The following is a 72,089-nucleotide window of genomic DNA, read 5'->3' on the forward strand; positions in this document are numbered from 1 at the left end:
AACATGGCTGTGTTTGGATTTAACCAATTACATTCAAACTCATGTCAAATTAGAATCAGCACACACCTGTCACCGTTTACAGTGCCTCTGATTAACCCCAAATAAAGTTCAGCTGTTCTAGTAGCTTTTCCTGACATGTTTGTAGCCACATCTTCCAGCACAAGCCATGGTCCACAGAAAGCTTCCGAAGCATCAGAGGGATCTCATTGTGCAAAGATATCAGTCAGGTGAAGAGTACAAAAGAATTGCCAAGGAATTAAATACAAAATGGAACACAGTGAAGACAGTCATCAAGTGGAGAAAATATGGCATAACACTGACTTTACCAAGAACAATACGTCCGTCCAAAATTGATGACAAGACGAGAAGAAAACTGGTCAGGGAGGCTGCCAAGAGGCCGACAGCAACATTGAAGGAGCCGCAGGAATTTCTGGCAAGTACTGGTGTGTAGTACATGTGACAACAATCTCCCGTCTTCATCATATGTCTGGGCTATGGGGTAGGGTGGCAAGACGGAAGCCTTATCTTACGAAGAAAAACATCCAAGCCCAGCTTCATTTTGCAAAAATACATTTGAAGTCTCCCAAACGCATGTGGGAAAAAGGTGTTATGGTCAGATGAAACCAAGGTTGAACTTTTTGGCCATAATTCTAAAACGTATATTTGCCGCAAAAACAACACTGCTCATCACCAAAAGAACGCCATACGTACAGTGAAGCATGGTGGAGGCAGCATCATGCTTTGGGGCTGTTTTTCTTCAGCCTGAACTGGGGCCTTAGTCAGGATGGAGGGAATTATGAACAGTTCCAAATACCAGGCAGTGTTGGCACAAAACCTTCGGGCTTCTGTTAGAAAGAGGAACTTTGTCTTTCAACATGACAATGACCCTAATCACACAGCCAAATCAACAAAAGAATGCCTTCACCAGAATAAGATTGAGGTTTTGGAATGACCCAGCCAGAGTCCAGACCTGAATCCGATTGAACATCTGTGGGGTGATCTGAAGAAGGCTGTGCACAGGAATGCCCTCGCAATCTGTCAGATTTGGAGTGGTTTTGTAAAGAAAAGTGGGCAAATATTGACTCAACAAGATGTGCAACACTGATAGACTTTTACCCAAAAAGACTGAGTGCTGTAATAAAAGCCAAAGGTGCTGTAACAAAGTATTAGTTTAATGGTGTGCATATTTATGCAACCAGATTATCTTAAGTTTTTTATTTTTTAATTTTTCCCATTTAAAGGTTTCAATTTGTTTTTTAATTGCATTGTACAGGTTATAGGTGGAAAAAGTTGTGTAATTATTTTATATCACAAAAACCTGGCATTTGAACAGGAGTGTGTAGACTTTTCAAATCATCTGTATATAGTCTAAAAATTAGATATAGAATGATAAATAAAAGTAGAAATAACAAAGAAAACACAAATATAATTTGTATTATAAAATGTTTTACTTTTATTCATTTGATAATTTATTTTATACATATAAAAACTATTTCTATTTTGTTGTTATTTTTGTTATTATGATTCTGCCATAGTCCACTAAACTTACCTGCACAGTCATGGCAGATTAAAAATAAAAACAAAATAAAAAATATTTTTTATATGTATAAAATAAATGATGAAATCAATAAAAGTAAAACCAATTAAATACAGATAAATTGTATTCTTTTTTCACTTTGTCTGCATATGCTAACTAAGGTCAACACTACAAGAAGTGCAATCTTTTTAAGAAAGCAATGCATCTGTATTTATTTTGACAATATTTTTTTGTCAATCTTGTTAGGTGAAATGTCTTAGTGATGCACCAAAAATTATATTTTACTGAAACAACCTTTTTAAAACAGGATGTTGTGATGACGCGAAACACTGCGAACAGCGTCTGGATACGAGCTAACGTGGCTGCACTGTTAAAAACAATGTTAGTCTAAACCTGCTGTATGAGATTGCCAAATTATTTTTGTGTTTTCAGTAACCTCAAAATTATTTAGATTTATTTGTATTTATCTGTGTGGTTCTGCATGGCCTGTACTATGAAGCTGGATTTCCTCTTATCACGCTAACGTATGTTAGTAGTAGGTAGTACAGGCCCAATATGATTGATTCTTCTTTTCTGTTCCTCCCAGTTAACCTCATGTTGTTTACATTCCTCTAGATTTTATACTTCCACCTCCCTGTCTTTTCCTGCTCCAATTGTTTTTACATTTCTCCTCCATCTTGTCTGGGACTCTTCCTGTGTTTGACTGCGTGCTATATTCTTTATTTTAAATATGCAATCAAAGAAATTAAGTAAAATAGGACCAATGATTTGTCAACAAATAAAAATACTTTATTAAAGAAGTGGTAAAAAGGATTAGGGTTCAACATGTTTGAAAAGGAACCATAAAAGACAACATTCTTCTTCTTCTTCTACTTCTTCTTCTTCTTCTTCTCTCATTTTGTGGCGGGTTGCAAACAGCTTTTAGGTGCATACTGCCACCTATCGTACATGAGTGTGTAGCGTCAAATCTCAAGCTGGCACTGGTCAAATGTTTGTGTGAGGTAATGTTATGTACTGCGTTAGCACACAGTCAAACACAGGAAGAGTCCCATTAAAGACAAGATGGAGGAGAAATGTAAACACAACGGGAGGCAGGGAGGTGGATGAGGTGTATTGACTGCTTCACATGTGTAGGAAATTAAATCATCTAAGTTGAACTTTGACTGAGATACTGTACTAGTCTCAGCATTGAGGTCAGAAGGTCTGCAAATGTGGCCAAACAAAGGAACAGTAGAATCAAAGAACAGGTTCATTCCTGTTATCACCTCTTTGTTACATTACGATCAAAAGGAAACAATCAGTCAATGTTTACTTGCTAAGTTTTCAAACTCTGGGCTCTGACCCCCTGCGGAGCCCAGGGGATTTTATCACCCCCAAAGGTCACTCAGGATGTTGGAAGAATACCAGCTGTTTGTTTCCCCCTCAAAATGAGATCAAAGAATATGTACTTGTTAGAAAACTATTCATTCTATGCAATATACCTCTTCACTTCAAGCTGAGTATAAGATTTCAACAGATGGCTTTAGACATAGGGGTTTTGTGACCCCGCCAGTTATCTCTGTAACTCGACTGTTGGATGTTGATTAACTTGTGAACCCTGAAAGTTTCTTGTTCCTAGGTTGGTACTTCCTCCATTTGTTGAGGTGTGAAAGTTTGTGGCTTTCTTTCTTTGTTCTAAGGCTAAAGCCTTAGACTCCTCCCGTTGGTCTCAAGTCATATAGGCCTTTTTTGGCTGGGATTCTTCAGAGTAAATCTGACCCCGGCTGCTCTCACAGGGTTTTTGTCTCTCCCCTGTTCTTTTGATTCTGCTTGTGTTAATAAACTTTGTATTATTATGCGAGCCAGTTACGTCGACGACCTTTTTTCCACACTACATCGTTTTCATCGTTCACATCACCATCTGGGGAATCCACAACATGTGTTTTGTGGATTTGAAAACGAGACCTTTCCCACCCTAAGAAAGAATCATACTCCCTAGACCAAAAAGCCATTGATGACATTATTTTTATTTATTTCGAACAAACAACAATTTAATACAATAATAAATAAAATATACAATAATGCAAAAACAAATAAAAAATTATATGTATATATATATAAACATGAGTGACGGGTGATGTTTGGAGTATTTCCATAGAAATTCAGCACCTTTCACGAGGGGAATCATCTGCTGTATCTGGCAACTAGTGTGACGCAGAAACAAAAGCAGTGAAATCTGTTGGGAGTTTTTAAAGAGGCAGGGAAAATCATATTTTTTTTTAGATCTATCTGTCAGTTGATTAGTGAAGTGGGCTTGGAGAATGAGAGTGTTGCTGCATCAGTGTGGACTCCTGTTCCCTTCTGGCTTTTGCCAGAACCAGAGGTCCAAATGGGCCTGCTGGGAGCTGGACAGGAGTCGTGTTAGTGGCCAAGTAAATTAATTTGTGGTTCTTAATAAGGAAACTTCTTTTCACATTTTTACAGATGGGTCTAAGGATCCGAGCTTGGGAAAAACTTGTTTTGGAGTCTACATGATGAATAATGAAATTGGGAAAAGTATGCGAGTATCTGATTATGTATAGGGATGTAACGATTCACTCAACTCCCGATACGATTCGATTCACGATACTGGGTTCACGATACGATTCTCTCACGATTTATTTTACAAAATGGGACTGTAGACAAATTTTTTTTTTGGGAAAAAAACTAGAAAAATACTGTAATATTTTCCTTTTATTTTTCATTGTCAAAAGAATTCCTTGATAAACTATTCAAAACAATGCAATTTAACTAAAAAATAAACCTTGAATGAAATAAATAAAGGAATAATACAAATGAAAATGAAGCCTATTAATTTAAATTCTGGTTCTATAATAAACAATGGACAACTGCAAAATAGTTCTTTTTCTTTTTAAAAGTGCAACTGAAAATGTATTTTGTGCCTTAACAATTGGACTTTTAAAAAAAAAATTTACGTCATATTTGTTTGGACCAGCAGAGGGCGCTGGTAACACAGTGGTCGGTTGGCATGCAGATATCTTGCAGTGAAGAAGAGAAGCTATGCTAGCAGACAGAGCTAATAGAAAAACGTGACTTTTACAGATATTCAAGTAATATTACAGATATTCTTTCGGTGTTAAAGAGGTAATGAATCATTTATTAACATATTTAAGAGTAGAAGGCGGCCAGAAAGAAAGTATTAGCAGACTCCGCCCGCCGCCTACACTCTGCTGGTCAAAAAAAGTACTGCGATTCAATTTTCAGAAAATCGATATCAACCGTGATACCTATGAATCGATTTTTAACTGCCTTACGATTAATCGTTACATCGCTATGTATCTGTGTTCACTACTGAGCTGTTAGCCAATGGGTGGGCTTTAGATTAGATTGAGCAAAATAAACCTGAGATGTTGTATATATATATTCTGATTCTTTGGCTGCTTTGCAGGCAATTTCTGAAGGCCCCTCTGGGGCTAGGGAAGATATTGTGCTGGAGATTTTGTGTTGCCTTCACCAGATAGAGTTGATGGGGTCTAGTATTGGTTTTTCCTGGATCCTATCTCATTCAGGTATTGTGGGGAATGAAGCTGCTGATAAGCTAGCCAAGGAGGCTCTTCTCGAGATGGAAATTGAATATGTGGTTTGTTTGGGGAAGGCTGAGTGTGTCGGTATTTTTTAAAACTACTGTGCTTCAACAATGGCAAAGGGAGTGGGAGAATGAGACTAGAGGGAGGTACTATTTTTATTGTCAACCTTGTGTACAGGGCAGTACACTTCTGTGGTCAACTTGCCAATCAAATCAAGTGAAAATAAGCAGATTATTGTGGGCTTGCTGCACATTTAAATAAAGTGGACAAGCATCCGAATGGGCTATGTCAGTGTGGTCATTGAGACTATTTCACATGTTTTACTGTCCTGGGTCCAGCACTCTGTAGAAAGAGGAATGTTATTTAAAGAACTTTCAACCCTTGGGCTTACAGTGTTTTCAATAATTTCAATGTTTTTGCCAAGAACAAATTCGCGTTTAATAGATAAGGCAGTTGTGAGCTATCTTCTCTCTACCGACCTCTATTTGAGAATCTAAAGTGCAGTGATTCTCTTGAACAGAAGAGGGCAGCATTACGTTCTTTTAGTGTACAGCCTGCCGGAAACCATTAGAAGAAGAAGAAAGCAGTAAAATGGCGGACGGACTAAGACGGTGGTGCTAATGGTAGCGTGTTCATTGAAAGTTGCTGAGGTTTTGTAGAATGAATCATCAGGACAGCTGGAAACACCGTGAGAAAGAAAACACAATGGACGCTAAAGTCCCAACGAGCTGGATGATGACTGTCGTTAAACCGAAAGAGGAGGAAGAAATGGAGTGGAGGGAGCAGAGCTCTGTGAAGCTGAGTGAGACGGACAGTGAGGAGGAGAAAATACACAAAGAAGAAACGGAGGAGATTCCGTTTAACGCCGCAAATCAAGACTCTGTGAAGGAAGAGGTAAGAACCCTCCTAGTACTGTTAGTTTACATTCATTCACTGATCCTGGTTAGTCTGACTCACTCACCACATTGATCCACTGTTACACATTGACTGGAGACTAGTTTAACTAGTCAACCACTTCCGTTATGTTGCTTTAAGTTAGAATCATAATCATCATCAATATGTGACGATCTAAAGGTGGAACAAGTCTAATGTCCACCTCTGTGTAACCGATGTTGAGTAGAGATGTAACGATTCACTCAACTCCCGAAACGATTCGATTCACGATACTGGGTTCACGATACGATTCTCTCACGATTTATTTTACAAAATGAGACTGCGGACAAATGATGATTGAAAAATATTCCTTTATTTTTTGGGGGGGGGGGAAAAAGAAAATACTGTACTATTTTCCTTTTATTTTTCATTGTCAAAAGAATCCCTTGATAAACTATTCGAAATAATGCAATTTAACTAAAAATACATCTTGAATTAAATAAATAAAGTAATAATACAAATGAAGAAGAAGCTTATTAATTTAAAATCTGGTTCTATAATAAACAATGCAAAACTGCATAATAGTTATTTTTCTTTTTAAAAGTGCAACTGAAAATGTATTTTGTGCCATAACAATTGAACTTAAAAAAAAAAAAAAAAAAACGTCATTGCCCTGTATTTACGTCAGATATTTGTTTAGACCAGCAGAGGGCGCTGGAAACCCAGTGGTTGGTTGGCATGCAGCTAATCTAGCAGTGAAGAAGAGATGCTATGCTAGCAGACAGAGCTAATAGAATAACGTGACTTTTACAGATATTCATGTAATATTACAGATATTCTTTCGGTGCTAAAGGGGTAATGAATCATTTATTAACATATTTAAGAGTAGAAGGCGGCCAGAAAGAAAGTATTAGCAGACTCCGCCCGCCTCCTACACTTCTTGATAGCGCCCTCTGCTGGTTTAAAAAAAGTACTGCGATTCAATTTTCAGAAGATCGATGTCAATCGTGATACCTATGAATCGATTTTTAACTGCCTTACGATTAATCGTTACATCGTTAATGTTGAGGTAGTTGTACAAAAAAGTAATTAATTACTATTTACCTGTAGAGGTGAGTATTGGCAAGGTTGTTGCAATACGATATGTATCGCGATATTCTACCCAGTTAATATCAAAATTAAAGGTAGAGATGAAAAATCTAGTTGCTGTATATGTTCATCAGAAGATATTGACCATTCAGAGGACAAATTGAGTAAAAACTATTTGCTTCAAAACATCCTATTTATTAGGGGTGGGAATCTTTAGGCAGCTCACGATTCGATTACAATTGAAGGGGCTTTGATTCGATTCTAAATCGATTATTTTGATGCATGTTGTATTCACAAAATATCTGTTGTATTCCCTGTGTCCACGCACTGTAAAAAAAAAATAATATCTATATATATGTAATTTGTAGTTAGTTAATTATCCTTTGTTACACTAATGGAAGAAGTATGTGAACTAAAAATGTACAAGGTTTTGAAACAAAGGGAGTAGCAGCCTTTCTTCTAACATAACTTCAGTTAAAAAAAAATAAAAAATAAAAAATGACGTATGACATTAGCTTCCAGTAGGGATGTAACGATTCACTCAACTCCCGATACGATTCGATTCGCGATACTGGGTTCACGATACGATTCTCTCACGATTTATTTTACAAAATGAGACTGTAGACAAATGATGATTGAAAAATATTCCTTTATTTTTTTGGGGGGGAAAAAACTAGAAAATACTGTACTATTTTCCTTTTATTTTTCATTGTCAAAAGAATCCCTTGATAAACTATTCAAAATAATGCACATATTTAAGAGTAGAAGGCGGCCAGAAAGAAAGTATTAGCAGACTCCGCCCGCCGCCTACACTTCTGGATAGCGCCCCCTGATGGTTAAAAAAAGTACTGCGATTCGATTTTCAGAAGATCGATATCAATCGTGATACCTATGAATCGATTTTTAACTGCCTTACGATTAATCATTACATCCCTAGCTTCCAGTCATTAGAGATAAAGTGCACTGTTATAAGATGCCCACGCATCACATGTCACTGCTATCCTACCCACTCTCTGCAGCGATGCTATGACTTCTGTTTTGGATGGTTGTGAAGCTTCGGGATGGCCGTATCAGTAAAGTACTGTCGAGAAGAGATGGTATATCTCGGCTCCAAATTATGCAGCAGCGCACGAAAGCACTGATTTTCCACGACCGAGTAAGGACGTAAATCCTTAGCAATAAATGTTGCAATCGACTTGTTAATCCACTTTACCTTTTTCAAAGAGGGTGGAAGCTTTGTTGTGACTTGTTCGATTGTTCTCTGGTTAGCAGAGGTACTTTTAGCGTGCTATATGGCTTCTCATGTTCGTTGTGTTCCCAAACTACTTAATTTCAGTGTAACAGAGCTTACATACAACGTGGCTCTTGTTCAATTCATTTCCACTGTGGACATTAAAGAAACATCAGATTTTAAACTGCACGGGGCTGGTCTTAACTCCTGCACGTCCATGCTTCCTTGTTGTGGTGCTCTCTTTAAAGTGTCCCTCTGGAAACGCGCTGCACACCACAGTTCCGCAGCCTTTTTGTTCCGCCTTATTATTCAGACTTTTAAATTGCCTCTAAAATTTAGATTTTCGATTACTGGAAATTAAAGAATCGATTCAGAATCGTCCACCTCCAAACCTCGATGCATCCAAGAATCGATTTTTTTTTCTCCCACCTCTAGTATTTATTATTAGTGTTTTTGCACACTGCCATCATAAAATAAAGTGCAACAATTTTATTTTCACTGAAACTACTGTGTAGAAGTCCCAAAGTAACCATGACAACATAATGACGGCATTGCAACAACTAAGTGAGAACATTAAGGATAAAGCTCCCTGAGTTACCGACGATACACAAAAATAACAAATAATCTTATTGTCAGTTTAAACACTGATCTGAACAGATTATATGAAAATAAAATGCCTGTGTATTCATAAATATTGCAGGCATTATTACACGCTGCCATCATAAAATCAAGTGCATCCAATAACCATTGCAACACATTGAAAGCATTGTAACCACTGAAATATTGCACAAATAGGCAAAAATATTGATTTAAAAAAAAATAAATAAAAAAATCACACCCCTACTCATTGCTTTTGTAAACTGGAGTGAGATTACTAGTTACTACATTTAAAAATTCAAATCACTACTTGTTATTTTTTACTTTACCGTTTCTTCAGTTACCGTGTAGCTACTCAGGGTGTAAATCACCAGCTTCATCACAATACAATACGATGTGGATGTATTTGGATGACGATACAATGTTTGCCGATATCACAAAAAGTCTGTTACAATACGATTTCGATTCGATTCACAAGACTGCGATCAATATGATGTGATATCATATTTCCATCTCACACAATCATTTACATGTAAAATAACCACCCGGTTTATTTGTTTTAATTTAGTTTTAAAATGGAATAACCAAAGAACGAAGGGTAATAACACAGATGATAATGCTACATATATATGTTTTGTAGGGCTGTAGTCAAGGAAATGGTTGGTCGACCAAGACTATGGCACACGTAGCGATTAGTCGACAAAAAAAAAAAAACGGAGAATGGGGTGGGCGATATGGGAAAAATATCATATCACGATTATTTCTTTGTGAAATCACGATCACGATTTTATCATGATTTTTTTTTCATTCAAATAATTTAGACTATTTTAAAGTTATTTACCAATAAAAGAAAAAAACAAATCACCTACTTAAAATCATCGCCCTAAATAGAAAAAAAGGAATAAAAGATCATTTTGGACAAGGTAATTGCTACTACTTTCTTTCTGGCTGCTTTCTACTCTTAAATATGTTCATAAATGATTCCTTACCCCTTTAGCACCGAAAGAATATCTGTAATATTACGTGAATATCTGTAAAAGTCATGTTTTGCTATTAGCTCTGACTGCTAGCATAGCATCTCTTCTTCACTGCACGATATCTGCATGCCAACCAACCACTGGGTTACTAGCGCCCTCTGTTGGTCCAAACAAATATCTGACGTAAATACAGTGCAATGACTTTTTTGAAGAACTATTATGCAGTTTTGCATTGTTTATTATAGAACCAGAATTTAAATAATGGGCTTCTTCTTCATTTGTATTATTCCTTTATTTCATTCAAGATTTATTTTTAGTTAAATTGCATTGTTTTGAATAGTTTATCAAGGGATTCTTTTGACAATGAAAAATAAAAGGAAAATATTACAGTATTTTCTATTTTTTTCCCAAAAAAATAAAGGAATATTTTTTCAATTATTTGTCTACAGTCCCATTTTGTAAAATAAATCGTGAGAGAATCGTATCGTGAACCCAGTATCGTGAATCGAATTATATCAGGAGTTGAGTGAATTGTTACATCCCTAAAAAAGAGACACAAATATTTTGTTTTGGTGTTTTGTGGTCCTTTTAAACACAGACCATTTATGATATGAACCTTATTTAAGCTTTGACTAGAACCCGACAAAGCAAAAGTGAAACCTATAGGTCCGACAGATATTAGGTATATCCGTGCCAGACCCGAAACCGACAATTAAAACCTATTTTTTCCTCATACAAATTACATATTTACATTTGTATTAGTGGTAAGCCTGCTTTTAATAATAAACTTATGATGTCAACATCAGATCAGCGCACGGGGAAACAAACGCACGTCAAACACAGGTGCGCAGTGGGTGCCGCGGCACCAGAGACAGCAGTGGAACTATTTACATAATCCACGTATCAAATATAAGGATAATCCATGTTCTTGTGCAGAAAAAGGATTGATTTAACATCGGATCACCTATATAAGCGCATTGCATTTTTTTTTTTTTTTTTTACGGTATTGGAACTGATACCATTGCTGGTCGACCAATGAAAATCTTGGTCGACCACGGCGGCATCGACCAATTAGTCGACTAAACGACCAAAGTTGGCAGCACTATGGTTTTGATACAATTTTTTCTCATTTAATATTAAATAAATATCTCAAGTGGACTTCCAGACACTTGTTATTCAGTTGTCCTGTTTATTTACATGAACAGAGGCTGTTTGTTGTGGGGACAAACACTGACCGAATACTGAAAGTGTCAGATCTCAGTTTGTGTGTCTGTGCACTCACGTGCATGCTAAACCCCTAGCAAAACAACCTTCTTGAACCCAATTGTTATTGTCAGCATCACTACTAAAGCGCTGCGCTTTCATTATTATTTCATTTCCTGATGTATAGTTAATCATTTTTACCTCTTTCCTCACGTGGCCTTTTTCTCCTCGACTCCTCGCTTTGCCAAGCAACAATGTAAACAACCCAGGTTCCGTGCCGATCTTGGGTTACTTCCGTGTCTTCTTCTTTGGTGTTTTATAAAGGTTGGCACCACATTCAGGAAGCTGCACCATCCCCGCAGAGGAAATGGTGGCACGGGCGTACAGACGTGCAGTGCGAATTTCAAAATAAAGGCGTATCTTAAAATAACGATGTTTATCAATGTTTTCATTGTGCATCAATGTAATTGGATCGTTAATTAATTAATCAATGTATCGATGTGGATCAATGTATTGTTACACCACTAGTAGATACTAGAGTTGTCACAATACCAAAATGAGTAACCACGATACTATTGAGAATGAGGAGTTGTCGTCACGGCCTAGAGCCCCTCCCCCCGATCCTCCCCGCCACCACGTTGGCATAAGTCCCACGGCAAAACAGATTGTTTACATGTGTTTTTAACGCAGTAGTAGCGAAGGTACTTACTATTCCACACTGTTTGACCATGCCTGGAAGTCACTGCTGCGTTAAGAACTGCTCCAATACCTCCCACGATAGCCATGGAAGACGGAGGAACAACGGGATACAGTTTTTTAGGTTACCAAAATGGACACAGCATCTAGGAGAGCAAGTGTCTGACCTGACGAGGAGACGTCGGATTGCTTGGTTGGCTGCAATTAGAAGAAAGGACATTACTTTCGATCGCACACCCCCGTGGATGAGAGTGTGTTCTCTGCATTTTCACTCTGGAACGTTCTCTTAAAATGTCTTTATGTAGTTGTCTCTTAAAGCTAGGAAGTGTAGGTTACCTTATGTGATTGTGGACGCTGTAGTGCCTTTGTCTCTGACACACTAAAACACATGTGAAGAAACTTACTTTTGCCAGTACAACGCTGTTTTCACCAGCTGGAGGCTTGTAGATGACCAAGTCCTGGACCCAGCCGCAGCAGAAAGTCTCGTAACTTTCCAGAGACTTGTGGCTTTTGAACTCCTGCATTGTGTAGTAACTTACACCAAAAACTAGGTAATTTACGATGTCCATGTATGTGCACGGAGGTAAAAGGTCCAGGTCTCTGTGCCATTCCGCTGCAGATAGCTCGTACGGGTCGATGTTGCGAATGTCCACTAGCTTCTCCAAATACCTCTTCTTTGCGCTTGGTATCAGTTGGTAAGGTCCCTTTTCTTTCGCCTTCTCTTTTTGCATTGCTTTTCTTCTTTTTCCTTGTCGTATTCCTCTACGTATATGCGCAAAAAGTAAAGCTCTGGCGAATGCGTGAAATTCTGAGGGCGTCTACCACCATCATGGCTGATGGGCTCAGACCCCCCCCCCCCCCCCAAAACAACCCAACTCACCACGTGACTCCTCACTCTCAATACCAGACAAAGTATTATGGTTCCGGGTAACATTGTGATACTGAAGCCTTTTTTAAATTATTTTTATGAACTGCAATGTCATTGTACAAGTTAGAAATACTTATTAATTACTTATAGTGTTGTTTGGTGCATGATAAGAGTACATGAACAAAAGCATATAAAAAAAAACTAATAAACAAAGTTAGAATTTATATGGTTGAAATTAAAAAAAATAATCACTCAGTTTCCTTAGCACATCAATTTATGTTCAACTAATATAAATAATCAACTTAGGATAACAAATTCACTGTCTTTTTTACAATAATGCTTCTTTTCCAACATATTAAACCTTAAAGGATAAAATACAATAAACAGGAACTGATTCCCTGAGAAATGTATGCATTTTCTGGGTGACGTCACTGGTGTTTTATGAGATTGAATGTGATCCCTCCTTTGTATGTATATAATTTGTAAATATTGTACATTGTAAATATCTGTGTAAATAAAAAATAAAATATAAAAAAAAAAAAGATCGCACTGAGTCCGTGTGGCAAAAACAAACAAAAAAATTGTTCCCTCCTTTGGCTTTTATAGCTTGGTGGCAGCGCCTGCACAGTGGATCTCCTATTGCTCTACCATCTGTGCCTCGTTTAAAGCCAAAATTTTGAGCAAAATTAGTGATGCCACTAGCAACGACGCTGCCGCGGCCGAGACGCGCCGCTCGGGCCCAGTGCTTCTGCCATGTGTTGTCTTGTGTTTGTGACTGTAAGCCATGCACGCGTCCAAGCGAGACAGAACTTTAGCTTGTTTGTTTGTTTTGATGCAAGTCTCTATTGAAGCGGAGCAGTCTTCATGGAGTTGGTTTTTGCTGGCAGAAACACACAAACAGCCAATCAGCTAACAGATGGGAGGACCCAGTGTGCGGAAACAGCCTATCATATCTCCGGACGTCACCAGTAACAGGCAAACAGCCAATCACTCAGCAGCTGTGGAATTCGGTTGCAGTAGTTGCCATGTTGGTTTGTTTTCAAGGGAGTAGCGTGCAGTGAGAAGCCGGGAGGAGAGTAGAGGCAGCCGCTATGTAGTGGAAACTGGCACCGGTAGTATCGTAATCTACGGTAGTACCGTCGTGTAGAATTTCTAGTATAGTAGGAACCGTTACAATTTGGCACCGTAGGTATCGTGCAACTATAGGTACAATACACATGTATTCAAGCAAATCTAAAAAGAAAACTTGCACTGCTTTGAGATTTAAATGATAAAATGAAATTAGGCAACTTGCAGTTTTTACATCCTTCAAAAGTGTTGCTTTGAAACCAGTATTGAATATAAAAAAGAAATATAAAGTGCACCATGGCTCCTCCAAACAACAGACACCGCTCCCTTTTTTGTTACACGTTCTTCTGTGTCATCATTATAGTTGCATTATACCCACGGTACCCCGTGGTGCCAAATTGTAACGGTTCCTACTATACTAGAAATTCTACAACTGTGAATTATGTTACCAGCGGTGCTAGTTTCCGCTACATAGCGGCTGCCTCTATTCTCACTGCACGCTATTCACTTGAAAACATACTAACATGGCAACCAAACTACACAGCTGCTGAATGATTGGCTGTTTGCCTGTTACTGGTGACGTCCGGAGATGTGATAGGCTGGGTCCGCCCGTCTGTTAGCTGATTGGCTGTTTGTGTGTTTGTGCCGGCATGAAGGAACTGAAGACTACTCCGCTTCCACAGAAAGTTGCTTCAAAACAAACAACAAGCTAAAGTTCTGTCTCGCCTGGAAGCGTGCACGGCTTACAGTCACAAACACGAGACAACACATGGCAGAAGCACCGGGCCCAAGCGGCGAGTCTGCTGCGACTTCGTCTTCGTCAGTGGCATCACTAATTTTGCTCAAAAAACCAAACGCCAAAAGTCCCATTTGGAACTATTTTGTCTTTAAATGAGGCAGAGACGGTAAAGCAATAGGAGATCCACTGTGCAGGCGCTGTCACCAGCTATAGGAGCCAAAGGAGCCAAAGCAATCTTTTTTTTACTTTTTATTTTATTTTTTTTAATTTTATTTACAGAGATATTTACAGTGTACAAACAATATTTACAAAGGATATACATACAAAGGAGGGATCATATCTAATCTCATAAAACACCAGTGACGTCACCCAGATATATTCATACAAATATAGTTTTCACAGGGAATCAGTTCCTGTTTATTGTAGTTTATCCTCTATGGTTTATTATGTTGGAGAAGAAGCATTGTCATATAGTTTTTTTTTAGAGTGAATTTGTTAACGTAAGTTGATTATTTATATTAGTTAAACATACTGTAAATTGATGTGCAAAGGAAACTGAATGATTTTTTTTAAAAATTTCAACCATATAAATTCTAACTGTTCTGTTCATTTATTCATTCTTTTTATTGGTTATATGCTTTTGTTCATGTACTCTTATCATGCACCAAACAACACTAAGTAGTTCATACGTATTTCTAACTTGTACAAATACATAAATACAAGGCTTGCATCATGCATTGTTGGATTTATGCAGCTCTTGAATAAGATCATGAGGTTCCTTAGATGGCACACCCCTAGTAGCCAGGGGGCCCAGGTTGATGTTGACCTTCAGTTGCTTGACGCTGGGCTCTCTGTGCGCCTCTGTTAGGCCAGTCGCTGGTATTGTGTCGGTATTAAGAAGGAATGGTTGATGTGGTAGCTGGGCGAGCCACTTCAATTCTAAGTTGAGCTCCTACTGAAGCCTAATATTTAACAGCCATTGTTATCTCTAGGGAACACATTTAGAAAGGACTTTGTTTTGTTCTTACTGTGTTTAAACTCTAACTGTTGTACAGGACTCTGGAAGCCAGGACCAAGTGAGACCTCAATCCTCTCAGGACGAGGATGCTCAGCCATTACAAAGAAACAAATCTAAGGGAGAAATTTCAGCCCCAGAGCAAAGAGATCAACAGCAGAGCCAACCTGTTGTTAAACCCAAACCACATGCATGTGACCAGTGTGATAAAGCCTTTACCAAGAAATCAATCCTCACTAAACATAGAAAAATCCATTCTGGAGTTAAACCGTTCAGTTGTGACCATTGTGGAAAAGCATTTAGTAGCAAAGCTCACTTAATAAGACACACATCCATTCATACTGGAGTTAAACAGTTTGAATGTGATAAGTGTGGAAAGGCTTTTACTCAGAAAGGCTCCCTGAAAATCCATCAGCTTGTCCATCAGCTTGTTCGCAGTAGAGAGAAAGTTAACTGTGATGAATGTGGAAGGGCCTTTTCAAATAAGTTGAGCTTATCAATACATCAGCGTATCCACAGAGAATTGAAACCGTACACATGTGAAGAATGTGGAAAGAGTTTTCGTCAAAATTCTCATCTCAGACGACATGAACCCATTCACCGTGGAATCAAAGCGTACAGATGTGAACAGTGTGGAAAGGCTTTTACACGAAGCTCACACGTAATTAGGCACATGAAGACTCACTCCTCAAAATCAGAGTTGTATCGCTGTGACCCCTGTGGAAAAACATATAAACAAAAACACAGCCTCATCTTACATCTGAGATCTCACACTGGACATGAAGTGTGTCCCTGTGATCAGTGTGATAAAGTTTTTAGAACGTATAGTGAGTTAAAATCTCACCAAATTAGCCACTCTTCAGAAAGGCCTTACAAATGCGACACATGTGGAAAATCTTACAAGTGGAAAACTTACTTTAATCTCCACCAACAAAGTCATGAGAAGAACCCTTTCAGATGTGACCAGTATGGAAAGGATGTGATCAGTTCTCAGAAGCTGAAGCTCCACAAATGTACCCACAGCACAAATAATTCATCCAAGTGTGGCCACTGTCAGGTTTGTAAAAGATCCATTCAAATGGAGTTTTGCACTGTTTGTGAATGGATGAGTCTTAGTTTTCCTGTCTTTTGTACAGCGGAGGAGTACAAATGGAGCTTCCTGTCTGCACTGTGAGGAGAACCTCTCCTCACCAGCTAACCTCTGGCTTCCTAGATGTGCTGAGAGAACAAATACCTGTGAATGTGGGAAGACCTTTAGCAGTTCATCTGCCTTCCACTCACATATCTGTGTGGATGGACACATGGAGCGAGAATCACCTTTAGATCCTGGCAAAACACAGTTAGTGACCACAACTTCTGGTTCCCGTGTTAGACTAAAGAACCCGGAGATCAAGCTACACAGGATTCCGACATAAATCTGCTGGAAAATGGACACCAACAGTTCAGGAAGTTGTCCATCTTGGAAGGTCTGGTCTGAAAGAAAAGATCAATACAATTATCAGTTGGAAAAGAAGTGGAAGAAGTCCTCCCTTGTTCAGTTTCTATACAGGATATGACATTCTATATATTTTGTATTCATACATGATGTATCTGAAGAATGATTTACCTTATTACACACATCATTTTACACTGACATATTCTATATGAATGACAGTATATGATGTCCATTAGGTGTTTGTATTCTGTACATAATAATCATTAGTCACCTTCTCTACAGTCTATAAAAACTACTGACATTCCAATACATTCAATATACCTACCAATCATATATATATGAATATACAGTACATGCTGTGTTAATGCAGCCCATCTTCATCCATGTACTTTTGCATTTGTTTCTTTTCTCTTTTTAAAGTATTTTTTTATTTTTAGAAAGGGTTTAAAATGTGTATCTAAGACATGTTTTTGATTATTTTTGTTTTGTTTTTAGATCTTAGCTGTTGTATGTAAAGTATCCAACATATGTTTTGCAGTTGAAGTAAATGTGAGTAAAATGGTTCCTGACAAGGAAACCCTGCCTAAAGGATGGATCATGCAGTGAGTGAATGAATATCGGGGGATGGGGAGCCCCAAGATCATATTTAGATTTCTATGAACTCTTTGATCACAGATCATAGATTTCATTTGATATTTTCAACTCTGAAATGTTCTTTTTTTCTGTCCAGCCTGTCTTTAGAAGTTAAAATGTTCTTTGAAGCCATGATGAAGTTAATCTTAATCTCTTTTGATTCTTTTTTTTTTTTTTACATGAAGTTTGAATCAATGTGTAAATGCAATCAAATGTCCAGTGAAGCTTTGTTCCTTTAAATAAAGACGTGTTATTGTCTGTGCTGTGGATTTCTTTGAACAGAGAAACATAGAGAGAGGTAAAGCTTTTTTGGATTTAAAAACCTGCTTAGCACATATTCCTCCATCAAACACACATGGTTCTCCACTGGATGGATCTAAGAACAAAAAGTGGGTAGGTGATGACTTTGAGGGTTCCTCTGGAAACTGCTTAGTAAAGCTGAATGAGTAGCCACTGCTTTCACATCCAGTCATGATGTCTATCATTGCACAAGAAGAACATGTTTTTGGAAAAATTACAGCTCAAACAGTCCAAGACAGTGTAAAAAAAAAAAGTGCAAAAGATATAGGCAATAAAGAATACAATATATATAGTATATGTAAATTTTCTTTGTCTGCACAGGCTGTCGAAGTTCAACACTACAATAAGCAATCTTTTTGGGGGTTTGATACGAATCTAGATTACCTCTTATCGCGCTAGATAACCTTCACAGCTCATCTGGTCCTGACCAAGTTTTTGTCTAACTTAAATGTTAGCTATTGATAAAGTCCCGCCTCCTGACCAATCAGATCTCTTAGAAAACAAGCTGTCCAATGAAAGGTGATGTGTGACACGTCACCGTGTGGATCTGATGTGACATCTGACTATATACTGTTAAAAAAAAAGACGCTGACAGGAAAGAGATGCAATCCTTTCATTTACCGATGACATCCTATAGGAAAAATAAGATTTTATATCAGATGAACTGATAAAATAAGTCAGCTGATAACACCTGCGATTTCACACCGATAAATTAATTAATTCATGTAATACTCAGAGCTTCAGTCCTGTAAATAATGTAAAATATAAATATATTCCACCTTATGATAAAGGCTGATCTGTTTGAACGCAGGATCACGTTAAAAAGAAAAGAAAAAGAAAAAGTGAAATTTATCAGAATGTCCGTTTATGATCTCACAAATGTAAACATTAACACTCGTCCATTCTTACATTAATAACTTTCTGCTTTTACTGCAGCACCAGTGGTGTTTTTGGTCTGAATTATGAATTTTAATTCATGTTTTAAAACTTAAGCAACGTGTAACCGATCGGACCAGGTTATGAAATGGATCCGATCTGATAGCGAGTATAAAAGCTCCGCCTCCTGCACTACTGTTGCTCTTTTCTGTCATCATTATATTTAAGATCATAAGGTGTTCCTCCTGTGAAGACGCTCTGACAGTTTTCTCCATTGATTGGTCAGACGCTGCAATCTCCACCTCTTTCACGTGAGCGCGAAAGTCAATCAGTTTTACTTTTGCAGCCGTAGCTGTATTCCGCCTCAAATTGCCTTTATGGGTCTGGTCGAAATGTAAACCGGAAGTGAGGTTTCCGCGCAGTTTTTGGCGCAGCTCGGTGACAACAAACACATACACGTGCTTCTGTCATGTGTCAAAGTTCGTCTGCTGCTTTCAGTCAGTGAGTTAATCAAAGCTATAGGACTTTACTGTTGACCTTTCGTGATCCTAAATTAGCAACAAACGATGTATCAATATTCTGAAGGTTACGTTTCACCGAGCTGTCACCAGCTTGACACGGTAGTGACGTCACGGCGACCAGCCCAATGGGACGAGCTGATGTGTTTGTGACCCAATGTGACGTAATGGTAAGACAACACCATAGATTATCTGTAAAATGGAAACCGCTGACTGGTAATGATTTCCTCTGCGATAAACACAGCGTGAAGCAGTGTTTGTCTGACTGACAATAGCCGCTGAAATAGCCGTGTATTTTAATGCAAAGTGCAGTTTTTTGGCTGAAAACAATAACATTATTGTTTTGTCTTTGGCAATCAGCTCGATTCTTTACTTGAAGAGACTTTACATCCTTCACTCATCCACACACAAGGTTTTTTTTTTTTATTGTCATCTCATGTTTCCATAAAATTCAAATGTGTTTCTCTGGGCCAGCAGCAAAAAAAAAAAAGAAGAAAAATTAATCTAAATTTAGTGCAATATAAACGTAATACAACATAAATAAATCATTAAAAATAAGTACACACAAGCACAGTAAAGTAGGAGTGCAAGTACCAATATGGATGTTAGAATCAGACCTTAGGGATGAAGGGGTTCCAAAAATCAAATCCAAAACACATAGTGACACACAACACATCAAAATAAACTGTACAAAACTAATCAAGATACTTAATGGTTAAGTTGGGAGAGCCAAAACACACTAAACTAGAAAGCATAACTCGGGAATAAAAGTAAAGGTAAGAGAAGAACATGACCGCAGCGGCAAAGCTATAACAGAAATAAATGAATTTCCTTTAATAGTAAACATTCATTGCTACGTTATGTTAGCTTAGAAACAGGCACCTGGGCTGACTCTGTTACAGCACCACAAGACTTTCAGGGTAGTCTCTTCAACAGAATTCGACACTGGCCTAAAACGGGCCATCATTAATGTTTGTCATAATAAAACAAGATTCCAATAAAAGAAAGAGCTACATTACATGTTACATCCCTGCTACACAAAACCAAGCCAACAGTTCAGGCATGGTCAAACCAAATGGGGTGCACATGGGGTATGTAGGAGTGTGAGAAAAAGTTTCGTTAACACAAACCAAGAAACTTAAATACCTCAACACAAATTAATTAAAAGTATAGGAATATAAAAAAACAAGTTCACTAAATGCTAAAAATTTCAATTTCAGACATGATTTAGTTATTTAAATCACATTAATGACAACAGTTGAAATATCACAAATCAACTATGATATTTGATGTAACCTTAAAGTTGTGGAAAGTGTAATTCTCTGATGAGAGAAATCATGTGGGTTTGACAATTAAAACGAAAACAACTCACTGAAGTGTTGTAACAAATTAATACATCTACAACTCTAACAAACATTTTAACAAGAACGTGATTCATCACCTGTGTGAGTACTAATGTGGACTTTCAGAACTTTAAAGCTGATATCTGGAGTTTCTGAGAGGACTCATACCTGTCAAGTATCCCGTTTTGGCCAGGAAACTCCCGTATTTTACCCCTCTTTCCCGCCATCTTCTGGTATTAGCATTTTCCCGTAAATATCCCGTATTTTAATGTAATAATAATTAAAAGATGCCATACTAAACTGAACGCCGTCACTAGCCTCGCGAGAACTTCCACCTGAAATGGTCTGGCTTGGTGGCAGTTCTCGCGAGATTAGTGCTGACAGCGGCAACAAACCCGGAAACAACTCAGAACAGAGATGATGAATGAAGACGTTATGGTGGAAAAGACCAAGAACTCGTGTAAATACGTTGTAAAATGTGACAGAGAGTTTATCTTCATAAAGAGCAGCAGGATAGGACACTGTTACATGTTCTATTAGATTAATAACTGAGATTGTAGCGTCTACCACGGGGGAAGGAATGATGTTAGTCACCATGAAAAATTAGCAAACGCCACAAATATACACTGCTTTCAAAAAGTGTTAAAGGATGTAAAGTCAGCAACAAATGTGTATAATAAGTCATTAGTGAATACCAGAGAACCACATAAGAAATTATAAGAAAATATATAATGGAAATAAAATGATAATGTCTAACTTAAAGACAAGCAATGTGAAATTAACAGTAAATATGCAACTTGTTGACTTGTATATAAACTGTAAGTATATTAATGTTGCTATTTAGGCTGTTTTATAATTTAGGAATTAGGCTGGGCGATATATCGAGAAGATGTATCGAGTTTTCTATTTTGGCGAAATAGAAAACTAATATTTAATATATAAATTATGGTGTATATATTATAGCTTATGTATCAAAATACTAGTTTTAGGAGTCGCTGCTTTTACTTCTCAGAGCAACATGTAAAGCTCAGTTAGATGGATTTCTGAGTGCTCATATTGATCAGCTGTTTGTTAATGTCTGTGTAGCTTTTTGCATACGCAAATTTAACCCAGAATTGTCTTTCTGGTCAGACTTTATTTGATAAAATTATCTAGATTTATATCATACATTACCATTTTGAGAAAATATATTGCGTTATGCCCAGCCCTAGTAGGAATGTTCACAGCATTTCAATGTTAATAAAAGTCCACCTACCAGATTCTAATCGCATAATTGTATTTAGTAAGTGGTTATTTCAGATTTTTTGTACACTTGTCTTAAAATATAAGGGATACTGGAGCTTGGTTGAGCGGGTGGGTTGGCTCGTAGTGGGCTCAAGAAAATTTCCCTTATTTTCAAATCCTAAACTTGACAGGTATGGAGAGGATGTCTCGATGTCCCGCCTTAAACCGCTCCACTTCGTCTCACTGCCTCTGCCAATCTACCAGAAGCCACGCCTCTACCTTTCTGCACGCGCATCGTGGAACATAACAGGGTCGTATTGATATAGGTCTATGGGTCAGGTAAGAGCCAAAATCATATTTACCTGTTTGCTGTTGTGACGCACGACCTTGTTTCCGTGCACAGTAACGCATTCACTTTGATTGACAGTCTCAAAAACACAAAGTCGAAGCCTAATGGAGGAGGGACTTATATACAATAATGTATATGAATGACCACTGGCAGTAGTCTTTAGGACAAGACTAGTTAGGTATTTTTATGAATTTCAAAGGAATCATACATAAACATGAGTTTCTCAGAAACTCCAGATATCAGCTTTAAGGAAAACATTTCCCAACATATTTTACAGAAGTGTAGCTTGTGTTTTCATGTGACTTTTTTTTTTTTTTTTAGATTGTCTTAAAAAAATTACTTAAAGGGGTGTGGCCTCATCATTGTGACCTTTACTGTGAGTAAAACATGTTCCACTACCTTATGGCCTAATGAAAATTATTATGGGGTGATTGATCACCTTTATTGTTGTCACATATTTACAGGTACATACATGACATTTGTACTCTGTATTTAACCAATTTCTGATGAGCAGTGAGCTACCATGGTGTAGCACCCAGGGAGCAGTTAGTTAAAGGACTTGCTCAACATCCCACAGTGATGGCCCACCTGTGCCTACCTCACCCACGTGACTTCTAATGTGATACTTTAGAGTTTGTTTGTGGGCAAATCCTTTTCCACATAAATGACAGGAATGTGGTTTCTCACCTGTATGAATGCTCATGTGACGCTTTAGGTCACTCTTGCGAGTAAAGCATTTCCCACATGTTTCACAAGAATATGGTTTCTCACCTGTGTGAGTTCTAATGTGATCATTTAGAATACTTGTTTGGACAAATCTTTTTCCACATATTTCACAAGAATGTGGTTTTTCACCTGTATGAGTTCTCATGTGACGCTTTAGATGATTGTGTCCAATAAAACATTTGCCACATATTTCACAAAAATATGGTTTCTCTCCGGTGTGAATTCGCATGTGACACTTTAGATCATTCTTGCGAATAAAGCATTTCCCACATATTTGACAAGAATATGGTTTCTCACCTGTGTGAGTTCTCATGTGTTCCTTCAGAGAAGTTGTTGTAATAAAACACTTCCCACATGTTTCACATGAATGATTTTTCTTCAGTTTGTGGTATTTTGTGTGTTGTTTCAGTGACGATGATTGATTGAAACGTTTACCACAGACATCACAAGAGAAAGGTGTGTTACATTGTTGTCCAACAAAAAAATCTTTACGTCTGAAGCTTTTGGTCTTAGTTTCACGGTTTCGTCTGTTGTTGGACTCCGTGTGCTTCACAGATCCTGATTCTTGGTGTTTCTGTTTGTGATCTTCACATGGTTGGCCGACTGAAGGAGCTTCATGTCTGAAGCTTTGCTGACAATTCAGTGAAGAATGCTGTTTCTCATTAAACTGGAAAGTGAACGTTGGAGCTTGTTCAGAGGCGCTGCTTGTTAAATTATCTTCCTTTGGCATGGATGACTTGGGCTTGTTGGTAAGGTGTTCCTGTTTAATATCTTCAGTTAAAGAATAATTGTTAGAGATGATCTGCTCACTGTCTGCTTCTGATTTAGTATCTGCTACCAGAACAGAGTCAGACTCTTGGTTTAGTAAAAGCTGTTCTTGTTCCTCCTGGTCCTTTTGAACTTGAGCAGGTTCTTCTTCATCCTGACTGAAGTGTTGCTGTGGGAGATCTGAAGAGACAGAGAAGAAGAAGAAAGCCATTAACCATGTGTAGAGTGGAAGGAGGAAGACAACTCTAGACTGTGTGAAGAAAAACAAATGTAGCAAACATTTCTAGATGCTTTGAGTTGTGGACGACGTACAGGTTGCATTCCTTTTTTTTTTTAAATAAATACATTAATTTATTTTATTGCATAATTGTGACCATCACCAGCCCTCCCTAAGGACAGGTGAGAAACACTTTATTAAAGGGAGAATAAAAAAAGAGATGGCTGTGTTACACCTAGGTGAGGGGGAAGGGAACAGGGAAGAGGGAGTCAGGGTAGGAAAATTGAAGGGGTAGGGAAGAGTTGACAGTTTTAAGGTGAGAGTGAGATGTGATGTTATAGTTGAGCATATTGTGCTTATGGTGTTGTGTAATCAGTTCAGCCAGTCTGGTGACAAGTGTGGAAAAATTGAAGGTGGCGATACAGCACCCAGCTTAAGTATAATGGTGGTGGCTGTGAACAGAGGGAAGGAGTGAGTGGTTATACCTAAAACTGGCATTTGAGATCAACATGTCTAAAGTTAAGCCCAGTACGAGCTTATCCCACAGCCAAAGGCCAGTGCATCCACGACCAATGTTTGTGCAAGAACCACTTCTGCGAACCCAGGCGCCGCCCCGGGCCAGAAGGTGCAGCCAGGCCAACAGCCCAGAGAGCCCTCTGCCCGAAACCCCAGCAAAGGAGCAGGGGCCGAAGCCCAGGAGACGGCCAGACGCCAGACAGGCAGTGAGCGCCCGCCAGCGGACGGACCCAGAGTCAGTAGAGACTGGATCCCTGGCTAGAAAGAACTGCAACAGAAGCAGCACCAGCAGTAGCCTGCCCAAGGACGACAGTAATTGTGATTCATTGTAATTGAATTTAAGTAATTGAGAATGAAATGTAATTCTGAGGATAACAATAATTGTAATTTAATTGTAATTGGAAAAAATTCTGGTCACTGTAATTGTAGCTGAGTTTGTAATTGAACATAGATAATTGAAGACATAATTGTAACTGAAATATGTAATTGCCCCCAACCCTGGCTCCTTGGAGAAAATATTAGCGTAGACCTCTGTCTATGGACAAAGGGATCGTCCACATTACCGCCCAAACATGGAGAAGACAAGTGAGCAACTTTCTGACTTTCTCTGATCTCATACGTCTTCAGAGCGACTCAACAGTAAAGAACAGAAAAACTAAGTCAGGAACTCCTTCTGATCTCTGAGTGAATTCATTCTCCTAAAGATTAGAACCATCGTCATTAAATATTTGATAGAAAGCTGTGATGAGACTATCTGAGGAGATCTGATACCGTCACAAACTATTCTTGATCCAAAAGGACTAAAGTCACATTTTCACCTCAGCAACTTTACCCCAGAACTAAGAACTTAGCCCAAAAATATGTGCACCAGGTGACACACCTATTCTGTGTAAGATGATGGTGGGTTTCCATTCCTGATCCAGCAGTCTGTGAACATCGTAGCAGACGAAAGCAGGTTTTTCAGAGGCTGGTAGAGATTGCAGGTTCTCATCATCTGCAGGTTCCTGTTTGAGTAGCAGTGTCTCTCTCTCCTGTGGAGGTTCAGGTTCCTCCTGTTTCAGACTGAAACTTGTCTCCGGATGACAGACGTTATCTGAGGACACACACACAAAATGAACAATATGTCTCCTACTAAAGAAAGACTCCAAGCTGTTAATGTTCTTATCTGGATTATTTTCAGTCGCTACAAACTATTTGTTTATTCAGATTTTTTTTTTTTTTTTTTTTCAGTTAAAAAGACATTATATCTCTTCTCTCCAAATCTCAATTTTATTTATAAACCAAGAAAGTTTGACCAAACTCTTAACATGTTAAACAAGAAAGTGAGAATAACCTAATCTATGGTGGGAAAAGAAACAATATCAGTTTCAATAATATGTAAAATAACCCTGGGATATATTTATCGTTTGGATCTTCATTTTTATATATTTATTAACTAAAATGTTTTAGCAGAAAAAAAGACCATAAAATGACAGCATTTGCAAAGAAGAAGAAACAGCCGCTGCACAGACTGTCAGATGAAATCCTGTAAGATGTGGAGGAGACGTTTTTCACCTTGAATGTATTTTTTATCTGTCAGTGAACAAAGGACAGGAAAAGTCCTTTTTAAGGACAAAGCTGTCAATAAATAACCACCTTTATTTGGATGTTTGATGTGAACATTTTGTGCTGAAGGTAGAAATAAAAAAGCAAACAAGAACAACATCCAATATATCAGAAACTACATCTCACTAGTTGATATATTAGAATAGATTCACTCTCATGTGTTGTGGAAAAAATATTTCATGTTATTATTTAAATACATTAATTTTTTACAAGTTATTATCCATTATCGTGTGTGTAAAAGCTCGACGTGCACCCGCGGCGCTGCGTGTCCAGTGGCTTCAATGCAGACAGCGGATGATGTGCGGAGATGTCGCCCCGGAGTCACTGCTTCATTATGAGCTCCTGTGTCTTTCTCTCCATATTGTGACCGTAAAACTCTCGTGTCGTGTTGATGGCAGGAGCGTCACTGACCGTGTGTGTGTGTCTGTAACAGTCTCCGGTGTCGGTCAATCTCCTCCTCGTACTGATCGATGGTTTGTTGAAACACGGTGAATATTTCTGCAGCAGCAGCAGTTAGTCTGTTAGTGATAAACTCTCTCAGAGCCTCAGAGGAACACATGTTTACTATCACATAAACACAGTCAGCTACAGGAAGCTACCGATGCTAGTTCATTCTACTGCTTCTTCTTCTTTTGAATTTCCAGCAAACTAGACGCATCGGAGGCGTTTTGCTGCCCTCTACAGGTCTTGTGTTTCCCCACATGTAAAGTCAGGGAAAGTTAAAAAAGATATTTAAAGATTCGGCTTTTCCGGACGAATAACTCATCAACGGAACATTGCTTTTACAAAACCGATACCTCGTTGCAATCACAGCAAGATGAACGGCAAGCTACAACCAGATTTTCCTCAATTTTCTACTATGGCTCACACAAAAATAAAAAAAAGCAAAACGGGCAGTGTGTGAGAGACGGCAGAGGGACAGGACGGTACCAGCGTGTGGTGGGCAGCATCCATTGGTAGATGTGTTGTATCCGCTAGGGCCCGGTCTACGCGCTAACGGAGCGGGAGGAGTGCGGGGAGGGAACAGCGGAGCCAGGACTGGAAACACGGAGCACGGCGGTGGCGGCAGCGTCTCCCGGACCGATAGATGGACACTGAGAGCCTCTTCCTCCCTCCTACCCAGACTCAGCCTTCATCCTTCGCCCTTTAGACTCTTTTTCTTAGCGTTAGATCTATTTTCAGACAATCTCATGTTGTATTTTAATAATTTTGTTATAATAAATTAATCAAACCATTAATCTTGGTTTCACTGCTCACTCACTTGGTACCGAACCTGTGTTTTGTATAATCGGGCCTTAGTCCCTCCACTAGGTGGCGTTGTCGGCATTAAACAGTAACAATTGAATTGAACGTCAACACATTTTAATAAACTACCCGGACACATGTTTCTGTTGTGTTTGCTATTGAGAGTGAGGAGTCACGTGGTAAGTTGGGTTGTTTTCAGCTGATTTTTTTTTATCAGAGGAGCTCAGTTCATGTAAACGATTTATATTTTGGTTTAGTTACAGAGTTTGTGTATTATGTGGGTGTATCTAGGTTTTAGTTATGGGAGGTCTAGCCCATAATAACCACTGTTTCATTGAGCTGCCGAGCCTTTGTTTTGTTATTTTAAGAGTAAGTGATGTTAATAAAACAAATCAGAATTGGGGTGTAAAGGATTAAAAAAAAAATCAGTCTAAATAAGCCAGCAATTTCATACTTTGTATTTTGTATGAGAAATGTATTAAATGCACTCTTAGTCTCTGTCTTTTCTTTGTTATTTCCAGGCTTGATTAATGTAATTTAAATTCAAAATAATTTAAATTAATGTAATTTAAATACATTATTAACATACATCTGCACCGCTATATATATATAAAAAGAAAACTGCTTGCATGATCAAACTGGTATTTGAGGGAATATTTCAGCAGGTTTTTACAGAACGTCATCAAGTCACGATCGAGCGCGTGAACCTGCATGCGCGCGCACATCCAGCAGTTCTCTCTAAGTCACAGACACGCGCTGTCTTTCATGCGATCCTTGTTTCATCCTGAAGATGGCAGCACCAGCAGGAGTGAGTAAAATGGAGCTGGTAACGCTTCTCAGCCTGTATTTAAATGGAGCCGCTGTTTTAATGTGGAGGGTTTTTCATTTATTTAGTGAGATATTTGTGGAGAAATTCGTTTAGAGTTGATACTGTATCAGCTCAAGGTTTCATGACCTGAGGGTTATTCCATAAAGTGGGTTATGTTCAAACTCTGAGTATGTTCAGCCTCAAATGAGGGAAACTCTGAGTATCTCATTCCTAAACGTGAGGTATGTTCTTCTCTGAGTATGTTACCATGGTAACATTGTCCATGAACTAAACCTGGTCACTGGCAGGTTTTATCAAAGAAACCCTGTGTTTCTACCTGGCTCCGCCCACCTGAACACTGTTTCTGAACACTTCAGTAAACTTTAACACTTTTCTCTGAAACACATTAGTAACATCACACACCACAGATGTGTTCACATCATTACTAATGTTGTGTTGATTTACGTCTTTTTTTTTTTTGTGCAAACGGTAGTTTTCTTTCTAACATTGTAGATGTAGATCATTAAGTGAAAGTCACTGAGAGGTTGATCTACATTAAAACATCTACTGACGTCTGTAGTAAAGTTCACTGAATACAAACCTGTGGATAATATAAAGTAGAAGATGACAATTTAAATGAATCAACTTTTAAGGCTCGATTATTGTTTTATATTATTATACAGTTAAATCTGTAGAACACACATCTTTGAAGGTATGATGGTGCAGTGAAGTGTGACGCTGCTCTTGAAAGCTATGGATCGATGGTTCGCGTCCTGCTTCGGTGTTTTTTTAATGACATTTTTTAGGACGTTGAGATGACTCTGGTGACAATATTACATTAAGAATCAATATAAATGATGTGATATGAAGTAGCAGCCACTGTCTTTATATCCAGTGTAACAGGAGGACTCTCTATGCAGACATCCTATGCTGCTGACACGTCTCCTCAGACACACCTTATTATTCACCGCTCGTCACGTCACTGAAGCAATAAAGTGATGAAGCGACCAAAAAGTGTGACTAATTACGGGTGATTTAAGCCACTATAGTCACTGAAGACTGAACGCACCTTTAGAACAGGCTCATATTCATCAAACAATGGCTTATTTCACCCATCAGGGTGAATAAATCACTATCTTCCGTTTGGTTGTCATGGCAGTTTGAGTATTCTTTGATCCATTGATGATGGCTTTTTATCGCACGCGTGCACATAAGTAACCCAAGGTTTACATACTCAGGGTTGATTAACCCACTTCATCCCAGCTTTAATGGAATCCGATATCCAGAGTTTCCCATCGCGGGGAGTGTTGACCCAGAGTTTGTTAATCCATCCATCCATCTTCTCCCGCTTAGCCGTTTCCGGGTCGCGGGGGCAGCATCCTCAGTAGGGAGGCCCAGACTTCCCTCTCCCCGGCCACTTCCTCCAGCTCTTCCGGGGGGACCCCAAGACGTTCCCAGGCGAGCCGAGAGACATAGTCTCTCCAGCGTGTCCTGGGTCTTCCCCGGGGCCCCCTTCCGGAGGGACGTGCCCTGAACGCCTCACTAGGGAGGCGTTCAGGGGGCATCCTAATTAGGTGCCCGAGCCACCTCATCTAGCTCTTCTCGATGCGGAGGAGCAGCGACTCTACTTTGAGCCCCTCCCGAATGACTGAGCTTCTCACCCTATCTCTAAGGGAGAGCCCAGCCACCCTACGGAGGAAACTCATTTCGGCCGCTTGTACCCGTGATCTTGTTTGTTAACCCTCCTTTATGGAATACCCCTCTGCTCTGTCTGTGCTTCGTTGCCTTCAGCGTTTCGTTAATAAATGAAATATCGTTTTTTTGTTTTTGTAACTTAATGTGTTAACATGTTCACATTCCTTTGTTCAATGGCAGCATTGTAATATACATTACTAGCACAAACATATCTTTTTTGTGTGAGTATTATAAGAAAGAAAGTTTTTGTTGTTGTTGTTATTATTTTTTTATAAAAAAGAAAGTGTCTAGATATAGTGTCTTTTCTTTAACCCCTGAAACTGTTAAAGTGGTGGCCATGATGAAAGAGCGTTAGAATTGTATGAGGAAAGGAGGCGTGGCCGAAGGATTATTACGTCACCTAGTGGAAGTTCGTCTGATCGTCAAAACAAACGTAATCACCTTTTCCTAACTCCTCTCCTAACACCTTTCCTTAACCCCATGACGTCATCCACGGGGTTATGGAAAAGTGGATAGGAAAGGAGATAGGAGGGACTATTCGGACGCAGCCTTTAAGTCACGTAGTGCACTTATCACGTGACCTAAACTGGCCAATGACGGGCTGCGTATGCATAGAGTGGCAGTCTATTCATACGTTTTATCAATAGCCACAGTCTATAAGAAATGCAGCCAATGATTAGCATTTTTAAAGCTATGCTGAAGGTTTTCTAAGTATTTCCCTTTACAAGAGTTTCTGGCTAATATAACTATCCCATAATAAACAGTATGGATTATAGATAAGTATGCTAGTTTTACATTCAATGGATGCTGCACTTTTTAGTCATTTTAGAAGTGAATGACCAAGCATTTCATTTATTCATTCAGTCATAGTGCTATTGGATGCTGAATAACCTTAATCACTGTTATTTTAAAGAATACAAGATGATTTAATATGCATCTGCCTAGATTTTTATTTTATTCATTTTAAATGCATTGGATTTAATTTTGACCTCTGCTTGTTTTAAATATTGAACCCTGTCTTCCTGCTCCTCTCAGACTCTGTTCACCTACCCAGAGAACTGGCGAGCCTTCAAGGCCCAGATCGCAGCCCAGTACAGCGGGGCTCAGCTCAAAGTTGCCAGCAGCCCCCCTGCCTTCACCTTTGGGCAGACAAACCGCACTCCAGCCTTCCTTAACAACTTCCCTCTGGGAAAGGTGAGTCCGTACTATTCATTTTTAAGTACATAGGGCTGGTACGGTATAGATTTGGTCTGATTCAATATTTTCATTACACATGGATGTTGTATTGATCCATATTGTGATTAGATAGTAATTATTAGGGATGTGAAATTAATCTTCCAACAACTCAAGATTCAATTCCGATTCTTGGGGTGATGATTTGATTCTGCACATGAAATAGCTCTACACCATTGTTATTCAACCCTGGGGTCGCCTGGAATCTCTTTATTTGGAAACCACTGCTCTACACTAAATGGATGCATATGGAGACCTGATTTTTTAGAAGTACCACAAATAAAAGATCATGATACATAATGAATTGATATTTTTCCATCCTTTTTTAGGCTATTTTATTGTTATCGTCATTATGAAGTCCTCTATATAACTTTTAATATCCTCAGTCTAGTTAATCCAAACAAGTGTGAAACCAGTTTAAATTCCTCTACATTGACACATTCATTTTAGAAACTGTTTTCATAAACCTTACATGGGTGTGTTGGATTTCAGCTACCTGCCTACCAGGGAGATGACGGCTTCTGTCTGTCAGAGAGTAATGCCATTGATCACTATTGTAAGTATCTCACTCTTAAGCCCAAGATCCTTGACCACCACTTTGGTGACGTGCAAGATGCAGCCTTTTATTCAGGGTTTTTGTATTTGAATTGCATGAAATGTTTTAGTCCAACATTTTTTAACCAAGTAAACACTGTAACTAGCATATTATCAACAGGAGTTTTTATTTTGGTGCTGCAGGTATAGATTAACAATTGCAAATGAAGCTGAAGCCTCAGGGTTTTTAAAAATCTTGCAACTACAAAGTCAAAGGTTTTTCTTATGATATTAAGATGTTTTGTAAAGGTCATAGTTCCCCTGTCTTTGGGAAAGGCAGTTTCCTGTAATAGCACCAAGTCTTAATCTGACAGGGGGAGATAATCCAAGGCCATATTCATCCCAGTCACCTCTGAATCAGTGAGTTAAAGGCTGGTTCATGCTGTGGCCACACTGGTTTCTCTAAAGTCACAACTTCTGGTATCATGCTTGCTGAGTTTGTTTTATCATTCATTTGAATTAGACCTACATGTCATAATGTTAAAGCTTCTATAGTCATCCTTTGCCATCCTTTCTAAAGTGATTGTGTCCCTTGTGTGTAAATGCGTCTTTCTGGTTGGTTCTAGTGAGCAATGATGCCCTGCGTGGGGCCACTCCCTCAGCAGCAGCTCAGGTGCTGCAGTGGGTGAGCTTTGCTGACTCTGACGTCGTCCCTCCAGCCAGTGTATCGGTCTTCTACACTCAGGGAATCATGCCCTTCAACAAGCGGGTACTTGGAGAGTAAACATAATGAAAGGATATTAGGAATCAGCGGTGGAACAGCCGCTCACACCCTGTGACTTTTTATTAAAATATTGTTTCCTTCTGCATCTGAAGGCCACAGAACAGGCCAAAGAGGACGTGAAGAAGGTGCTCACAGTCCTGAACAAACACTTAAACACCCGCACCTTCCTGGTAGGAGAGAGAGTCAGCCTGGCAGACATCACTGTGGTCTGCTCCATGCTCTGGCTTTACAAACAGGTGAGACATGCTGACAACTGTGTTCAGTTTGATGTTCTGTTTATTTAAAATGGTTCAAGGATTTGATCAAATATTGTTAATAACACAGTTAAATGTCTATTGTTTCCTTTTAGGTCCTTGAGCCTTCTTTCCGTCAGCCTTACCCCAACGTGACCCGCTGGTTTGTCACCTGTGTTAACCAGCCCCAGTTCAAGACTGTTCTTGGAGAGGTCAACCTGTGTGAGAAGATGGCCCAGTTTGATGGTAAGTTTTTGAAATTGTTCCTGAAAAATCTACACAATAGTCTAACCACAACATAGCCTGCTCTCTATTGGCTGATGATGGTGCCCTTTAAACAACTCAGCCAATAAGAACATGCAGGTAGGTGGGCTGCTCCCATCTCCACATGAAGTCACCTCCTTACTGCTCCTCGTCTGCGTATTATTCCATTTACAGCTTTCTATGGTCAGTTTTTACTGTTAGACTGATGCATCGCTTCATCAGTTCTTAAAGCTCAAACATACTCGGACAGACATCCTCAGAGTGAATTCCTTGCGTACTGTTTGTACTTCTCAGAGCTTTTATACTCGAGCGCACAACAGCAAAGTAGTTTCCAGTAAAATCCTACATTTCCCACAATCCTGCGCGCTTCTCTGTTGTCCTAGTACTGCTTCTGGGACGTGTTTTAACTACTACAAAATTGAAAATATGGTACTTACTGTGTGACTAGTGTCCCCGACTTTGGGCAAGGCAGTGTCCTTTCATGGCACCAAGTCTTAATCTGATGGGGGTAAAGAAACTACAGACCATATTCATCCCAGTCATCTCTGGTTCAGTGAGTTAAAGACTGGTTCATGCTGTGGCTACAAACCAAATGAAAGTAGAATTCTCATACAATTCCTTTACTTGTTGACCTTGTGTCATTCACATAACAAGCTGTATCCATAAATAACCAGATTTTTCTCCAATCTGTGTGCGTTTGCAGCTCATTTGTCATGGACGAGTTCAAGAGAGTGATTAAATGTTCTACAGCTGTTTTTAAAAAGCTGCTACCCTCAATACATTTTTAATCAATAAAATGATAGTGTATGTCCCAGAGATCAATGAATCAAACATCATTTATTCCAAAAGAAAATACAGGTCTAAATTGTCAGTTGAAAGTTTAATCTACAGTATTTTGATGTTTTTGCACATTGCATTATGGGATGTGAAGTCCTGTAAACAGACACATAGAAGTGTTCTGATATCACAGACAACACATTGATCAAACTAGAATAAACATAGTGTCAAACAAAAAACAACAAAGAGGTCACGTTAACAACAAGGGGTTATTTCAAACTTTTACATTAGTTGTTGGAGTTAATGATGATCAATTTATCAACCTACACTATTTTATCTAATAGAAATATTGGTGCCGGCAGATTTAATATTTATACCTTTTTTATGCATTTTCTGTTTTCTGAATATTTAAATTTGACATTCAAACGGGTTTTTATTAAATGAAATTTGATTATTTAAAACTTAAAAATTCCGAAGGATTAAATTAACAACAAAACTGTAATACTGTAGAATAAAACTCTTAGCAGTGTCTTTTAAAAAAATATTTTATGATTAAAGAGATTTAAAGGCTTGGTCAGGGTGGGTGTACAAGAGTGAAGCTGATTAGAGAAAATAACTGAAAACACATTTTCTATTGTTTGGACCTGAATCTCCAGCCAAGAAGTTTGCTGTGACGCAGCCCAAAGAGGAAGCCCCTCATGAGAAGGAAAAGGCTCCTAAAGAGTCAGCCAAGCCTCAGCAGAAGAAGGAAAAGGAAAAGGAAAAAGAGGAAAAGGAGAAACCCGCTTCAGTGGAAGAAATGGACGACTGTGATGCAGTTTTGGCAGCAGAGCCTAAAACAAAGGACCCTTACGCACTCCTTCCAAAACGGTACTCACACTGTTGGTTAATAACAATAGGAGGTATTCTACATGGCTGGAATCCTTTTATTCTCCACTGTATAGTATATATCTGCATCACAACAATTAGGTTAATAATGATTAATTACAGCTGTATGCTCTAAAGGCTCATGACTGACAGGAGGTTCATAACTTAGTTCATGGAGGTGTGCAGTTCTGCTTTATTTATTTTATTAGAGGGCCAAACCTGTGGGGCCTGGGGACTCCCACGACCAGCGGTTTCTAGTAGATTCTATGAATCTGTGATAACCACATTTATTTATCTGAATAATATCCATTGTTATCCAGGATGTTTATTATTTGACCCCAAGTATTTAGTCATCTCAAAGATGTAAATCCTCATTTTAATCAGAAATAAAGATGGGTAAAAGGGACAAAAAAAAAAAGTGGAAAATGTGGTAAATGGTTTTTTAAAAAAAACTGAGAAATGTGTTGAAAGTTGCAAATTAGAGTGGCCAAAAATAGACAGAAAAAGTGGTGAAAAGGGTTCAAAGTGTCAATATTGGCCTAAAAGTGTCAGGATGGCACTTCTGCCAGTCAAAAATTAGTCTAGACTGGAAAATAATGGACATGACAAATCGTGAATGTGGTTGAATTGGAAATATGGCGAAAAGGGTTTAAAAAGTGGTGAAAAGGTTTATAAGTGCCGTAAATGTCTTGAAAGTGGAAAAAAATTGCAAAAAGGGCTTCGAGCATTTTATTGAAAAATGGGAGTAATGTAGCAAAAAATGCATTAAAATAAGCAAAAATGGTCTCAATATGGATCTGGCAACCCCCTCTCAGTGTCTTGCAACCCCAAACAGGGACCTGAACCCAAGGTTGAGAACCCCTGAATTACAGGACGCTCTAATCTGTCCATTTTGGTGGCAAATACATTTCCCCATTGGGGATTAATAAAGTTTATCTAAACTAATCAGACGTCAAACATTCAGAGCTGCAGTCCTCGAGGAACTAAGTTTTAGCGTTCTGTCCTGTGTCCCCTGTCTTTGGGCAAGGCAGTGTCCTTTCATGGCACCAAGTCTTAATTTGACGGGGGTAAAGAAACTACAGACCATATTCATCCCAGTCATCTCTGGTTCAGTGAGTTAAAGGCTGGTTCATGCTGTAGCTACAAACAAAATGAAAGTAGAATTCTCATACAAGTGTTTAACCAACGCATTCCTTCACATGTCGACCCTGTATCATCACGTTACAAACTCTAACCCAAAATAACCACATTTTTCTCAATCTGTGTGCGTTGGCAGCTCATTTGTCATGGACGAGTTCAAGAGAAAGTATTCCAACAAGGACACCTTGAAAGTGGCTCTTCCTCACTTCTGGGAGAACTTTGACCGTGAAAGTAATTCTATCTGGTACAAATACCCTGAGGAGCTCACCCTCACGTTTAGGAGCTGCAACCTTATCACAGGTAAGACACATTAATCCCTAAAGATTGACCTCAGTCACTCTGTGAAGTAGTAATACTTGTTATTTTGGACATTTGTCCTCATTTGATAATATAATCCTTGTGTTGGCACACCCCTCTGCCAAATGGCAAAGCAATGTGGACATTATACAGGTTTTAAATTCAATTTGGAGGGTTTTCTATAAATATGGAATAGAGATAATGTCACACCTGTATATAAGTTGCTTTCCAAGAATTTGACTTTTTTTCTGGAAAAATCCTTACATAAGTCGCGTTGGCCAAAAAGTTGAATGGCTGGATGTTAGACTTCCAGATCTGGTTCAAGGTTCCTGTGGATCCTTAAAAAGTCATAAAACGCATTCAATTCATGAATATAAAAATAAGGCCTTAATTGTCATTAAAATGTCTTGAATTAATGTTTCAAAAGTCTTAAATTTGAACACATAAGTAGGATTCTAATTAGTTTCACATTTCAAAATAAATGGTAACATTTGTTTTTTAGAAAATGTATAATTAATCGTAACATCGTGCAATCACGACAGTGGAGCAAACTACAAAACAGTGACTTAGCGTAGTTACAGTGAAAATTGCTTGTCCAACAAAGATTTTTTTCAATAGCTTTTCATAATGGTTTATATTCTTGTATTTTTGTTGTTGTTTTATAGATTTGTAGTTATTTAATAGTCATTTTGTATTTTGAGTGATTCTGATTATTTTAGTCTGGGTTTATTTGTGTATTCTTGTGTTTACTTTGGGAGCCCCCTGTTGCATGTTGGCACCAGACAATGAAAAAAATGTACCCTAACCCTATGTAACTGATGTGGCATGTGTCCCCCCTCCAAATTATGTTTACTGTGAAGTTTAACATAAATTTCATTTCAAATATCATTAAAAGTCTTGATTTTAATTTGACCGAAGCTGTAGGAACCATGTGGTTGTATTTGCTTTATTAAACATAACCATGTACCTCCTTACTGCTCCCTGTCTGCAAATCAGACAAGTTACAGGTTTTATACAGTTTTTTTTCCTGTAATAGTGCTTCTGCTAGCCTGTTATACTAATTGTCTCTACTTTACCAGGTAGAAACAATATACTGCAGGCAAATGTCACCCAAATCTGATGTTTTTGCCCATATGCGACCTGTAGCCAATCTGTTCAAGACGGTCTGAACAACACAATTACATTTTTTGCCATGTGACTGCAGTCTGGATGCCCGAGGCACTTACTATCCTACTCCTACATCATCACAATGCAAAAACATCAGAATTCTGAGTCTCAGGAGAAGCTGGATCCTATACTGGATGCCTCCATATTTACTTTCATAAACACAGTTTGTGTCTGTGGGGTCATGGCTCACCATTGGACCTCTTCTGTGCATGCAGACCACTTCAGGGTCGCATTCCGTTCATACTTCAAACTGATTGAAGACGCATCTAATGTGTAATATGAACAATCACACAAAATTCAGATATTTTAAGAAAATCTAAATTTTTCAGTAAGACCTGTGAACGTTGTGTTATAGTGTGTGAAAACAGTAGCAAGCTTTAAAGTGACTTATTTTTACATTTTTACCTGCTAGATGATACTGTTGACTATCTATGAAATCCACAGATGGGTCAACCTGCTGAATACGTCACTCTCAATTTTAAATGAACAACAAGACCTACACCTTGGAAAACTTGGTATATACAGTACAGTAGAACGTTTATAGTACTTGATTTTTAGGTATCACTTGTGGTATTAAGTATCACCAATCTAGCTGTGCCCCCTGTCATTGGGCAAGGCAGTGTCCCTTCATGGCACAGTGTCTTAATCTGACGGGGGAAGAGAAATGAACCATTTTCATCCCAGTCATCTCTGTGTTGGTGAGTTAAAGGCTGGTTCATGCTGTGGTTACATTGAAACGTGACCAATGTCTCACATGAGTGCAGAATTAAAAACAAGTGTTTCAATGTGAGATGGTGGGCTAATGGGTTTTTATTGGTTGGTAGTTTGTATGCCTGCTATCAGTGTTCTAAGTATGTTTAGTAGTTGTATGTCATGTTCTGTATGGATCAGCATGTTTTTCTGTCCACAGGCATGTTTCAGCGGTTGGACAAGCTCAAGAAAACGGCCTTTGCTCAGTGTTTTTTTGTTTGGCACCAACAACGACAGCAGCATCTCTGGTATTTGGGTGTTCAGAGGCCAGGAGCTGGCTTTCACTGTAAGTATTTCAGCATACGAAGAATTCCTGTTTGGTAAAACAATGTTATCAAAAACAATCTGATGTTTCACAATATAAAACAAAAAATTACATGTTCAACTTGTTCCCACTCATACATTCAATATTTTACAGGCCTATAACCGACTGAGCTGCTGAAATAGTCAAATTAAATGTTCTCTCATTAAAACTAAATCCACTTAAGTCGGTGTGTGTGCGAAAAACAAAAAAGCACTTTTGTTTGTCAAGGCAAGGAAAATTTATTTGCATAGCGCATTTGAAACACAAGGCAACTCAATGTGCTTTACATGATAAAACATTCAATTGTTTAAAATCAATAAGAACATTTAAAATCATCAGTAAAATCAATTCAAATCATCAATAAACACATCACATCAACAACATGACTAAAAATCTCTCTCTCAATCATACGCAGTAGAGAAAAAAAGTGTCTTTAACTTTGATTTAAAAATGTTCACATTGGATGCTGACTTCAGCTCTGCTGCAGTTTGTTCCACTTCTTTGCAGCATAACAACTAAAAGTAGCATCACCATGTTTACTGTGAACTCTGGGTTCCACTGTCTGACCTGTGTTCATAGATCTGAGAGACCTGCTGGATTCATACCTGACTAACAACTCACTGATGTATTCTGGACCAAACCCATTCACAGATTTATACACCAGCAGCAGAACTTTAAAGTTTATTCTGAGGCTGACTGGGAGCCAGTTTTAAGACTTTAAAACTGTAGTAATGTGTTCTGACCTCTTTGTTCTGGTTAAGACCCGAGCTGCAGCGTTCTGAACCAGCTGTAGCTGTTTGATGCTCTTTTGGGGGATTCCTGTCAGAAGACCATTACAATAGTCCAGTCTGCTGGAGATAAAAGCATGGACCAGTTTCTCCTGATCTTTCTGAGCCATTAAACCTTTCACTCTGGAGATGTTCTTTAGGTGGTAGAAGCTGTTTTTGTGATAGATTTGATCTGACGCTGAATGTCAGATCTGAGTCAATCAGAACACCAAGGTTTTTGACTTGGTCTTTAGCTTTTAAAGATCGAGACTCAAGATAATTGCTGACAGCAGTCCTCTTTTCTTTGTTACCAAAGACAATCACCTCCATCTTGTCATGGTTTAGTTGAATGAAGTTTTCACTCATCCAGCAGTTTACTTTTTCTAAACAGTCACACAACACCTCAATGGGACCATAGTCATCTGGGTTCAGTGATAGATATAGTTGTGTGTCATCTGCATAGCTCTGATAATCAACCTTACAGTTCTGTAAAATTTGTCCTAAAGGAAGCATATAAAGGCTAAACAGAAGAGGTTCAAGAACAGAGCCCAGAGAAACCCCACAGGACATTGGTAATCTGTCAGATTCAAAGTTTCCAATGCTTACAAAATAACTTCGCTCCTCCAAGTAGGACTTAAACCATTGCATTTCTTTTCCATTTAGTCTAACCCATGTTTGCAATCTGTGCAACAAAATTGTATGATCTACATACGGTGGCTGATAAGTGTCAGGTGAATGCATTTACAGAAATGAACACAAATGCAAACAGGTCACAACACGAATGCAAACCGGCCACAACGAAAGTGTTTCCGCAACGGAAGTGTTTTCGACGGACGGGTGTTATGATATGATTGCCTGATGTGAAAAATATAAGAGTATCCTAATCAACTTTCACTTACTTTCATATGCGTTTCGATGTCTTCTTCTTGTTCTTCTCTGTTCTGGTGGGTTGAAAACATCTGCCAGAAACATGTCCGTCTGTAATACCGGTCCGTCGGAAACACTTCCGTTGTGGCCGTATTATGTTTTGTATTTGGCAATCAGCTCGATTCTTTACTTGAAGAGACTTTACATCCTTCACCATCCACACACAAGGTTCAAGGTTTTTCATTGTCATTTTCATGTTTTCATACAAACAAAATGTGTTTCTCAGGGCAAGCAGCATCCAGTGGCGGCTGGCCAATAGAGGGCACGAGGGCACCGCCCCACCACTCACCACGTTCGTATGAGTAGACATACAAAATAATAAAAATAATAACGAATTAAAAAAACTATGAAGCAACGTTATATCTGTATTTAGATCATCAGAATACATATAATACACAGTATTATATGTACATGTATATGTATACAGTAACGCCTCTTCAATACGAGTCAATAGAGAGTCTCTGGGGGCGCAGCTTACCTGCAACCAGAGACACTCTGCGGCTGTGCAGAGTCGAATACAGCCGGAACATTTACTCAACACCCATCTCCACCATGGGAGGGGCTGACTTCACAGTCGTCCGTCAGAAAGTGGTTTTTACAGGTGAAGCTGTGGGACGTTAGAAGGAGAAGCAAAATGAAGAAATAAATCAAATAATTCTGCTTTCCCTGCATACCTGCCAACCCAGCATGAATAAAGACAGGTAGGACCCATTTAAAGCTCAGAAAAAGCAGAGAAACATCAACAAACTAAATGTAATGATTTCAAATCTTGAATATGTCCATATTTTGAAAATTAAGTTTTATCAATCAATCAATCAATCAATCTTTATTTGTATAGCGCCAAATCATAACCAATGGTATCTCAAGACACTTTACAGTAGAGCAGTCTTAAGGACGGACTCTTCATTTTATGGATACACACATATGCATATATACGTATATACACATACATATGTATCCCACACCCAACATGAATTCATCATGGCGGCAAGGAAAACCTTCTGTTAAGCAGCAGGAACCTTGTGTGGATCCCATTCCTATGATGAACAGCCATCCACGTTATGCTGTGTTGGGTGTGTGCAGAGGAAAGGGTGGAGACAGAGTTGTTGAGACTCTGTAACTCCACACTGAGGATCCCACGGAACTGCAAGACAAAAGCCAGAAGGAGTACAGGAGCAAACACACAAGGGAAGAAGCAGACATAGAGGGAGTGTTTGAGAGAGGAATGGGACCCTCTCCGGTCTCTCTCTAACCTAAATGACATCTCTCTTAACGCCCTCTCCAACCTCTCTCCAACCGAGCATGCCAGACCCCCCCCCCCCCCCGGCAGTCTATGCCTATTGCATCTTAACTATGAGCTATGAGCTGGTTCCTAACTAAAAGCTTTACCAAAGAGGAATGTTTTGAGCCTAACCATAAAGGTAGAGAGAGTGTCTTCCCCCCCCGAACCGTGGTTGGTAGATGGTTCCAGAGAAGTGGGGCCTGATAACTGAAAGCTCTTCCTCCTATACTACTTTTAGAGACGAATGGAACAACGAGTAGTCCAGCATTTTGAGAGCGTAGTGTTCTGGGGGGATTGTATGGCACTACAAGCTCCTTGAGATAGGCTGGTGCCTGTCCATTTAGGGCTTTATAAGTGAGAAGAAGAATCTTGAATTCTATTCTATATTTTATGGGAAGCCAATGCAGAGAGGCTAATACAGGAGTAATGTGATCTCTTCTCCTAGTTTTAGTCAGTACACGTGCTGCAGCATTTTGAACCAGCTGAAGTGTCTTAAGCGACTTGCTCGGGCAGCCTGCTAAAAGAGAATTACAATAATCCAGTCTCGAGGTAACAAAAGCATGGACTAGCTTTTCTGCGTCGTTCTGAGACAGGATAGATCTGATTTTAGCAATGTTACGGAGATGAAAGAAGGCAGTTCTTGAAGTTTGTTTTGTGTGAGAGTTGAAGGATAAATCCTGATCAAATAGAACCCCAAGGTTTCTAACAGTTGTGCTTCGTGCCAGAGTAATGCCATTTAGGGCAGTTAGGCTAGCATAGGTTTCTCTAAGGTGTCGTGGGCCCAGTACAATGACCTCAGTCTTGTCTGAGTTGAGAAGAAGAAAATTTTGGTCCATCCAGGCCCTAATGTCCTTTAGACAGGCCTCAAGTTTAGATAGCTGATTTGTCTCACCTGGCTTCATTGATACATACAGTTGGGTATCATCAGCATAACAGTGAAAGTTAACAGAGTATTTTCTCATAACATTACCAAGGAGGATCATATAGATACAGAAGAGGATTGGACCTAGCACAGAGCCCTGAGGAACCCCGTAGCTTACTTTTGTTTTATGTTATGTATATTCATTTACCACTTCCTTTTTACTCCCGTTTTTAGTCATGTACATGTTAAACTAACTAAAACTAAAAAAAAGGTAAAATCTGGAAAACAAAATTAAAAAACAAAATAAATTAAATTTCAAGAAGTAAAATAACCCTGACACACACTCACTCACTCTATTGTATATACCAGAGTTTCTCAAATTGGGGTACGTGATGGTACTACAGGGGGTACTTGGAAAGGAAATTATAGCATTAAAAATATGGGATTTTTTTTTTTTTACAAAACTAATCAGGATACTTAATGGTTAAGTCAGAAGAGCCAAAAAAACACTAAACTAGAGAGCACAACTCACGCATAAACGTAAAAGTAAGAGAAGAACATGACAGCAGTGGCAAGACTATAACAGAAATAAATGAATTTCCTTTAATGGTAAACATTCACTGCTACGTTATGTTAGCTTTGAAACAGTCACCTGGGCTCAGGTTCCGGCACCACAAGACTTTCAGGGGCGGATTCACTCAGATCTGAAATAAAGGGTAGTAAACCAGGTGCGTCCTTAATTCCTTTGGTGGTGCTGTTTGCTCACCTACTGTGGGGAATTCACTAATATTGCGCCACTAGTAGGTGCGCGCACTAGCGAAACAAATTAGAGCCGGGCCGGGGGCGGGGCAAATGACCGTGCCCTTTAAACCCAAATAATAAACCTCATGATAACATCATTTTACAACATACACATGCCCGCAACAGCGAGGCTTACAAGCTTCGGCACCACAGAGAGCAACTATGTCATTTTGAAGTCCATCAAACGGACATGAAGTATAACAAAACAAGAGAACAAAAACATTAGGCTACGTGGTCACTAATATTAAAATAACATAAATTCAAAGCAGTTCAGCACCACGGATAGCGACCACATCATTTTGATACCCACTTTAACCATTTCAACTAGTAAAACTAGCACAGCGTCCCATGCAAACACAATTTCAACATGAATTACTATAGGCGGCCTACTCACCACTATTTGAAAGGCATACGATGAGCCTTGGGCATATAGGGGCAACATATAGACCCATTTCAATGTGGACAAACATGAGACACGTGACTGACGTGCACGCGCATACTCAGAAACCATGTTGTTTACATGCTTGAAAAATGGCAATGAATAAACCGCTGTTAAGGCTCGAAAATAGTTTAAAGTATGTAGAAAGCTTGTCACCTGAGAACGTGACCACTTATTTAAGGAAACTCACTTTAAGGTGAACGATTGCGGGACCTTTGCAGCATCCCCGAAAACGAGAGGTTATCCGATGTGTGATTCGGGCCCGATGTTCAATGACCAGACATTTATACATATCTGATAGAAAAACCCAGTGTATATACAAAAGAAAACCTAAAAGCATTAAGTCTCTGGATTGGGGCTATTCAACTGCGGTCCGCGAGCCAAAACTGGTCCATTCTTCAAACTCAACCGGCCCGTGGCCCATTTATCCATAGTTAGTGAATAATTGTCCTCTAAAAACTGTACACACGCAGCTTTGCGACACTTCACGGCACTCTGTGACAGTTTGCGGCGCTGCTGCTTACAGCGCCTATGATGAGAAGGGTCTGTTGCGTATTATGGAAAGGTTCTTCAGATAAACAGAAGGCATGGCAAATTCAAAGGAAAAGCAACAATGTCCGACGGCACTTCAAGTCGACCCACGTCAACTGTGACGACGAGTATCCACAGAGTTCATATGTCCGGCGAACAAAACTGAAGCTCGGCAATCTTCTCCCGCAGAAGGCAACTATAGTTTTAGCCAAAGACGTTTTCTGTATTTTGTATATGTAGCCCAGTAGAAAAAAAGCTTGGGTGTTAGCAAATGTTAGAAGATGTTCAATGATTAAGGAGGTTATTTGTTTTATTAACAAAAACAAGATGGCGCCAGCATGTACCGGCTGCCGTCTGCCCGCTCTGCTTGAACTTTTGTTTGTAGCCGCACTGATCGGTTTTCTGTGCAAATACATCACTGCGCTGATAGTTTTACGACCGTCAGGAACTTATTCTTCTTAATTGTTCACATGATGTATGTCTGGGCTTCAACTCTAAGGATCAAACATCCAGACTTCCTCCTCACTTGGCGTCAGTACCTGACTTCCTGCTGCGCTCACCTGTCCTCCAGAGGAAGTGTGCCAAAAAATGGGGTAAACGTGGTGGAGTCCTGTTGAGGATAAAGGCGTTCTAGAGGTCAAACCCTGGGACTGATCCTGGATGCCAGTTAACATATGGATTACGGTGGATTCAGCCCGTGGCTCCAGTGCGTCTGGTCTCCGGCTTGCGTCACCTGCCGCTCGAAGCGCCGCTCCGCAGATGCCATCACCGGCATCGGGGTGTGGCTCACGGGTGGCTTCGTCCACTGCGCCGCAGCTCTACACAGGCCGACGAGGAAGTGACTCTACGCCTCGGCTTGCAGAATGCTAGATCGCTAGCCAACAAATCTCACCTCCTGAAGGACCTTTTTATGTCCCGCGGATTGGATCTGATGTTCATTACGGAGACATGGCAACGGGAAGATGACTACGTTCATCTTAATGAGCTGTGCCCTCCGGACTGCTCCGTGTTTGGAACTCCACGGCTTACATGACCTGGAGGAGGATTAGCGCTCGTATACAGAGACACTTTCAGCTGCAGACTGTTGGACATAAACACGTTCAACTCCTTCGAGCTCCAGATGTGTAAGGTTGGAAATTAACACTCTTTTTACTGTGTTTTATTATACCGACCTCCTGGTCCTGCTCGTTTATTCCTAGATGAATTCTCTGAGCTTATGTCATCTATTGTTAAGCTGGAGAGTGTATTAATCCTTGGTGATTTTAATCTACATGTTGATAATTCGTCCTGTCCTATGGCAGCTGCTGATGTCTCTAATGGACTCTTTTCACTTTGTGCAACATGTGTCAGGTCCAACACACATTAAAGGTCATACTTTAAATTTGGTCTTTTCTTTTGGTTTAATGATTGACCATCTAGGTATTGAAGACTTACAAATAAGCGACCATTGCTGTATCATATTTAATCTGTCAATCACACTGGTACAGACTACTTCGAATGTGAAAAAGCGGAGACGCATTCTTAATGAAGCAGCAATCAGTGGATTTTCTGCCTCTTTCGATCCAACTACATTTGCTAGTTGTGATGATGTTGACACTTTTATGACAAACTTCAATAGCCATTGTCTGTCTGTTTTGGACACAGTAGCACCAGCTAAAAATACTCCAGGATCTAATAAGAAACCTTGTCCGTGGATGAATGAAGCTATTTTTAGCTTTAGGAGAAGCTGCCGAAAAGTGGAACGGTTGTGGAAAACCACTAAACTAGAGGTGCACAGACTCTATTTAAAAGAAAAGATAATGGAGCTAAATGAATTAATAAAGCATGCCCGCTCTGCTTATTTTACTAATCTTGTTTTGCAAAATAAGAGAAACCCCAAGGTTTTGTTCAATACTATTGAAAATCTTGTTGCACCCTCACCGTCCCATGTGCCTGTACACACACAGGAGGACTGTAACAATTTTTAAAATTTCTTTGTAAATACAGTACAAGATGTCAGGGCTAGCATCACTCCTCCCTTGGTTAGCTTGTGCAGTGCATCAGCCCCCTCATTCACTCCTGTCAGCCTACAGGATGTTCAAGTTTTAGTAGGAAAGATGAAACCCTCATCGAGCACTGTAGACATTGTTCCCACTTCTCTGCTTTTAAACGTTTTTGATGTTGTTGGTCCTTGGGTGGTAAAATTGATAAACCTCACTTTTATCTGGCTCGGTCCCCAGCTTTTTTAAACATGCGATAATAAACCCCATTCTTAAAAAACCCAATCTTGATCCGGGGGAGCCTATAAACTACCGGCCCATATCTAAGCTTCCCTTCATGTCTAAAATCATGGAGAAAATGGTTGCTAAGCAACGAACCTCATACATGGAACAGCATGATATTTATGATAAATATCAATCTGGTTTTAGATCAATCCACTCCACTGAAACTGCTCTTCTGAAAGTTTCTAGTGACGTGATGATGGCCGCTGACTCTGGTCGTTACACAGTTTTAGTTTTACTTGATCTGACAGCTGCCTTTGATACTGTAGATCACAGTATACTGGTTGATCGACTCAAATCTGAGATGGGGTTTTCTGGTACTGTTCTCCAGTGGTTTACCTCTTAGATTAATGGAAGAACCTTTAATGTTGCTATTAACGATGTTATGTCCAATATGTCTAACCTGTCATGTGGAGTAGCCCAGGGCTGTGTTCTGGGGCCTGTTTTGTTTTTATTGTATCTGATGCCTCGTGGTCGGTTGATCCGTGGTTTTAAAAATGTGTCTTATCATTTTTATACTGACGATATCCAGTTGTACTGCTCCTTTAATGACAGAGTTTCACTTTTTATCCGAGATCTTAGACTGTACAGTATATCCTGTATCAAAAACTGGCTGTCATCAAATTATCTCCAGATAAATTCAAACAAAACAGAAACTCTGATCATTGCTCCTGATAAAGACATCCCTCTAATTAAAACCTCCCTTGGTGATCTGGGCTCATCTGTTAAAACCAGCCTCAGAAACCTTGGGGTTGTTTTTGATCAGTCCATGTCTTTGGAGGGACATTGTCGTCAATTGACCAAAAACTGTTTTTACCACCTGAGAAATATCTCTAAAGTGAGGCATCTATTATCAAAATCAGATCTGGAACTGGTCATACACGTATTTATATCATCTCGTATTGACTACTGTAATTCTGTTTTTACTTGTTTTAATAAGACGACCCTAAATAGACTCCAGATCGTTCAGAACGCTGCTGCCAGACTTTTAACTGGTGCTTCTAGAACATCCCACATCAGCCCCATTCTTGCTACTCTGCACTGGCTTCCAGTTAAGTTTCGCATAGAATATAAAATTTTAGTTCTCACGTTCCGAGCATTACATGGTCAGGCCCCTAAATATATCTCGGACTTGTTGTGCCCCTACTCATCAGGGCGATGCCTTTGGTCTTCAGGTCAGGGTCTCCTAAAGACCCCAAAAACTAAATTTAGAACCAGAGGAGACCTGGCGTTCCAGGTTGTAGCTCCCAGACTCTGGAATAACCTGCACCAGTCTCTCAGGGAGCTCAACTGTGTGGACACTTTTAAAAAACTGCTGAAGACTACACTTTACAGTAAAGCTTTTAGTTAACTGGATTTTAATTTTTATTCGTCCTTTAATGTTGCTGTTGTTATATTTATGCACTCTTGTTTTATTATTCTATTGTGTTGCACTTGTACTCTTACCACAACTCTGTACAACACTTTGTGACTTTATCTGCAAAAAGCGCTTTATAAATAAACTACTTACTTACTTAATCTATGCACAGTTGAAAAAAAAATGTGCATTTTTCTGTTAGAGTGATTCAGTGCTATGGCGTCAATCAGCCATCCACCTGTCCTGCTCGGGAAACGAGAGGAGAAACTAGGCTGGTGTGGTGTGAAGTGGACTGCTGCTGTCGGAGAGAGGATTTTCACCGTTGGAGGAGTTAACACCAAGTGGAGAGCCTGGACCATGAATGCACCACGGAGATCCGCCATTTTCCATTGGCCTGATTATTAAAAAACTCAATATAATTTATTAAAGAGTCCCAGGGCCTTGCTCAAAGAATTAGAGGGAGCAAGAGCGCTACATATAACTTGTACAAAATGCGGAGATACTAAAACCCAGAAACATTTTGGAGACATAGGCTTCTTGAGACAAAATAAATTCTGCCCCGTACTGCATGCTCAGTCTGTAATATCACCAAGTTCATTATTGTACCGGTTGTTAGAGCTACCATCTTTACCACGTCTCGTGTTTGGCATCTCTCCCGCCTTGGTTAACATTTTATTGTACTGTATATGCATTTCCACAGATTTTCATCTCCCTCACCCTTTCTGTCCATTTTTTCATTTCAACTACTTTCCATATGTCGATTCAACTTTTTTATTTTTTTTTTACAAATCCATTACAATGATTAATCCCATGTTTCCTCCATTGAGCTGAAATACTGATAGCAATAATGTAAAAGAATTAAAGGATATATTTGCACTTTATTGAAATTATATAAAATATTCAAACTCTGCTCTCTCCTCTGCATATTAGTAATCACAGATAAAATAAAAGATGTATTTCAAAATCCAATTAGGTTTAACTTTCTGCCTGTCACATCAAATGAACTGCAATCAGGGTGACAGAGGATTGGTGTTTCGCTCACCTTGGTTTTCAATAAATAAATGAGTGCAGATTCAGATTTAAATGCAAAATACATGTTTGTGTGCATAGTGAGACTGATGCTTGGGTTTGTTGATAGCAAAAGGAGAGAGAGACAAAAACATGCTTTGAAGAGATTATATTTGGGCGAGCTGTGAGAGAATTCTTATTAAGAAGGGAATACAACACCACACAATGAGCAATTACCAGAGTATTGATGGCAACTCAAGCACAGTATCAGTAATAAATATTTGCTGCCTTCAGAACTTTAAGGAAAACATTTCCGAACATATTTCACAGGAGTGTGGCTCACCTATGAGTTTTCAGTGATGGCCCACCTGTGCCTACCTCACCTATGTGACATTTAATGTGATACTTTAGAGTTTGTTTGTGGGCAAATCCTTTTCCACATACCGGTAATTGACAAGAATGTGGTTTCTCACCTGTATGAATGCTCATGTAATGTTTTAGATGATTGTGTCCATGAAAGCATTTTCCACATATTTCGCAAGAATATGGTTCTCACCGGTGTGAATTCGCATGTGACAATTTAGATTACTCTTGCGAATAAAGCATTTTCCACATATTTCACAAGAATATGGTTTCTCACCTGTGTGAATTCGCACGTGACACTTTTGATCATTCTTGCGAATAAAGCATTTCCCACATATTTGACAAGAATATGGTTTCTCACCTGTGTGAGTTCTCATGTGTTCCTTCAGAGAAGTTGTTGTAATAAAACACTTCCCACATGTTTCACATGAATGTTTTTTCTTCATGTTATGGTATTTTGTGTGTTGTTTCAGTGACGATGATTGATTGAAACGTTTACCACAGACATCACAAGAGAAAGGTGTGTTACATTGTTGTCCAACAGAAAAATCTTTACGTCTGAAGCTTTTGGTCTTAGTTTCACGGTTACATCTTGTTAAATTATCTTCCTTTGGCATGGATGACTTGGGCTTGTTGGTAAGGTGTTCCTGTTTAATATCTTCAGTTAAAAAATAATTGTTAGAGATGATCTGCTCACTGTCTGCTTCTGATTTAGTATCTGCTACCAGAACAGAGTCAGACTCTTGGTTTAGTAAAAGCTGTTCTTGTTCCTCCTGGTCCTTTTGAACTTGAGCAGGTTCTTCTTCATCCTGACTGATGTGTTGCTGTGGGAGATCTGAAGAGACAGAGAAGAAGAAGAAAGCCATTAACCATGTGTAGAGTGGAAGGAGGAAGACAACTCTAGACTGTGTGAAAAAAAACAAATGTAGCAAACATTTCTAGATGCTTTGAGTTGTGGACGACGTACAGGTTGCATTCCTTTTTTTTTTTTAATTAAATACATTAATTTATTTTATTGCATAATTGTGACCATCACCAGCCCTCCCTAAGGACGGGTAAGAAACACTTTATTAAAGGGAGAATAAAAAAGAGAGGGCAGTGTTATACTTAGGTGAGGGGGAAGGGAACAGAGAAGAGGGAGTCAGGGTAGGAAATGGAAGGGGTGGGGAAGAGTTCACTGTTTTTTGCTTCGTTCACACTGGACGCGTCACAAAATGTTGGTGCGACCAGATTACATGCAAAGTCAATGGGATAGATGCGCCAAGAGGCCAATTCTTCTCTTGTGGGGGCGGCGCGGTCTGATCCACGCAGCAAGGGCGTTGGCCATAGCATGAACGTTCACAATTTTCCATGATATTTGTCAAGTCTATTTTTTACAATGCTTGCCCAACTTGAAAGGACATGGATGGAGCACAAGTAAGACGTGAGGCCAACTCAGCTTTTAACCATTTATTCAGTTTTGTTTTAGGTTTGTAGCAGCAGCAGCAGGTTGAAAACCTTGAGAAAAAAAAGGGGTGAAAAGGAGAGAAAGGAAGAATGAGTTCTATTCAAATGTTTTCCAATGAATGAACAATCTGACCTTATATTTTAAATAATGTATCTTTTAAATAAATGAATTTTCTGCTACTTAATATTTAATGGTTTCAACCTAAGATATGTAACTAGTTTTAATTGTAAAATTAAATCATACTTTGATATCCCTATTTTAACCATTTTAATCAAAGTCTAACTTTTTGACAATGTATTTTACCCATAAACTTATTTATTCATTTTATTTTATATATAAACTTATCTAAAACTTTTAACCAATATTTATTGCTCTTAATATTTTAGAGATGTTTTCTTAACATAAATTACACTATGAAATCAGAATATATTTATATCAATTGAATCAACTGTAAACCTAATGTGCTTTGACTAAGACCCCTCTGGTAAACACTTGGTAAGGCCAAACACTATGTATGTAGAGGTAACTTAAAGTTGGGTCAAAATAACATACAAACATGCACTCAGCCTGTGTTCTTTAACATGACACATAATCCAACTTAAATACTTGCTTTTAGTAGCTTAACTTTAAAAATAAACCATATAAATTCAATAAACTTGAAGCCACTCACCAACAACATCCCTGAGCTCCTCCACTGCATTGTCTGTGTGTCTCAACAAAGGTGTGACTGATTACCAACCAGGTTGGAGCATGAGGAGCTTAGAGCCAACACTCATGCTGGTGCTCCCCTAGTGTTTAGATGCAGAACTACACCTACATCTGACCTAAGGTGGAGTGGACAGAACAGGTTGGAAAGGAGGAAAGGTTGAAATTGTTGTGAATGGTGTTTTCTTTCGGAGTATTGGATGCCTTTGTTCATCTCTTCATTTTTGGCAAACCACCTCCCACTTGAGCTCCTGGAGAAGGTGGTCACACCATCTCTGGGGTCTGAGCAGTTTGTTCCTCGACTGGCAGCAGAACAATAAGGCGTCTCACATCTCTTTGTAGGACGGTAGTTGGAATTTTTGCTGTTTGATGTTTTGCAGAGATTATTGGTACAGGATAACTTGGAACCACCCTTATGCTGGCATCTCTGACATTTCCTTTTCCATCTTGATTGACTTCGACCACCCTTCCAAGTCTGTATTGGTTTCTTAGAGCATTTTGGTCAGCCACCCAAACTATGTCATCGACAGCGACATTTCGCTCTTTTGTGTGCCACTTACTCCTGATGAATAGATTTGGCCCTGCAAGTTGGCACCACTTTTTCCAGAATTTATTGACTTCTGCTTGTATGCATTGTAGTCTTTTGTGGGGGTAGCCTTTGAAGTCGAAGTTTGCAAAGTCCCCTTTGGGGTTCGCTCGTCCAAGCAGGAGACTGTTTGGGCTGACATAGCAAATGCAATCTTCTCTGCTTTGGACTTTAGCGTCTATTGGTCTCTCGTTCACGAGGTTGGATGCTGTGAATAAGATTGTCTGGAATTCACTCCAGGTATAAACTCCATCACCTGCCAGATTGTTAAGGGCCCTCTTCACCAGACGGACTGCTGCTTCAGCTGCGCCATTTCGGTGGGGTGAGTCTGCTGGGTGGATCTTCCAAGACCACTCTGTTCCATGTTTTGATGCATTGTTTTCCAGTTGTGTCATGTCCAAACTGTTGAGGTACTTGTACAGCTCTGCCAGCGCTGGTTTGGCTCCCACAAAGTTTGAACCTGGGTCAGACCATACCTTCTTCGGATGTCCTCTCAGGGCTGTGAATCGCTGGTAGGCGAGAAGGAATCCTTCAGAAGATTGATCACTGACAATGTCTGTGTGTATTGCTCTTGAAGCCATGCAGCAGAACACAGTGCCCCACACTTTGAGTTTAACTCTCTTCTTCACTTCGTCCTTTACCATGTATGGCCCAAACAGGTCGACAGTGGTGTATTCAAAGGGATTGGCAGGGTTCACTCTTTCGGGAGGAAGGTCGCTCATCACCTGTTGACATGTCTTTGCCTTAGTCTTCCTGCAGATCACGCAGCTGTCCACGACTTGCTTAGCATGTCTCCTGCCTTTGATTACCCACGCTTTGCTCCTCATTCTTAGGAGAGTTCCAGCAATCCCCTCATGGTTAGCTTTGTGGGCTTCTCTGGCGAGCAGAGTGGAGATCCAATGCTTAAACGGGAGGATTGGAACGGTTGCTTTTTCTTCAGCAAAGTATTGGAAGCGTCCCCCACACATCAGGAGTCCATCGCTGTCTCGGTACACAACCAACCTCTGGAGTGCTGTGTCTGGAAACGTTTGACCCTCTTGGGCTGCAAGAAGAAGATCTCTGAAGGCATCATGACATTCAGCAGCTGTTAAGGTAGGTAAGGTAGGAATGTTATCTTCATCTCTACTTCTTCCTCCCTTTTTCCGCCATGCTTGAGCAGCCCGTCTGGTCCAAGCAACAACATTAACAAGCCTTTGCAAGCTGCTGAACCTTTCCATCTCAATGAGTCGCCCAACCCAGCCAACTGGAGCGGACCAAGTAGGTTTACCCTCTGGCTTTACATCATCTTGCTGAGGTGTCTGCCGTGCATCCTTCTGGGCCTGGCTCCTGGTACCAACAGCTGTAAAGGACTTTCTTTGGAGTTTGTCAACATTTCCACCAGCATGAGAAGCAACTTCCCCAGGTGATTTTATGGGCCACACTTTCACTGGCAATTTTAGAAAATCTGGACCTCCTTGCCAAGTTGATTCTTCCCTCAGTTCCTCAGTTGAGCTTCCTCTTGTTATGATGTCGGCGACATTTAGAATTCCAGGTATCCACCACCAATCTGTTGCAGGAGTAGACCTTTGGATCTCACCAACACGGTTAGCAAAGAAAGTTTGATAGCCGTAGCTGTCTTTTTGGATAGCTCCTAGTACTGTCTGGCTGTCCACTAGATGAAACCACTGCTCCACTTGAATCCTCACTTGCTTCTCAAAATACTTGCGAAGTCGAGCTGCAAAAACAGCACCACAGATTTCGGCTTTAACAGCTTCGCCCTTCTGGTCAAGAGGTGTTAACTTGGCCTTCGCCTCCACAAAGCGGACTTCAACCCCAGTTGCTGTGTGCCACCTGAGGTACAGTACTGCGCCATAGCTTTTATCACTCCCATCAGAGAAGGTGATTGCTACAGGATTGCCTTTCCAGTCTGCTGGTGTGAAACTTCGTGGGAACTTGATTAGGCTCAGTGCTGCATACTCTATGAAAAGCTTTATAGCCTCCTCTCTGAGGCCTTCTGAGAGTGGTTTGTCCCAAGTTTCTTGAGTCATCCTTCCACCACCAGCTTCTTGGAAAGCCCGTCGTACCAGAATAGCACCTTTCTGCTTCAGGGGTGTGACCAAACCGATCGGATCATAGAGTCCTGCGACTTGGCTCAACAACTTTCTCCTGCTTAATGGATTTGGTGTCCCCACCCTTACCTCTTCTTTAGTTAGATTCTTGCCAAGCCTCATTTTACTTTTCTTCTTGGAGAAATTGATTGAGGTAAGCATGTACAGTTTGTCTTCCTCGGTTTCATAGCCAACCCCAAGTGCTCTGTTATCCTCATCCCGCCTCTGATTTGGAAGAATGATAGTTTTGCCTTGGGTTCCCAACTGGTGATCTTTATCATCGTGCTGGACTTGTCTCACTTCCATTTGCCTCCCACTTTGACCGGACCATACCCAGGGTTTGAGGAAGAAACCACCAGTCCTTAGGATCTCTTTTACTCCTTGAGTGATCTTGATAAGAGTGTCCAGACTATTGTGGGAAGTAAGTATGTCGTCGACATAACTGTCTTCTTCAAGGACTCTACGCTCTTCCACCAGGTGAGTAAATGCTGGTAGCTTGGCTGTTTCTCTCATTGCCAGCTGTGCGATGCACCCTGCTGGTCTGTCACCAATATTTACTCTGGTTATGGCATACTCCTCAATGCCATCAGCAGGATTGTCTCTCCAGAGAAATCGGTGAAGGTGCATCTCACGGTCCTCCAACCATACTGAGTTATACATCTTTTTGATGTCTCCTAAGGCAGCATGCACACCCTGCCTGAACCGCAGCAGAACAGCTCTGATTGGATTGAGCACATCTGGTCCTTTTAACAGTATGTCATTCATACTTAGCCCTTTGAACTTTTGGCTGCTATTCCATACTAGTCGGACTGGAGTAGTGACAGAGTGGGGATTCGGGGCTATCAGATGACTCACGTACCACACAGGGCCTTTCCAGTCGCTCTTTATCTTTTCAGTAAGCTTTATTGCTGCACGTCGATCTAGCATTTCATTTATTTGTGCGGAATATGCTGCTTTCCACTCTGGCTCTTTCTCTAGCTGCTTTTCGGTTCTTAGGAAAGTAGCTCGAACACCACCAATGTTGTTTGGAAGCGAGCTGGGATCTTGTGTCCACGGATACTTTGTGTCCCAATGTGGACTGTCGGAGTGAGCATCTGCCTTGACGTATGTTAGTCCCTCCTCTATTATCTCCAACTCCTTTTCCTCCGCCAGTGGGATTTCTTTGCCCCCTGGCTGGCAGTTGCCACATCGACAACCCCCACATCTTGGCTCGCAGGATGCACCAATGCTCTCCCATCTCCACCAATCAAGGAAGTCTCTGGTAGAGCCAGCTGCGACAAATGTGTTCACCAACTTTTCTGTTAGATGAACTTGTGATGGGGGTCCGTTGCTTCTCATCTCCCGATATTTGACTGCAGCTGTACGCATCGATCGAGCGAAGTGGGTCTCTGAGTGATGTGCAGCAATCTCAATGCGTTCGAATAGAGCAGGGTGAGCTCCACCTACTGTTTTGCCTAGAGGGCTGTCCCATAAGACGAGGTCCCCGACAACTTTTACTCTTTGGGGAGCCAGTCTTCCCTCGCGGTGACTGATTAAAAGTTCAACTTCCCTCGGGCGTTTCAGGTCTTCCAGATTGACTTCAGGGAAAAATCTTTGAAGTTTTATGGGTTCGATTTCTTTGTGGACTTTTGCAATTTCATCTAGTCCATAGCAAATAAGTTCATGTGACCTTTGTTCACCCGAGGCAGTGCGAATGCGTACTCTGAGTAGATACCGTTTTGTTTTCACTGTCAAAGTCATTCCACCAACACCATACAGGACTAAAGTCACTCCCTCACTTCGGAGCCTGAGCCGTTCAGCAGCCTTGTGCGTGATATAATTTGTGTCTGAAGCGAGGTCAATGAGCGTTCCGACTTTCTGCCCTGCGTTTGCTGTGACTTCCATGAGCATTAATATGACAGGAGGTTCGGAAAGTTCATTTCTCTGCAGAAGTTGTGACGATGGTGGAGTTCCCACCCGAGTGTTTGCATTGGTGAATGCCTTCTTGCATCTTTCAGCCATTTCTGGTGACAATTCTTCCAGGAACTTTTCCTGCTCGGAAGTAAGGTTGCTCCTAGCTGTACTGCTTTGCTTCTTCAAATCACAATACTTCTGTGATTGCGCTTCACTTTCTTTTAGACAAAGGAAGTAATGATGATCTGGAGGACCCTCCTTTCTGCATTTTTGATCCCTGCAAAGGTAGGTATCCTTGCAGTCTTCCCTTCTTGTATGCCAACCAAGACATATCTTGCACGCCCCTAGTCGTTTCAGTGTGGCTATCTTCTCTGGTACACTTAGATTTCTAAATTTCCTGCAGTAGAAGAGTTTGTTGTAGTGCCGTTCATCACCACACAATCCACATGTATTTGCAAGCTCCCTTTTTGTGGTCTTGGTTGAGGCAAATCTTTTCTCTGGCCTTTTAGCTGGAAAGTTGTCAGGCTTCTCTGTTACTTTTAACTGGTCCAACCTTTCCAGTACGCCCTCCTGCCTTTTAAGGAACCTCACAAGCATGTCGAAATGGTTCTCGCTAGTCACGCCGTTGCTTGGCTCCATCATATGAACAAGCCAGTCTCGTTTCACAAATTCAGGGAGTTTGCTTTCGATATTTCGTATGGCCAGTGGATTCTTTATTGCACTGGTGCTGTCGAGTTCAATGAGATCAGTTAGTGCCTTCTCAACTGCCTGGATGAGATCAATGACCTTGCGTGGTTGATTTCCTCGAATAGGGGGTAATCTCTCCAAGTCTTCGAGTATCTCAAGTGCAATTGCAGACTTATTTCCATATTTGTTCCCAAGAACTCTGAACATCTCTTCAGCAGAGGAATATGTGGACAGTCTCAGGTCTTTGATTATCTTGTCTTCAATGCTATCCACCAGCTGTATCTTTCTGACTTCGACAGATCCGGTGGGTTCGCCTTGTCTTTGCAAGTTTTCCCAGTCCTTTTTCCATCTGTAGTAATCCCTACTGTTACCACTGAAGATGGGAAGTGCAGTTGGTTTGATTCTGACAATTGGGTTTGTTGGCGCTGGGGCAGGGCTCAGTGCTACCTCGTTTGCCACATTACTGGCACCTGAAGTTGGATCTGTGATTCGTCTTGCAGTACGAAACTCCGCCTCTCTTAGTTCCAGCTTGTTCTTCAACGCTTTTGTTCCTTTGATTCTGTTAATGAGAGTTCTTCTCTCCTCCCCAGGAATCCACTTTTCCCAAGCACGCATGGTGTCGTTGACTTCCTTGAGCCTTTTCCCCAATAAGTCCATGTGAACACCATAACTCTCAAAATTAGTGCTTGTCACAGGTAAATCTTGAACTCGCTGTCCAATCTCTTCAGCCCCTTCAATGGTTTCCATAACTTCTTGTTCTCCATAATTTGTCCACAAAGTCTCTTGCACCATATTCTTCACGAGCTTGAATCTTTCCTCAGCTTCTTTAGCTGTTTTCTCAATTTCCTTCTGATGCTCAAAAACTTGCTGTTCTTCCTCCTCTTTTACCATGTCTGACAGTATGCCTGCCAAATAATTGTCATTTGTTTTGAGGAGTTCATCGAGTCGGTCGGACAATTTATTAAATTCATCCAATAATTCTTGTTGAGCCATGGAATCTGCCTCCTGTGAGAGATGATTGGCTTGACGAGTAAAAAGACTCTTGGAGGTTGTCCGCTCCTTCTTGAGTTGATTAATAGACTTCTCTTCAGCCATTGCTCTCGCGTCCACAATTGGATTTTAAAAGCCTTTTATCTTTTATTCTTCCTGGTTCACGAGTGGTTTTCAACTGTCAAGTCTATTTTTTACAATGCTTGCCCAACTTGAAAGGACATGGATGGAGCACAAGTAAGACGTGAGGCCAACTCAGCTTTTAACCATTTATTCAGTTTTGTTTTAGGTTTGTAGCAGCAGCAGCAGGTTGAAAACCTTGAGAAAAAAAAGGGGTGAAAAGGAGAGAAAGGAAGAATGAGTTCTATTCAAATGTTTTCCAATGAATGAACAATCTGACCTTATATTTTAAATAATGTATCTTTTAAATAAATGAATTTTCTGCTACTTAATATTTAATGGTTTCAATCTAAGATATGTAACTAGTTTTAATTGTAAAATTAAATCATACTTTGATATCCCTATTTTAACCATTTTAATCAAAGTCTAACTTTTTGACAATGTATTTTACCCATAAACTTATTTATTCATTTTATTTTATATATAAACTTATCTAAAACTTTTAACCAATATTTATTGCTCTTAATATTTTAGAGATGTTTTCTTAACATAAATTACACTATGAAATCAGAATATATTTATATCAATTGAATCAACTGTAAACCTAATGTGCTTTGACTAAGACCCCTCTGGTAAACACATGGTAAGGCCAAACACTATGTATGTAGAGGTAACTTAAAGTTGGGTCAAAATAACATACAAACATGCACTCAGCCTGTGTTCTTTAACATGACACATAATCCAACTTAAATACTTGCTTTTAGTAGCTTAACTTTAAAAATAAACCATATAAATTCAATAAACTTGAAGCCACTCACCAACAACATCCCTGAGCTCCTCCACTGCATTGTCTGTGTGTCTCAACAAAGGTGTGACTGATTACCAACCAGGTTGGAGCATGAGGAGCTTAGAGCCAACACTCATGCTGGTGCTCCCCTAGTGTTTAGATGCAGAACTACACCTACATCTGACCTAAGGTGGAGTGGACAGAACAGGTTGGAAAGGAGGAAAGGTTGAAATTGTTGTGAATGGTGTTTTCTTTCGGAGTATTGGATGCCTTTGTTCATCTCTTCATTTTTGGCAAACCAATATTTACCATTCATTTGAGTTGAAAATATTGAACTCCAGCAACTGTTTCGCGTGACTCACAGGCGCGAAAGCCAATCAGAGTCCTTGTGGGCAACGACATCAGGCCGTCAACGCGGAAACCGATTATTCACCACTGGAGCTGCATGACACGGCCTGTTATTTTTACCGGGATCGAATTAGGAAGCATTTGGCGTGGAGGAGGATCAGCAAGGAAGTGGCAGTAGCAGGTAAATGTTCTCTCTGTAGTTTTCATCTTTGAAAGTCGTCAATGAGCGAGGATAGCATTAGCTAATGATAGCATTAGCCACTGTGTCGATCATCACACCGGCTTTTTTCACTGGTGGTTTATGTTTATGAGAGGAGAAAAAGTCAGGAGAAGTGGAGTGGGTCAGCTGCAGGGACATCCACAGTGGAAAAACTCTGCGGTCATGTCCTTCCTCGACCCCTTTGCTTCGCTTAGAGAAACGAGCAGCAACATGGTGCAGGGGGTGTTTGTTGATCAATGGAGACATATAGATAATATACCTTGTTAACATTCAGGCCTCTGTGCACTGCAGGGCTTCTTCTAGCGTCATGATTTAAAATGTATCGTAATGTGTTTCATATCTTGTGTTTGCTGTCACTCAGAGGTAAACGATCAGATGAGTGATGGAGAAGGAGCAGATGGTGATGGTGTTGGTGGTGATGGTGGTGCTGCAGCAGCATCTCCTGCAGGAACAAGTGCAGCCAAACCATCTGATATGACCATGATAGAAGTTGTTTTGCATTTTGTTATAAATAAAATGCATGTTATATCAGTGATGACAATGTGGATCATTACCTCATTTAATGTTTAATTAAAATATACTGTATCTATGATCTTATTTAAGTAACAGTGACTTGATAAGCAATTAATGGCCAAAGTCCTCCAAGTGAGATGGAGCAGCTGCAGGCCCTCGCTCGACCTCCTCCTCCTCCTCCACCAGCTCTGACTGAGGATGAGATGTTTTTCAGAGGCTTGCTTCCTGCCCTGCAAAAAGTGCTGCCAGAATTTAGGGAATATGTTAAATTCCAAATCAATAAACTTATTATTGATTATGATCTGTTAACGCTACATCTGGAAACATTTAATTAGGTTTTTGATTGGGCACGATGGGGTAGGGTGGGGGGCACTCTTTGCAAGGCAGGAATTACATTGTAAAAAGTTGTTTATACTAGTTTGTTTAAAATCAAATTATTACAATGTTAATGTAAATAGTTTTCTTTCAGAATTGTTAATTAAAAACACATTTTGAAGTGTACTTTTACTTTCTTTGTCATTTTTATCAATGCATCTAAAAATCTATATGTACTCCACATCAAGGTTATATATAATGTTCATACAAGAAAATATAGTTTCCTCATGTTGATTCTCTATGAAACCTTTAATGTCTTTAATTTCAGAGGTGAGGTTTCTCAGATTATTTCTTTCTGATTAAAAATGAAGATGACAGATTTTTCTCCCCCATTCTTCCATATTTATTATACACATGTTAATGCAGTAGGAAGTTTGCTCTATAAAAGTATGTGGTTGGCTCCTAAAAGAGCAATTTTGTCTCTCGGATCTATGGACACAGGTCAGAGAGTGGAACCCAGAGTTCACAGTAAACATGGTGATGCTGCTTTTAGTTGTTATGCTGCAAAGAAGTGGAACAAACTGCAGCAGAGCTGAAGTCAGCATCTAATGTGAACATTTTTAAATCAAAGTTAAAGGTACTTTTTTTTCTCCGCTGCGTATGATTGAGAAAGAGATTTTTGGTCATGTTGTTGTTGATGTAATGTGTTTGTTGATGATTTGAATTGATTTTACTGATGATTTAAAATGTTCTTATGGATTTTAAACAGTTGAATGTTTTATCATGTAAAGCACATTGAGTTGCCTTGTGCATGAAATGCGCTATACAAATAAATTTGCCTTGCCTTGCCTAAAGTTTAGAACCATCATCACTAAATATTTGATCGAAAGCTGTGATGAGACGATCTGAGGAGATCTGATACCGTCACAAACTATTCTTGATCCAAACGAACTAAAGTCACATTTTCACCTCAGCAACTTTACCCCAGAACCAAGAACTTAGCCCAAAAATATGTGTTAGCACCAGGTGACACACCTATTCTGTGTAAGATGATTGTGGGTTTCCATTCCTGATCCAGCAGTCTGTGAACATCGTAGCAGGCTGGTAGAAATTGTGGGTTCTCATCATCTGCAAGTTCCTGTTTGAGTAGCAGTGTCTCTCTCTCCTGTGGTGGTTCAGGTTCCTCCTGTTTCAGACTGAAACTTGTCTCCAGCTGACAGACGTTATCTGAGGACACACACACATGCACGCATGCACACGCACGCACAAAATGAACAACATGTCTCCTACCAAAGAAAGACTCCAAGTTGTTAATATTCTTATCTGGATTATTTTCATTCGCTACAAACGATTTGTTTATTTGGAAGTTTTTTTTTTAAATTGGAAAGACATTACGTCTCTTGTCTCCAAATCTCAATTTTATTATTAATCCAAGAAAGTTTGACCAATCTCTTAACATATGAGAATAACCTAATTTACGGTGTTAAAAAAACAATATCACAGTTTCAATAACACAGTGGGGCAAAAAAGTATTTAGTCAGCCACCAATTGTGCAAGTACTCCCACTTAAAAAGATGAGAGGCCTGTAATTTTTATCATAGGTACTGTATACCTCAACTATGAGAGACAAAATGAGAAGAAAAAATATCCAGAAAATCACATTTTAGGATTTTTAATGAATTTATTTGAAAATGATGACGCAAAATAAGTATTTGGTCAGTAACAAAAGTTCATCTCAATACCTGTGAAACAATACAAACGAGTTGTTTTAACTGCACATGAGGTAGTTATCTCAAATGTAAATTAAAAGTTTAGAACAGTGCTGTCCAAAATACTAAAGTATATCACTTCCTTTAGTCTTTCATTTTTCACTTTTTTAAAAACTAAAAAATGTCCAACAGGTTCCACTGCTGATCTGTTTTACAAATAAAGAAAAATCACAGGGTTTGGGGAGGGTGATAAAATAATCTACAGGACAAACCAACAAAACATCTTAAATGACCAATAAAGTGTCCTGAGTTTTAAGTTTATTGTAGAGCAAAAAAAAAAAAAGAAATGTCTAAATGCAGCAGCTTTGTGGATATTTAAATGTAACAAATATTAGAGATGCACCGAAAATACATTTTGGCCACACTGTATGTAAAATAATTCTAGGATATATTTATCGTTTGGATCTTTATTTCATTTTTTATTATTATTAATTTTTTAAACTCTAACAATGTTTCAGCATTAAAAAAAGGCCATAAAATGACAGCATGTGCAAAGAAAAGAAACAGCCACTGCACAGACTGTCAGATGAAGCCAGTGAACAAAGGACAGGAAAAGTCCTTTTTAGGGACAAAGATGTCAATAAATAACCACCTTTGTTTGGATCTTTGGAACATTTTGTGCTGAAGGTAGAAATATTAACGCAAACAAAAACAACATCAAATAGATGAGAAACTAGGTTTATAGATTAGAATAGATTCACTCTCATGTGTTGTGGAAAAACTATATTTAAATATATTATTATTGTTATTATTTAACAAGTTATTATCCTTTGAATTAAAACTGATCTATTATTGTAACCAATCATGTGTGTGTGTGTGTGTGTGTTAGTCACTGACCGTGTGTGTGTGTCTGTAACAGTCTCCGGTGTCGGTCAATCTCCTCCTCGTACTGATCGATGGTTTGTTGAAACACGGTGAATATTTCTGCAGCAGCAGCAGTTAGTCTGTTAGTGATAAACTCTCTCAGAGCCTCAGAGGAACACATGTTTACTATCACATAAACACAGTGAGCTACAGGAAGCTACCTATGCTAGTTCTTCTTCTTCTTTGTTGTGTTTCAGGGCGGTTTGCATTCAACTTCCGCCTCCTACTGACCAGGAGGAGCACTGACACTATGACTGACGTCACTAGACCAGGTGTCTGCGACCTTTACTCTAAAAGGAATCATTTTGTCTCATCTCACCTGGATTAAAGTCCTCCTGGAGCCGAAAAAATACCTTCTCAACGAAGACAATACAGTGTATTATTATATATACAGTTAAAATTATATAGAATATTGTTTGATTTCATTTGATTTGATTTATATTGATCATGTAAATGGCAACTTAAAAACAGTTTACATTAAAATAAAATAAAATGACATCAAGAAATAAAACAGTATCTTGCATTTTCAAATTCTTACGCATCTCAATTTACATGAACATAATGTTAAATAAAGATTTTTTTTATTTTTATTTGGTAGGCTACAAAAAGTCAGTTGAATTTGATAACACATGACCATGTGGTCAACACATGCTAATTTCTCATTTCTTGCCACACATAAATCATGCATTTTTAACCAACACATTGTTAGTTAAAATAATCTGTTCCCCCACAATTAAAATCTCTATTTTCTTCCAGAATAGTGTTTTTGTTAGTTTAGTTATCTTACCAGAGATTTAAACCTTAAGGTTAACCACAGGTGCAGGAAAGTTGATGGTCTGTAGATGTTGTAGGAGGTGAAGTAGGAACGTGCTGAGTCATTGCACAATGTGATTTATTTATAAGTTAACAAATTGTTATATCTTGATTTTATTTGTCATTAATCATTAATAGCCTTTGTAAAAAAAAAACAAAAAAAAAAACCATTAATAATTTAAAAAAAACTATTTATCTTGATAGTTTTCTTTAAAGCTATAAGCATAAAAATCAAAGAGCCACATTAGGCTCTAGAGCCACAGGTTGCAAATCCCTGATGTAGACACATCTTTCTTCTTCTTCTTTAGTGGATTTTTATGGTGTTTGGCAAACAACTACTCAAGCTGAACAACAAAAACAACAACAACAAAAACCTAGATCCTATTCATACCTATTTCCCTCAAAAACTGATTTATGCTTCCTTATGATAAATAATGAGCTGTTTAGTCATTCCTTCTTCTTTCCTGTTTCCTCGTTTTTCTAACCCTTGTTTGAATTCTTCTACCACCTTCATTTCCTCTCTTCCTCCCAAAACACGGTTACTTAATTTTCTGTTTGATGATATCCCTTACTTCTGTTTAGCTGAGCTGAACTACTAGATTGATGTTACTGTACTGGGTGGCCTCTTTTGCCTTTTCTTTTTTTTTTTTTTTTAATCTGCCATCTCACTTCTTTTGATCCCACTCTGTGCTGACACATATACAAAGAATATTGATAGACATCACTTGATTCCTGAAAAGTATTTGCTGTATCTCTAATAGAAGCCTCAGTGTGCTTCTGTTTTTGTTGTAGGTTTGAAATGCATATTGGAAAATTGGAATTACACTTCAATGAGAACAGTCCATCCTGATCATACTAATAGTATATAATAGACAGTATATAAGTGCTAATTGAGTGTGTAGTGTGTAGTATGTCAGTATGCAATGTGGAACACAGCCATAGTGTCGAGACCAGTAAAAAATGAATGATGATGTCCTCTAGTGGGAAAACAGTCAACTGCATTTTACCCATATGACCTGGGGCCTCATTTATATAACATTGAGTAGAATCCATACTAAAAGTGAGTGCATGTGGAGAATCTGAAAGTGTCCTTCACCAAAAAAGCGTGCAGAGCTCACCTGCACACACTTTTCCCTTTATAAATCACAGCCCAGCTAGAAGTTTGCTGGAGAATTCACTTCATACGTCACCCTCGACACACTCAGAATTCTACCATAAATGGTCAAATGCAAAAGAGCTCATGAATGGTTTTTGTATCTAAACAAGCCTGCTGACCAATGGGATTCTATAATAGTTTGTGGCAGGAATGACAAAGAAAAGGAATTTCAGAACGAGAAGGAAAGAGTGATGAAGCCCAGAATAAAAAGTGTATTTATTTGGTGGCCATAGTAATGGCATAAATGAATGAATGCTGTCGGCCCTGCTGTAAAAGGCGCAAAATGTGACAGAGGTGAAAAAAGAGGTCCGAAATATGCAATAAAAAAATGAAGAAAAACAGGACCAATGATTTGGCAGCAAATATAAACACTTAATTAATGAACTGGTAAAAAGGATCAGGGTTCAACATGTTTGAAAAGTAATGTTTAAGGACAAGATTCACAGAAAAAAGGATTTCTAACAAGAAAACAGATTTTCAAAAAACAGATTGAAAACACAAAACGTTCTCGGTTTCAATGGAATAACAAAAAAACACAATGTTCAAGGGAACGTCTCCTGTGTTGGTTAGAATAGACTCTGAGATGTAACTAATTAAAATGAAGACAACTAACTGAAGTTTAAAGCGTTTTAACAAAGTATCACAGCATCTACAACTCTAATGAACATTTTTACAAAAATGTGATTTATCACCTCTGTGAGTTTTCAAGTGAACCTTCAGAACTTTGAGGAAAACGTTTCCCCACATATTTCACAGGAGTGTTGCTTCTCGTCTCTATGAGTTTTCGTGTGACTTCTTTCTAGAATGTCTTTAAACTTTTTACATAATAATGGGGTGTGGCCTCTCATCAGTGTGACTTTTAGTGTAAAACCATTCCCATAAGTTCCACAACTTTATGGCTTCTCATCTGTGTTTGGTGACGGTTTCGAGATTGTTTTATGAAAAAACTTTTTTCACAAATTTCACAAGAAGATGATTTCTCACCTGTATGAGTTCTCACACGACTCTTTAGATTATATTTTAAATAATGCATTTCACACAAGTTTCATAAGAATGTGGTTTCTTTCCAGTATGAGGTCTTGTAAGTATTTAGATTATTCTTTTTGGTAAAGCATTTCCCACATCCCACCTGTATGAAATCCCATGTGACACTGTAGATGATTGTTTTAAATAAAGCATCTCCCACATATTTCACAAGGAAATCGTTCCTGACCTGTGTGAGTTTCCATGTGACGATATAGATCGTTCTTGCGAATAAAGCATCTCCCACATTTTTCACAACAATGAGGTTTCTCACCTGTGTGAATTCTCATGTGTTCCTTCAGAGATGATGGTGTAATAAAACACTTCCCACATGTTTCACATGAATGGTCTTTCTTCAGTTTGTGGTAACTTGTGTGTCTTTTCAGTGGCAATGATTGAGTGAAGCGTTTTCCACAGATGTCACAGAGAAAGCTGCGTCACTTTGTTATCCAACAGAAGAACGTTTATGCCTGAAGCTTTTGGTCTTAATGTTACATCTGTTGTTGGATTCCTGCTCCATGTGTTTCACAAATCCTGATTCTTGGTGTTCCTGTTCGTGATCTTCACTTGGTTGGCCGACTGAAGGAACTTCACGTCTGAAGTTTTGCCGACATTTCTGCCGATATGCTGCTTCTCATTAAACTGAAAATTGGACGTTGAAGCTTGTTTAGTGGCGCTGCTTGTTAAATTATCTTCCTGTGACCTGGATGACTTGGGCTTGTTGGTAAGGTGATGTTTATAGTTGAACTCTAGGTCTTCCTGTTGGTGATCTTCAGGAGGAGAATCCTTGTTATGGAGGACTGGCTCACTGTCTGATTCTGATTGACAGGGTTCACATTGTGTGTGTGTGTGTGTGTGTGTGTGTGTGTGTGTGTGTGTGTGTGTGTGTGTGTGTGTGTGTGTGTGTGTGTGTGTGTGTGTGTGTGTGTGTGTGTGTGTGTGTGTGTGCTAATCTATCGGCTGTCCGAACTGAGGTGTTTTTATTGTCCTTGCAGTTATGTATCTGAACTTCTAGGAGGAGAGATGTTTGTTTCCTGCTCTGTGGTGTTGCCGGTGATGTGTCATCTTTCACGAGTGATGGAGGTGTCTGAGGATGACCCGGCTTACATGGCTAGATTTAGATTTCTCAACGGACGTGGAAAAACGCAAGGAAAAAGCTAACATCTTGGTTGAGGGTTGCGACAACACTGGGTCCTCGGTTTAAGGGCCTCAAATGTATGAGGTGTGGTGTGTTATCACTGCTTTGCTCAGGGAGTTGGAGAGGCCTACACAGCCACAACAACCAGCAATGATTGAGCCACAGAAGAAATGATCAGCTCTGATGTTTGCCTCAGACTCATCTGATGAAGAGAAAGATACTATTGCCAGATGTGTGGAGCGCTACAGAGCCGACTAACGACATGGAAGACTCTCCACAACAGTGATGGGCCAAACATGTAGGAGCTCACAGCAAGATGGCCTGTCTTGCATGCAAGTACTTGGCAACAGCTGCTACATCTGTACCATGTGACAGGTTATTTTCACTGTCTGGGCATGTTGTTCAGAAGAAGAGAGCTGCCCTGTCATCTGAAAATGTAAACATGTTTGTGCGTTTGAGCGACTGGCACAGTGCTAAGAAACAATAGTAATGTGGACAATCCACATATATAGTAGCTCTTTGGTTTTGTTCATTTAGTCAAGAATAGGATGAGAAAGGATAAGGCAGGGTTACACAGACTTTGCTGAATACAATATGAGAGCTGTTAATGGCACAATTGTTTTCATTTTTTTTGTAACACCCTATGTTGAGCCTACTTTGTAGTAAGGGATGATTTTGTGTTTTGTGTTGTTTTATTTCTACCCATGTGAGGTGGTTAAGCACAATCATATTGTGTGCTTTTGGCTTTGAGGTGGTACGTTTAGATGACAAATTGTAAATGTCTCTGCTGTGATGCAGATTTAATTATTTATTTTAAGCTCTTTGAAAACTGGATGTTTAATAATTCTTTCCAAATGTTGAGTTGAACACTACATTGTTGATTTTCAATTCATGTTAATGTGCCCATTTGATGATTCCTGTTGGGCTGAGTTTTAAATGTTGCAGTAATAAATATTTTTTCATAATGTAAGCATATAGGTCCACTCCTATATTTATAAGAGTATTATAAAGTTGAAAAATATCTTTTTAATGTACAATCAGAACAGATGCAAAATATGCGATTAATTAGCGATTAATCATGAGTTAATTATGGAAGTCGTGCAATTAATCGCGATTAAAAGCATTATTGGTTTGACACCCCTAATGTATATATATATGTATAATTTTTTGGAGAAAAAGACATATAACTGCTTGAAGTACACAACACGTGATATAACTTCTTGATCGGGAGTGCTCTGACATAAAAAGGATTGACTTTTCAAGGATATATAAAACACTTTGTTTTCCATTTGTAAAATTAGGCAAATAACAGTTTATCTGTAAAAATGTTTAATCAAATTAGAAAACATTTTTTTCACCATTATTACAACAATTGTATTGACAATAAAAAAGAGCAATTCTTAAGTAGAGTGGCCAGTATCCGGCCATAGATTCTTGATTTCCAATACCCTGTCTGTCGCACAGTGCAGCATTAATACGGGCACATTTTTGTCTTTTTTGGAGCACTGGGGGGATGAGCTCCATGTTGGCTAATAGGACAGTAAGTGGAACAATGTATGACAAAGTCATACTCTGGGACAATTTGGACATTTTTTAAGAGTTTTTTGTAAAAAGATTACTTTGATGTGCAGTTCAATCCCCGTCTATCTAATGTTTACATTTGTGTATCTCCAAATGGCTGTGCATACAGGCAACACACAAATTACAAACATTGTTGGATTTTGCTGGTATCATATATGACTTACCTCACTGGGAACATTACAGTCCGTCTCCCGGCATTTCACGAAGCAGTCAAACCATGAAAGGAGTGTTTATATTGGGGGAATGGCAGCTATGTTCGCCCCCTCCGAGTATTTTTAAGCCTTTAGCCTTTCACACCCCTGTGTGATTCATCCTCACACCTCCACCCCTGGCTCTCTGACTACCTACACTTCTTTGTACGACTGTGCCGACACCCCTCACCCAACACTGTATGCTCCCGCCATGATGAACATCACAGCTGACCAGATGAAAAGGCAATTGGTGAAGCTCAGCGCTAGCAAAGCTGCATTACCTGATGGAGTCAGCCCAAAAGTACTGAAGGTTTGTGCTCCCCAGCTCTGTGGAATATTACAGCACATCTTCAACGTTCTCAGATGTTCTTTTAGAGAAGTTGTGAAATAAAACACTTCTATTTTCTGTGTTGTTTGAGTGACAATGATTGATTGAAGTGTTTCCCACAGACGTCACAAGAGAAAGGTGTGTTATATTGTTGTCCAACAGGAGAATCTTTAAGTCTGAAGCTTTTGGTCTCAGTGTCACAGTTACGTCTGTTGTTGGACTCCTGCTTCGTGTGTTTCACAGATCCTGTTGGCCGATGAAAGGAGCTCCATGTCTGAAGCTTTGCTGACATTTCTGTGAAGAATGCTGCTTCTCATTAAAATGGAAAGTGAACATTGAAGTTTCTTCAGAGGCGCTGCTTGTTAAATTATCTTCCTGTGATGTGGATGACCTGGTCTTGTTGGTAAGATGAAGTTTATAGTTGAACTCTCGGTCTTCCTGTTGGTGATCTTCAGTAGAAGAATCCTTGTTATGGAACTGGCTCACTGTCTCCTTCCGATTGACAGGGCTCAATTTGCTTCTCATTAACAGTTAGTGGAACAATAACAATAATCATGCATTGGATTTTATTTAGAGTTTTATCATAGACACTCTTTGATGTGGATTATTCTTGTACTCCATACACAGTGGTGGTAAGCTACTATTGCAGCCACAGCTGCACTGGAGCAGACTGACAGAGGCAAGGCTACCATAGTGAACATCCAACGATTCGGTTATTGGACGACCCATTCTACCACTGATTCACGGTCGCCCCAGTATCAGATTCTTGTCTTGGTAAAAGCTGCTTCTGTTCCTGAAAGGTGGAAAAGTCCTCCTGCTTCTCTTGGATTAGAGCAGGTTCTTGTTCTTTCTGATCTTTCTGAGTGTTTCCTCTTGACTGACATATTCCTGTTCAATAGCTTGAGCTAATAATAATTATTGGAGATGACCTGCTTAGTGTCTGCTTCTGATTTAGGATCTGCTACCATAACAAAGACAGGCTCTTGGTTTAGTAAAAGCTGTTTTTGTTCTTCCTGGTCCTTTTAAACTTGAGCAGATCTGAGGAAACGGTGACGTTTTATTGTGTAGGCAAAACCAAGATCGATTTGGCCAAGTTAGTCTGAGAACTCGTCAATTAGGAGTCAGTATAATGACATGGACATGTGGGATATGTTTACCAGTATGCTGGAGGGTAGTTTGATCAGGTAGATTTTGTCATCTACATTAGCCATTGGGTAACATTTCAAAGCGCCACTAACTGTCACCCCACACAAACGCCCACGCCGCCAGTACAACAGCCATCAACCACCTCCACCCCACACCAAACAGCAGCCGGTACCAAAGCAGACAGCAGGCGGGTGCACTCCTAGGAGGCCTGGCCAAAAGACCCACCCCCAAGACACCATAGCCCCAGCATGGCACACACGCTAAAATAAAAGGTGGTGGCAAAATCCTCTGATGATATCATCAGCCCCAAAGCTCTTGTCTAGGAAGCTGATGACATCAGCTTCAGAACTCTTGTCTAGGAAGCTAATGAAGAAACTGATGATGTCATTGAAGAATGAAGGACAAAATTGTACAAAACCTAGAAGCTTTGGTCAGTTCTGACAGTCCAGTGGCGGTAATTCACCTGTAACGCTAGGTGCCACCTGCCATAAAACAAAACAAAGAAAAAGTTCTGACATTCTCTTACTGAGTCACTCAAGTTTTTGCATAATAATTTGAAGGAATAGACTTGGCACAATGGAGGCTGGTTTACAAGACAACCTACCAGAAGGTTTACAGGAAATTTTGACCTCAGTATTTGGGTGGGATAAAGACAGTCCTCTGCCAGACCTCAATGTTTTAAACACAGCTTTGCTCAAAGAGATTTGTGAAACACAAAGAGAGCTGCTGAAGTTGGATACTAAACTTGAAAAAAACAAGGTAAAAATACAGTCAACAGAGCAGTTAATGCAGAAAGTAAAAGAAATCAACAAAGACACTCATACTTTCATTAAAGTGAAGGAAGGTGAGATTGATGTTGAGAATCATTTCATAGCTCTGAAGAATGGAACAAAAGATCACCTGGCACAGAAAAGTGCCAAGACGATGGAAGAGCTTCAATCATTAACTGAGAGGGAAACAAAACTGAAGGACGGCATCTTCAAATCCAAACAGAAGCTTGAGATGTGTCGGCGCCAGAAGAACTGGGACCAACAGACCATGGATGCATTTTTAAAGGAATCAGCCCAGAAACATGAAGGCTCGATGGCTTTGATGAAGTATGCTCACCAAGATAACATGCGGATAAAGTCACTCACTGGGGCTATTGAAAAGGAAACCATGGATGTCAGTGAACATCGTAAGGCCCTTGACAAAGCAAAGAATGACAATAAATCTGCCCAAATTGCGTTGGATAAAGCTAAAGATAACATGCACCAGGCCTTAGTGGGTACCCAGCAGTTTTTTTATCACTTGGAAAACTCAAGTAAGCAAATGGAGCAACCAGATGCTGAAATGCAGAAATGTGCACAGGTACTTGTGCAGACACGCCAGGAAGTCGGCAAAAGAGAATTGACCCTTTCTGAGTGCAAACACCTGCTGAATACTCAGAAAAACCACAACAAGGAGACAGAAAGGAGACTGATGTTAGCAAAGGAGCAAGCAATGGAACTGCAACAACATCTAGATACAGAAGACGGTAACCTCCATCAGCTACAAAGCGAGCTTTCAAATTGTCAAAATGAGGTGAACAAATCAACAAGTGAAGTAAAGTCTTTAAAGGCTAGAGTGTCCCAGATTAAAAAAGAGAAGGGAGAAAATGATGACAGATCGGAGGAAATTTACACCTCTTACAGCTGTATTGGGGCCTTGGGACAGATGCTCCAAGTTCTGACACAGACAACCCTTAGTGAGACAGAGAGCAATGCACAGATGAAGCAGTTCCTTACTTATGAGCAGCAAGCTGTAAATGAACTTGACCTCCAGCTGCGTGTCAGAAGACAGAAGCTGATTGATAGTAAGCAGCATTTAGAGGATGCAAAAGCAAGTGAAAAGAGTTTAACAATAAAGGTTTCGGAGAGTAAATCTACTATTACGATTCTGGAAGAGAAGTGTAAAAAAGAGGAGGAGGAACAAAGGACACTGAAGAAGATTGCATTCCAGCACAATTCAGAAATAGCAGCACTGAAAAATATCTTGGTACAACTGCAGGGCAATGACTCTCCAGATGCAAAACAAATGATGAAAGTAAAGATTGCTGAGCTGACAAAAGACCTGGAAGAAAAACAAAAAACAGCAAAAAATATTACAAATGCAATCAAAGAATCTGATAGAGAAATCAAGCGTTTGAATGGCGACAAACAGAAATCAGAAGGCAAGAAGGATGATCTGTTTAACAAGAACAAGGAGCTCTTAATTCTTTGCGACCTGACAGAAAATGATCTGATGAGACTCAGACTCATGAATCAGGAAAAACTTGTGCAAACCCAACATGCCAAAACAGCGACGGAACGTCTGCATCATCTATTGCATAAGAAGACAAAGAGCATGCACTCCTCAGAGATAAAGAAGCTGGATTTGCTGAAGGCTATGAAAGAGCGAGAATTGGAGATACAGGCAGAGAAGGAAATGCTCTCTCGACAGCTGCACATTACAGAGCAGGAGACGCATAAACTCCGACTTGAACTCAATGAGAGACTGCACAAGCTAGACTTAATGAAGAATCGTTGTGAGATTTTGGTCTCTTCAATACTGCCTGAAGTGGAAGCAGACGAAGCTCAGGCTTACTGCATCACAAAGTTTGAACAGGAGAAAGAAGAGCTAATGCAGAAACAATATGCTCTGGATGCCCAAATTCAGAAGGTGGAACTGGAAAATAAAGCTCTGGAGAACACCAACCT

At 39.5% G+C, this 72,089-nt stretch overlaps 3 protein-coding genes and 1 pseudogene across 3 annotated transcripts in view; 3 read left to right on the forward strand and 1 right to left on the reverse strand.

The window, feature by feature from the left end:
• The first annotated feature begins 5,687 nt into the window (after window positions 1-5,687).
• Window positions 5,688-17,651, forward strand: LOC114470874 (zinc finger protein OZF-like). Its single transcript, XM_028459240.1, has 3 exons — window positions 5,688-5,997; window positions 15,500-16,516; window positions 16,596-17,651. Exons 1-3 carry the CDS (start codon window positions 5,764-5,766, stop codon window positions 16,872-16,874), a joined length of 1,530 nt encoding a protein of 509 aa, XP_028315041.1. The 5' UTR covers window positions 5,688-5,763; the 3' UTR covers window positions 16,875-17,651.
• A 4,789-nt stretch (window positions 17,652-22,440) lies between these two features.
• LOC114470876 (zinc finger protein 227-like) lies at window positions 22,441-26,600 on the reverse strand. The gene is made up of 3 exons (XM_028459241.1): window positions 26,381-26,600; window positions 25,245-25,457; window positions 22,441-23,811 (listed from the first exon to the last, which is right to left on the reverse strand). Exons 1-3 carry the CDS (start codon window positions 26,526-26,528, stop codon window positions 22,688-22,690), a joined length of 1,485 nt encoding a protein of 494 aa, XP_028315042.1. The 5' UTR covers window positions 26,529-26,600; the 3' UTR covers window positions 22,441-22,687.
• Window positions 26,601-30,728: 4,128 nt separating this feature from the next.
• LOC114470708 (elongation factor 1-gamma-like) lies at window positions 30,729-44,518 on the forward strand (annotated as a pseudogene).
• A 25,264-nt stretch (window positions 44,519-69,782) lies between these two features.
• LOC114471273 (coiled-coil domain-containing protein 39-like) overlaps window positions 69,783-72,089 on the forward strand; it is a 3,104-nt gene continuing 797 nt past the window's right edge. The window contains exon 1 of the mRNA XM_028459973.1: window positions 69,783-72,089. This exon is cut by the window's right edge and continues 797 nt beyond it. Coding sequence (XP_028315774.1) covers window positions 69,949-72,089 — 2,141 coding nt within the window. The 5' untranslated portion in view covers window positions 69,783-69,948.

The sequence above is a fragment of the Gouania willdenowi genome, chromosome 10 (genome assembly GCF_900634775.1).
Source record: "Gouania willdenowi chromosome 10, fGouWil2.1, whole genome shotgun sequence".
NCBI classification, from domain to species: Eukaryota; Metazoa; Chordata; class Actinopteri; order Blenniiformes; family Gobiesocidae; genus Gouania; species Gouania willdenowi.

What these genes read in the sequence shown, in the direction of transcription:
- LOC114470874 (XM_028459240.1), top strand. Translation starts at nt 5,764, where the DNA reads ATGAATCATCAGGACAGCTGGAAACACCGTGAGAAAGAAAACACAATG. An exon ending in AAGACTCTGTGAAGGAAGAG is followed by an intron (nt 5,998 to 15,499) that starts GTAAGAACCCTC and finishes ACTGTTGTACAG; the next exon opens with GACTCTGGAAGCCAGGACCA. An exon ending in CCAAGTGTGGCCACTGTCAG is followed by an intron (nt 16,517 to 16,595) that starts GTTTGTAAAAGA and finishes TCTTTTGTACAG; the next exon opens with CGGAGGAGTACAAATGGAGC.
- LOC114470876 (XM_028459241.1), bottom strand. Translation starts at nt 26,528, where the DNA reads ATGTGTTCCTCTGAGGCTCTGAGAGAGTTTATCACTAACAGACTAACT. An exon ending in GTTACAGACACACACACACG is followed by an intron (nt 25,458 to 26,380) that starts GTCAGTGACGCT and finishes GTGTGTCCTCAG; the next exon opens with ATAACGTCTGTCATCCGGAG. An exon ending in CATCATCTTACACAGAATAG is followed by an intron (nt 23,812 to 25,244) that starts GTGTGTCACCTG and finishes CTGTCTCTTCAG; the next exon opens with ATCTCCCACAGCAACACTTC.